The sequence below is a fragment of the Cydia amplana genome, chromosome 5, assembly GCF_948474715.1.
Source record: "Cydia amplana chromosome 5, ilCydAmpl1.1, whole genome shotgun sequence".
NCBI lineage: Eukaryota > Metazoa > Arthropoda > Insecta > Lepidoptera > Tortricidae > Cydia > Cydia amplana.
In genome coordinates, this window is record NC_086073.1 from 3,925,566 (window position 1) to 3,997,654 (window position 72,089).

Here is a 72,089-nt window from a genome sequence, read left to right on the forward strand (position 1 = left end):
ATGATGAAGTATGTGATATAGATATAAAAGTCCCTAATTAATTAGTCTTAAACACTTTGACATTTATCTTAAATTCAGGTCAAACTTGGCCTAATCAGGTAATCTCTGTCAAATTTGCAATGATATTGGAGCAATGTTTTAGCAGTCTTAATTAGTTCAATAAAATGCTAAACAAATAACTAGTTATGCGCAAACGGTCTAATTTTCATGTTAAGCTGACGCTACATCTGTCGTTCCTTATAAGTTTCAAGGCGAACTATATTTTCAATTTCTTTGCCATCGCACTATGTGAATAGTAACTGTGGGTTGCGAATAAAGACCACTATAGTCCGTCAACCAAATCTTGTCAGTAGCAATGTAAAGCAAACTAAAGTAGGGCAACACTCAAAGAGCAGTATTGCGCTAAGAAAAGCAGCAATGTACATCGAACCAAAATATTTTTTTTTTCCGCTGAGCGCGCCCTGCGTACGTCATTCAAATTGTCACTCGCGGTTTATTGAAAAAATTTGAAACATGGACGGACAATTTAAAAGCGATGTTAAAACAATGTTAATCAAAATGATGAACAAATTTGAAGATATCAAAAAACAACTCCCTATCGTAGTGCTTATATTCTCTTTGTTCCCTATCTATGTCTTCTAAAGTTTACTAAAATAAAATCATATCAAAATGCAGATAATTAGATAGTGCATATATTTGTTATTTACAATATAATATGCCACTTGTTAATGAAAATTAGTGTACTCTTCTGGATGAATATGACATACCTGTGTAATTTTTTTGATTGGTATATATTGTACAATAGGATTACATATTAAAAATAAAACAACTGATATTTGGGTGTTTATTTAATTTAAAGGTAAATAAGATAAGGGTCACTTTAGCTTACACTATAATTCAGGTCCTTAATTGAAAAAATATAATGAAGTTACCAATGTTACCGGGTCACTTCAACCAAGCATAATACTCTGTAGTATTCTATTGCATCTTTGTAAATAGTCACAACTGATTGCTGAAAATATTAGACATGTGGGCCTATGGACGGTTTCCAGGACACAATTTATGGTCTTGTTGGATAGATTTAGGCATACGTTTTAATTTTATTTATGCCTTTTAACCCTAAAACAAAAAAACTGAACATAATCTTAAAAGTTCGAAAGAGTTCTTCCAGTATGTTGGCAGATGTCCGAAGCGACGTGAGATCTACGTGCTGGACGCGGGGAACTCGCGCGTGATGGTGCTGGACGAAGAAACTTTCGCCTTCAAGTCGCACATCGTCAATGAAGGTCCGTTTGGATTGCCTTTTAACAAGCTTTTTTATTTGACTAATGTTGTTTTATTTAATTAGCTGTTAGTTAATTAATGTGGGTCAAATCTTGTCATAACCTCAATTTTTAGTAATGTTTACCATCAACGAGCATGATTGTACATTGTAGGCCCCTTAGCTTTGCTTATTCTTATTTAATGTATTGGTATTTAATGGTGACAGCAGAAATATCTCTTGAAACAGAAACGATTCAGAATGAAAACCAAATGAAAACAAATAAGGTGACGGCTGTCATTCACGATCCACATTCCACAGATAAAACACAGATGACACGCATTTTGGAATTATTCGAACACAGTGTTGCTAACCCGCGATTTTTCAAATTTGCCGCCTTTTACTACTGACAAGATTTGGTTGACGGACTTTAGTAACTACTTAGTATCAAGGCAAATATGACAAAGCAAACAATATGTGTCAAATTGTCAAATAGAGGTGGATAAGTTCAAGGAGATGTAACAGAGGAATTTTATAAAATGCAACGTCTTGAGATAAGTTCTTACCCGCTACACTATAATTCTCGCGTAGTTAAATACCAAATTGGTGAGTAGGGGTGGGATTTTATTGTAATACCTACTTTTAATACTTTTATTTTAAAAATTATCGTCAACAATTGATTGTTATAATATAACAATCAATTGTTGACGATCATTTTTATCGATATTATCCTCTAGCCGCCCGGAGGCCTAAGTAATAGGAATACATATACTTACGGCATGATTCGCACTTTAAGATAAGTCAAAATTTTGCTAAAGATACGACATGGATCGGATATTTATGTTAGTGTCGTTTTTGTTTGAAGAAACGTCACTTTTGACACTATTACCTACGGCTATGATCCATATCGTATCTTTAGCAATTATTTGACGTATCTTAAAGTTCGAATCAGGTCGTTAGTTATAAGTTTTGGCCTGTGGGCGGCTAGAGCTTAAAGGTTTTGTGGCAATTATTATTGCTAATGTGGAAAGTACTTATTCAAAACAATGCCGTGATCCTCATAGTAGGTACCTACATTTGATGTTACTATCAAATAAACAAAATAAGTAAACAATTTTATTCCAAGACATACCTACACGAATATTATGTGGACCTATCCAATGTCCATCATATAAGCTTCAAGCATAAACAATTGACATCCAAAACATTACACAAACATGCATAGGCCTCCGAGACAAAATGTCTATTTAAACATTTTAAACCAGAAGGACACCGATTGAATATAAATGAAATTTAAATTACCTATATTATTTGTCGGAGAATGTGGTGTAGGGATTCAAGATAGGTTTGAGATTTTATTCAATCAGAGCCATACCGGTGAGTATAATAGGTAATTGGAATGATATAGAAGGAGCATCCGATCTTTAAAAAAATTATATTGATTTGATATCGACTCGCAGTGTATCTCACGCGCTTATAAATTGGTGCGCATCATGAATGTCGAGATAATCTCGATAAGTTAAAAGTTCTCTACGAAAAAAAAGTGTGATCGAGAGAGAAGTCAAACTACAGAATTGCATCGCGGTACGATTACGAGATCAACGACACTATTTAACAATAATGCTATGACAAAAAGAGATGCCACTATTAAAACTTGTGTAAGTGAATCAGATTATTGGGGTTTGATACTCTATTTTGGACACCCTGAACCGGCGAGCGTGTATGAAGAATGTTATGAAAGTAACGGAAGCGAAAGAGGTAGCTAGGTATGTCAGAGGGGCTACCGCGAAAACCGAAATTCGCAAATTGCAGGGATCTTTCTCTTTTAATCTAATGAAGGCGTAATTGGAGTGACAGAGAAAAATGCGCGCAATTTGCGAACTTCGATTTTCGCGGTTATAGCCCAACTCTATCTGGATCATATACAGTCTTAGTGCGAGCAAGCTGCACTGACAGTACACTGACTTAATATAAAAGAAATAGACACACAAAGCAGAACAAAAACGTCAACAAATGTGGATCCCAATGACGTTTCGCACCATTTGCATTGATGATAAAAACGCTTACGTAAATTTTGAGTCTTGATAAATGTTTCGTACATAAAAGAGCTTAATGTCGTAAGCATTAAGTGTCAAATTTGCAAACAGAGGTACCAACACTGTTAAAAAATTGAGTCCGATGGCACTAAACGTAACGTATTTACGTCAAACAAAGTCTAACAAAACAGTTTTTTGCCACTACCTAATTTAATTAATGTCGTATTTGTATGAAATAAAAACTAGATCTTTATTATTTATTAATAAGTAATCAGTCACTCTTCCGCCCACACTGAATTTTGGAAGGTATGTGAAGACATATATATACAGTCAAGTTTTTTTTATCACAATTTTTGCCAGATAAAATAAGTATAAGATAAATGTCCCAATGCTTGACACTGTCCTAATAGTTCCTTCAATCTACCTATTGGAATTAAGATGTCAAATATGTAGTACATACACGTTTACCTACCATTATCGCGAAGTCTTTTCTCACACCCAATTAAGTAGGTACTAACAATATTGTAAAATTTTTGATTATTGGTTTATGTGGAATTAGAGAAAACCTTTTTTATCCCTAAATTTACCCCTTAAGGGTCCTCCCTTAGTGGGGAATAGTTTAGTGATCTATGCTGGCAAAGTTGCGGTGAGAGGCTAGTTAGGGTTCCGTAGCCAAATGGCAAAAAACGGAACCCTTATAGATTCGTCATGTCTGTCTGTCTGTCCGTCTGTCCGTCTGTCCGTCTGTCCGTCTGTCCGTCTGTCCGTCTGTCCGTCTGTCCGTCCGTATGTCACAGCCACTTTTCTCCGAAACTATAAGAACTATACTGTTGAAACTTGGTAAGTAGATGTATTCTGTGAACCGCATTAAGATTTTCACACAAAAATAGAAAAAAAACAATAAATTTTTGGGGTTCCCCATACTTCGAACTGAAACTCAAAAATTTTTTTTTCATCAAACCCATACGTGTGGGGTATCTATGGATAGGTCTTCAAAAATTATATTGAGGTTTCTAATATCATTTTTTTCTAAACTGAATAGTTTGCGCGAGAGACACTTCCAAAGTGGTAAAATGTGTGTCCCCCCCCTGTAACTTCTAAAATAAGAGAATGATAAAACTAACAAAAATATATGATGTACATTACCATGTAAACTTCCACCGAAAATTGGTTTGAACGAGATCTAGTAAGTAGTTTTTTTTTTATACGTCATAAATCGCCTAAATACGGAACCCTTCATGGGCGAGTCCGACTCGCACTTGGCCGCTTTTTTTATAATACAAATGACAAAGAATCTCGAGTCATACTATTAATACATAAGTACATGTATAGTGTCCGCAAATCCTGTTGAGTTCTATGAATGAATAAATTGCGGCACGTCCAAGGACACCTCTAAGTAGTTTATACTATTTTAAATACCTAAAAGTAATATATCTGCATAATTTTTTGCAATTCGTTAGAACAAGTCCAACAGGAAATCACTTGAAGCAAATCTCCTAATTTTATTTTGGGCGCGCAAATTAATAATTTTAACTTGTTATACTTAGACGATAAGGAAAAGGTTAACCGTGCTTACGATTTTATCTGTTAGATCTATTAAAAAGACAAATGAAAAATAGAGACTCACAATCTGTAACGTTTGGATACAGTCACGAGCACCAGATTGTTATAGACAGACGGCGCTCTCATGCGCCATTTCACTTTTTTAGGCTAGTTTGCCACGCGGTACAATAAAATACGAGTAGACATATTTGGCCACTGCATGCGGTGTCCATTTACATTATTAACTGGTCTCTGGGCTTAACAACGTTAAGTAATTGCTTCATCGAGATATTCATTGGAATCTTATTGGCATTTTACTTGTTGGTTCTGCTTTATATGCCAGTTACAATGTACGAGTAGGCACGTATTTATTGTTGAATTATTGTGTTTGATAATGATAAAGCATTAAGGAAATTCCATTTGTAAGGAGCTCTTTCTTCCGACCCGTTTTTTTTTTTAATATTATAAATGGGCTTGCTCATGGCCACAGACTAGCCGAGGCGAAGACGTGGCCTACGATGGAGCGAGCCTGCCCAGAAGGTGCCTGTTCACCCTTGATTTGAAGGTTGACGGAAGGGTTATATATGAGCTCGGAAATATAGACGCCGGCAAGGAATTCCATTATGAGAAGGGTTATGATCATAGCCTGCCGTGGTCAAATATAATACATCTTCACTTAAATACATTTATCAATTATATTATTAAATCCATTATACCTACTAAGTATACATACATCGAAATTACAATAATATTTAGTAACAAAGCTGGGCAAAATAAATAAAATAAAACCTTAATATTCTAATCACCATAGGGACACATGTTGAATTTTATAAAAAAAATCTAGTAAAATAGATAGCAAACGAGCAATTTATTACAATAATGTGGATATTAAAATAAAATTTTGAAAAATTACAAAAATACAGGACCTGAAAGTTTCAAAATATAAGTTTTTTTTAACTTCCAAAAATGATAAAAATAAGGGTACCATTCGATTCCTTACATTTCATCCAAAAAAATATTGTACAGCAACTATATACATAAACGCAATATTTCACCGACAAAAACGTAATATTCTTGTTTTGTCCATACTACAAGATGGGCTCCCAGAGACCTTGACGTCATTTTGTATAGGGCGTTTCGCGAGTGAAGTGCGACTGTCGGCCTTTGACTACAATTTCTGACTTTTGTGTTACTTTTAATGCAATGGGTCCCATATAGACATTTGATCCTAAAAACCTTGGAGGATACAATTAAACGGAGTAGCCATTAACAGGCTTTCCCCTCTGTCGAAAATAGGCGGCCAACGGTCATACACAATGTATGGACTGACGTTTATCTGACATGGCTATTTTTACGTTACGCATACATTTGACGTTCCCCTCCCCCGCAAAAATCGGCAGACTGTTTTGTACAGAAAATTACAGACATGGCGTCTCCGTTTGATTATATCCTCCAAGCTAAAAACAAACCCGATCGATTGATACCATAAATGAAAATTAGTCATGTAGCCTATTATACAACTTTTTATTAATCCTACATATTTAAATACCTATAATTTGAAGCGAGCAATTCGTCATCGCGATAGTCAATAATTTATAGCAATGTTTTGATTGAAGGTTACTTGTACTCAACACGAATTTGGGGTTTAGTTTTTGATCACCCTTATTTTAATGAACAGCATCATTGATAACGGAATTAATCAAATGGCTGATTTTGGAAATCGGTGACTGTATGTGTGTTTGATACCTAAACGTGTACCTACTTACTAATGAAAGAAAAATAAAACGTCGTTTCACCAATATTTAATATACTTATTGGATTATTTCACATGATATTGATTTAAACTAACACGATTCTCACTCATACTTTTATAACTAATTAATTAACTTTTATAACTGATTAAGTTCCGTGGTAGTTATAAAAGTATTTCACATGAGTTCAGTTTATAAATAGGTATAATAATTATTTACAGCATCACAGAATCCGTTTTAACAAGGGCGGTGGGTTTTTAAACGTTTACCATCCTCCGTAGTGCGCGCCATAGCCGAGTCCTTGGCCCAATCCGAGACCGGCGTATCCCAGGCCGTTACCCAGACCCAAACCATGAGCGCCATAGCCCAGTCCGAGTCCGTGGGCGCCATAAGCGAGGGCGCCATGAGCGATGGGAGCGGCATAGGCAGCGTGAGCTAATGGAGCGGCGTGGGCAATGTGGGAAGAGTAGGATACGGGAGCGGCGTGGCCGGCGTACGCCAAGGGAGCGGCGTGGGCGAGAGGAGCAGCGTATGCGACGGGAGCGGCGTGGGCGAGAGGAGCGGCGTATGCGACGGGAGCGGCGTGAGCGGCGATGGCGACCGGAGCCGGGTGTAGACCAGGATCCTTGCGCACGACAGCGTTAAACCCGGTATGTGCATCAGCGGCGTAGTCGACAGTGCGCTTCGAGCCATCAGACTCCAGCAGCGAGTATTGCCCGCGCACGCTGTCGCCCACGCGAGTCTCGTGCTGGCTCTTCACGTCGCCGGTGTGGGGGTCCGACACGCCGTACGAGTACTCATAGCCTCCGTGAGAGGGGCTGCTTTGGGCTACCGCCACTAATAAAGCGAGGACTGCGATCTGGATGATAAAATAATGATTTATTGTAAACATTGTAAAAAAAAGTTTTGTAAATAAATGAGGACGGTATAACTGTCTATACTGTACACAAGCCAACGTTCCCAAAATACGCCTCTAAGACACTGACAATAAGGTCGTGTAAATATATTTTTGGAAAGTTGACTTGTGAACTTGACCATACCTATATTAATTATTAAGGTACTCGTATAATAAGGAATTTTAATACCTATTCCAAACACCGAATCCTATTAATAAAAAACTACAAATGGGAAATCAATGATCACTAGTAATTTATAAGTTTATTTGCCAGAACGTTATCTTGTATTAATTATTTAGATCATAAATAATCAACTTTTGAAAGCGCCAGATAAAATCGAAACTAACAGCTCAATTTCACGTTCGTTGATTCGAATAAGTTACGCACGAGTATTTTAATTAATTAAACCCAACGCAGCCTTGCCTTGTTTTATCGATATTTACCTTTGAGAACATGTTTGTGTTGTTTGTTATTGGTCTAGACCACGAATGATAACGAAGCGGGGACGCATGTATTTATATGATAGAGTTATTAAAATTAAAATGTACGAATATGTAACGCATTCCGAGCGCCTAAAGGAAGTGTACGAAACTCGGAGTGACCTACGCTCGCGGAAACCCCTTTCGGTTTTGGTTCATAAATTATGCTAATCCGAGCAAATTTAATAAAATATTTTACATTGTTTCTTTTGGTTTAAAAAAGAGATGGCAAGGTTAGCGTATTTATTATTGCCCTGATTGAACAAACTTGAAGAAAATATTGAACATGGAAAAATGGAAACAGGGGACAAATAATTAATAGACAGAAAGTGACACTTTACATACTTAGTTACGACACGCATTTGTTGTTTTATTTTGAATTTATGTAGGAACATCAACGGAGTAATCTCGTAAAATTTACCAATTTATATTTATTGCAAATATATGATCTTGTTTTCACAAGATTTTATAATTTTCAATGTCCATATGTGCCTAACTGGTCGATTTCAATATTGGTAAGCACCTTTACTGGCATTCAATTGAGGTGAGCATATGTATTTAGGTATTTTAGTGGGTATTGTGAATTGTGTCATTTTATGGTAACATTGAGTTCATTTGATGATGAATACAGAAGATTGTTAAAAATACCTGCAACTGATTACGTAACAGGTATCTACGAAGTTTTACCGATATAACGTCAAACTATCATCTCGACGGGTGTTGTTGACAGTACATATTTATGGGTCATACAATTACAGATAGTTTACATCTCATCAAAAACATTACATGTAAATAGGTGCAAGTCTCGCAACGCTTCTACTACAAAAAAGTTTTGAGATATAATGTGAAACCAAGTCGGTTATTTTAATCAGTGCCAGGGGGTGTTAAAACCGTATCAATAAGATATCTTTAATTTGTAATACGTATAATGACTTGGCCATCGCACGGCTGCATAATGACATAAGGATCATCGTCGCCTATTAAAAATAATTCTAATTGAACATAACGCTAGCGCTAATTGCAGTTTGAGCATTACACATATATACGAGTAGGTATGGTACGAGTAAAGCATTATGTGCGATTGCCAAGTCATTATATGTATTACAAATTAAAGATATCTTATTGATACGGTTTTAACACCCCCTGGCACTGATTGAAATAACCGACTTGGTTTCACATTACATCTCAAAACTTTTTTGTAGTTGAAGCGTTGCGAGACTTGCACCTTTTTACATGTATTGTTTTTGATGGGATCTCATCTCTTTTTGTAGGCAGTCCTTCTTTTCGGGTACTCGTACCCATACTATGTAGGTATACACATATCATAACCATAACTAAACACATCTTCATTCATACTCACATCGTGCATCGTAGTGTATCTTTACCTACTATTTGCAGGAACTGCAACAGTAACTTTGTAATAGCATATATTTATATGGAATTACAAACTTACTTATGCAGTTCTTAGATCTTTAAAACGTGACTGATATTGCAATATTTCTAGGTTTTCTATGGCTTGATAAGCTAAAAACTACTTATGTTTAAAATTTGAAGCTTGTGGGTATGCTAGAAGTACCTTAGAATTATGATGATCGTGAGTGTGTCAGTGTCGAAAATAAGGAACTTTGACGTACAATAATTCTTAAACTACAAGTTCAAATTGAATGTTTTTGAGAATATATCTTAAGCATGTTAAGCCCTATATATTACTGAAAATTCAGGGTTCTAGCTTCAGTCAGCACAAAATTAGAGGACGTCGAAAATGGCCTGAACCGCTTCGAGAAAAGGATGGTACGGCCGTGCCTCTTTGTTTTACTCGACTTGGCGGGGGCACTGCCGTGCCCCCAGATTAAACCTTGTCCTTATAGAAATTTGAACTTTTGACAGTGTATGAAAAAAGGGACTACACTTATTCCAGATAACAACACAATTTTATATATTTAATCGTAGAGCCCAGGCTTTATCACTAATTTGCAAATATTGTAGGTATGCAATATCTAACGAGTAAAAGTTACGTTACTTCTCATAACTCATAAGATTACAAAATATTTTTAGCTGTATGATGTATCCGTCATGCTTCAGCTCTGACCTCCAGCCGGCCAATATGGAGCCGCTGCGCGAATATAAATAGTCATAAACTTCAGCAGTCAGCAGTTGCAAGTAGAAGTCGACCAAATAAACATACCAAAATGGCAGCGAAGGTAATTTTAAATAAAATGCATAATATATTTCATCTTGAATCTATCTTGATGGTTTATTTGTCAAGTTAAAATCAAGCTCATTTTATTTCAACAACTGCATTGGTTTACTTACCTAAACTGGTGTTAAAAATACTTTTCTTTTGCAGTTTGTCGTTGTAGCCCTTCTGGTGGCAGCTGCGCAAGGCAGCGCAGTGCACGGTGGAAATTACAACAGCTTCTCCTACGGAGTATCAGACCCTCACACTGGTGATGTGAAGAACCAGCATGAGACCCGCGTGGGAGACAGTGTGCGCGGGCAGTACTCCCTCCTGGAATCTGACGGCACGAAGCGCACTGTTGACTACGCTGCTGACCCACATACAGGATTCAACGCCGTCGTGCGCAAGGATCCTCTTATTGGACATGGTTACGGTGCCGGTTATGGCGCTCACGCCGCTCCTCTAGCGTACGCCGCGCACGCCGCTCCTCTCGCCTACGCCGCTCCTGTCGCCCACGCCGCTCCCTTGGCGTACGCTGCCCACGCCGCTCCCTTGGCTTACGCTGGCCACGCCGCTCCCGTATCCTACTCTTCCCACATCGCTCACGGCGCTCCTCTGGCTCACGGTCTCTACGGTGGTCATGGACTCGGCCTGGGCTATGGTGCCCAAGGTCATGGACTCGGATACGGCGCTCAAGGCCTCGGTCTTGGCTACGGGAATGGTCTCGGTTACGCAGCTGGTCTCGGCTACGCTGGTGGTCTTGGATACGGCCGTGGTCTCGGCTATGGCGCCAACTACGGAGGATGGTAGGTAATTTAATAAAGCCTTCCCTTTATAATACCAAACAAAAAGTGATACTCAAATGAAAAGCTGTGATTTATACTACTGAAAATAAATATTGTATTAAATGAAATTAATAAATGACATGAAACGTACTAGAGTGTTTATTTTGACCTTTTGAAAATGTTTATAAGGGCGAGATAGATCGACCATGCAGGTGTCCATTTTAGCGATACTGGCTGAATTTGTTGTACTTCTAAGAACTAAATAACCAGTATAAGTAGGTCATACCTACTAAACAACATCCATAGAAAACATCGACATAATTACTATGATTTGACATCTCAGACTCTCAGAGTCTCGACGCAATTTAAATAATTTAAGATCACAGACAAAACACCTCTACCTACTACAATTATTTAATTTATTTATAGTTCATTGTTGCAGAATGACAAGTAGATAAGCGATAAGTAGACTCACGTTAGACCGGGCCGGGTCCGGGCCGGAGCTTTCGGCGCTTCGTTTTGTATGGAAAGCATCACGTGATCGCCGGTCATCTGTCATAGAAAAGTAAGCGCCGGAAGCTCCGGTCCGGACCCGGCCCGATTTAACGTGAGTCATCCTTTAAGGACATATTTAATGTATTTTTGTATAATAAAGAGTTTATTAATACTACTACTACTTTGTACGCGAACTGTAGAGATATATCACTATATTTGGAAAAGTATTCGAGGGTAGGAGATTCTTTTGGAGTTTTGTTTTAAATCCGCTACTTTTGAAAGGGACTGTAGGTACAATCCAGAGCGATAATTAAACGTGGCCCACAGATGAGTACTAGGTATTTGGACTAACTACTAGTTGGAGCATATAAGTAAAGGAAACTCGAAAACGGATAAATACCAATAGTATAAAATTATTGTTTTTTTTTTTTTTTTTTTTTTTTTTTAATGACCCACATGCTAGCCCTTTCAGCCAACTCCATAGAACAAAACTAGAAACCTGGGAAAACTATCATGCATGGCGCCATTTATAAAAACCTTTGACAGTTGCCAACCCTATAAAATCATACAAATGTGAAAATAAGGGTTCGTCGAATTGGTGTTGCAAATAATAACGTACCTAACCTAATCAAAGTTGTTTAAGAAAGGTGTTTTGCGACGGGGACATTTTGCCAGCTAGACATAAATGTTTTGTAAACAAAATATTTTGTAGATGTGGCGTTTCCGAATTAAGGGACATTTTTGGAGGAGGCATTAAAGGTAAACGTCCCAGTGCTCGACATTCTAATAGGTAGCGTAATTTTGAATATGATATGTTCTGGGATACCGCTTGGACGTCTACCTTACACGCATTGACCCTATTATCGCGTTTTTTATGATTTATAACGTAAACAGTTACATAATACAAATGGATTTATAGTACAATGTAGTGTACTTAATATTCTTGAGAAACAGACCTGGAGGTTCATTATTGAGTACATCATGTTAACATACATCTTAACCGCAGAAAGAAAAAGAAATCATGAGCCATACGTGAGCCATACCTCCTTAAATTCTATTTACCAGTCTTCAAAACAAAATCAGTATTGTGTGAAATTACATGGAGGGTCGGTTAGGGTAGGGTAGGTTATTTTAAATGCTTTATTTAAAAAAGAACTAAGAAGTACGAGTAAATACAAGAAATGTACCGCCCTACTGAATAATTATACCAAGGACCTAATTACACGAAACAAGCCGTAACAAAAACGATTATGTAGGTGTGCATTTTTATTACTAGCTTTTAGTTTTTTGCACCTGAGAGTCAAGATAATATCTAGCAATAAAAATTTAATGGGTGTGTTTACTTGTGACAAGGCGGGTTCTAGCTGAGTCATGTTCTGTTTGGTATTAATTGGAGCATAAGTTGGTATCAATTGTTAATTGGCTAGCCGGATTTACTTTTGCTACTACCATTGACGTATAATATCTAAGGACGGGCTAATGGGGCACTAAACATCGTACTAGTTCAGCGGTGCTACCCACGAATTCCAGCCAATCGTGCAGTCTAACGAGACTGACGAGTTGCGACTAATAGCGCGCGTAATGCGAACTCGTCAACCAATCGCGCGCGTGATGCGAACTCATCAACCAATCGCGTTGTAGCGATTTCACACCACTGTACTGGCCCCTGTCATGCCTCATTATTATTGCCCGTAAAGCAGTCCCTAGATATCTATGTCAATGGAAACTACCCATAGCTCTAAGTAAAATAGGTAGTCATAATTTTGTACAATATGTAATGTGCCCAGCCGGGCTAGCACATGACTGATGCGACACTATTTCGCGGCGAGATAGACTACCCGTCCCTCGTTTATTGACATAGTAAGTAAGACAATTTCTGGTACCTACTAGATATATTTTTGTTGCCGAGGACACAAACTCTCCATAGTCCATTGACTTCCAAAACCGGTCAAAATTAACTTTTTTTCTTTTCTCTACTTATTTGGGTCTGTGCAATTGTTTCCCATCAAATTGTTCAAATTCCTTTAGGTTTTGTTTAATAAAGTGGTTACTTCTTCCGAAAGTCATAAACTATCCAAATATCTCGAATTTCCCAATGTCCTGCTGCCCTTGATTGGGCGCGCGCAATCAATCCGCATAACACAAAACACAATAAGGTAACCTTTACTATACCTTATTTTCTTATTAATAAGGTACACGAATGGTCATTAAAATGATGGTGTCGTTTGTATGACGCATGCACGCGGACGCGGTACTGACCTCCGAAACATAAATGCACCGCTATGGGTGTATATAAATTGTTGTAGGAACCCTAAGTGTATCAGTTGCAAGTCGAAGTCGAGCAATTACACTTACAATAATGGCTGCGAAGGTAAATAAAATAATATAGAAATTGAAAGGGAATTAGTTACCTTATTTTAAAAGAAATATTTATTGACATTTAGAGTCAGATAATGTACAATGTAACACCATCGATTGAGCTGGGAATTTATTACGGTTAGAGTTTCAGGCCTTGTTATACAGTGTGTGGCCTATAACGCGGGAGAATAATTAAAACGTAGATTCTACTACTCAAACAATAAAACTTTTGTTCGACAACTTTTTGAAATTATGTAGTCTTAAAATTGTCCCTTTTTCAAACAAACTAAATAATATTTTCAATGTACTTTAAATTCCGTCTAATTGACATCGCCCGTCAGTCTTGTCACCGTACAGGCATAATCAATTTCGTGATACATTGCGTGTTCGATTAAATTTTAAAGTGTTTTAAAATACAAACCACAAGTTATTTTTAAAAGTTGCTGAACAAACATTGTCTAGTTTGAGGAGTAGAATCTACGTTTTAATTATTCTCCCGCGTTATAGGCCACACACTGTATATTTATTAAGATGTTAAAAGTAATATAATCTTTAACATACCCCAAAAAGCCTTGCTTCCTTACTTACGTAGCATAAAATATTACCCGTCTAATAATAATGTTTTCATTTACAGTTCGTCGTTGTAGCTCTCTTGGTGGCGGCCGCCCAGGGCAGCGCGATCCATGGCGGTAACTACAACAGCTTCTCCTATGGAGTGTCGGACCCCCACACCGGCGACGTGAAGAGCCAGCACGAGACCCGCGTGGGCGACAGCGTGGTCGGCCAGTACTCGCTGCTGGACTCCGACGGCACAAAGCGCACCGTCGACTACGCCGCTGATGCCCACTCCGGATTCAATGCTGTCGTGCGCAAGGATCCTCTGCTGCACGCCGCTCCCGTTGCCATCGCGCACGCCGCTCCTCTGGCGTACGCCGCCCAGGCCGCTCCTCTGGCGTATGCCGCCCCCGCCGCTCCTCTGGCTCACTCCGCCTACTCTACCCAAATCGCCCATGCCGCTCCCCTGGCCCACATCGCCCATGCTGCCCCCATTGCCCACTCCGCCTACGCTGCTCCCATCGCCCATGGCGCCATCGGCTACGGTGCTCATGGCGCCATCGGCTACGGTGCCCATGGTCTCGGTCTTGGTTACGCCGGTCATGGACTCGGTCTCGGCCTAGGTCTTGGATACGGTCATGGACTCGCCTGGTGAATGTAGTATATGTGGTTAGTTAATGAAGAACGGCTGTGTTGACAAATAAAATGAAATATTTAATTTAAATGACGCTTTATTTTCCTTAATTTTAATGTATTCATCGTAAACGGATTGTCTATAAAATGAATTATTTCACCGACGAAAGAAACCTTTGAAAAATACACAGTAAAAACTTTTATACATTTTTGTTTTTTCGGTGCTATTTAAGTACATTAATAATGTAAAGAAATTGAATAATGAAATAGAGGATGCACTTTTTATTTCATAATTATTGAGGCACTATTTAGGTATGACTGATATATAATTATGATACTCGTACGTAGGGTATGCAAGTGAAGTATAAAATTTATAAACTTCATTCAGACGGATTAATTACCTAATTTGCCTTTTTAGTTCTGTCTCCTATTAAAAAAAAAAGAGTGATTTTCTGCATGTGACTATGATGATATGGCTGCATTGTCAAAACTTAATGAAGTACTTATTGTATAACTATCTCGGAAAACAAGAATTGCTGCTACGGAAAATACCTAAGATAAAAAAAATGTTAACGACACTAATTCTCCTTAAAGATGCGATATGAGGTAATACCTATTAATGATAAGTGCAGCGTGATTAATGTTTAAGTACTGCAAGTGCATAACGTTTCATTTCTTCTCTTCTCTCTTCTTCTTATTAGCCCTTTTTAATCCTTGATTCACTTCTATTTTGTGCTCTTTGTACCCATTTTGATCCATTTTTATTTCTTATCTTGTCTTAAATACATCCATAAATATGTAGGTACGGGAAGAATCCTTTTAGAGGAGTAGGAGGAGGAGGTCACTTTCTGAGAACGGCACTTTTTGAGTTCGTCACTTTTTTAGCACAGTAAGATTTAACCGTATACCCCACATGAGCCATGGATACTAGCAACCAGATTAGATGTACTAAATACGGTCGCTTTTATGTCCGATATACAGGGTGTAAGGGGTTTATAAGAGGACATTGAAGGGAAATTCGTATCTACAGACGATAGAGGACTATTTAAGAAACCGTAATATTTACGGATCCGAGAAACCCCTTATAAAACCTACTTGGGATGTAATATTTTCCTGAACTGTAGTGAGACTATAGTCATCGTCATCTTCCTCGCGTTGTCCCGGCATTTAGCCACGGCTCGTGGGAGCCTGGCTTGGCAACTAATACCAAGAATTGGTGTAGCACTAGTTTTTACGAAAGCGACTGCCATCTGACCTTCCAACCCAGAGGATAAACTTTGTTTCTTCACGATGTTTTCCGTCACCGAAATAAAATAAATAAAATAAAAAATAAAAAAGCCTTTATTATTCCAAAGTCTTACATAACATGCATTACTACTATTTTTACTTTCATTACATTATAATTATTTCTTGCTAACTAGCATGCATTTAAAAATAGTTTTAAATTGATAGTGTTCTAGAATATTATTATTATATTTTTTTAATAACTTATTATTTTTATTTATGTTCGCGTAGTTATATTATTATTCCATTGTTTAGAAATTGTCCATTTAATTAAGAAAATATTAATTTTACAGTAAGAATAGAATGTCATTAAATTTGAACACATTGTTTAGGTGTGGACCCCTCGGCGGGTAAAGGCCTCCTCCAGGCATTTCCAACTGTCTCTATCGCATGCTATTTCTGTCCAATCTTCCCCGGCAATCTCTACGATCTCGTCTTTCCATCTCCCTTTTGGTCTTCCAGGTCTGCGGTCTCCGTCTGGCCCTTTCCATGTGGTCGCTTTCTTAGTCCACCTGCCATCTTGGTACCTAGCCACGTGACCTGCCCACTTCCATTTAAGGCCTTGGGCGTAGGATAGAGCGTCGAGTACTTTTGTTTGCTGTCTAATTTTACTGTGTCTGATCTTATCTTTTAATTTTATTTTTAACATGCTTCTTTCTAGTGCTCTCTGAGTAGTTATTATTTTATTTCTGGCTTTTGCATCAAATACCCATGTTTGGCAGCTGTACGTAAGGCATGGTAGTAGGCACGTATCCATGATTTTTTTCTTTACCGATGGGTGTATATTGGACTTCATTACCTCTTTAAAGCTCCAGTATTTCTTCCATGTCAGAGCGATTCGTCTATCAACTTCTAGTTCGTTCCTGTCCTTGTGGAATGACGCTTGCTTGCCGAGGTATATGTAGTCGTCGACGTAGTTGATTGAGGATCCAGCTACGTGGATCGAGTCTTGGGTGTGATTTGTCATAGCTTTCGTTTTGTTTACGTTAAGCTCCAATCCGATGTTACTACTGACAGCTTGAAGTTCTACCATCATACTTTCTAGCTGTATGGCGCTTTCCGCGAACAAGACGATATCGTCCGCGAAACGAAGGTGGCTGAGATATTTGCCGTCTATGTAGACGCCTTCCTTTGACCATGGCAGCTCTTTCATTATGTTTTGGAGGACTGATATAAATAATTTTGGGGAGAGTGGGTCGCCTTGTCTTACTCCTCTAAGTATATTGATTTTGCTGCCAGTCCGGTCGAGCTTGACTATGCTTGTACTATTTGAGTATATGTTTTTTATTATTCGTATGTACTTGCTGGTGACATTTTGATTTTCCAGTGCTTCCCATATGCTTTGGTGCGATATACAGTCAAACGCTTTTTTATAATCTATAAATGCGATGTATAATGGTTTTCTAAACTCTACATATTTTTCTATGATCTGGTCTAAAACCTGGATATGGTCGTTTGTACTGTAGCCTTTCCTGAAGCCGGCCTGTTCGACAGGTTGGTGTAATTCTATGTCACCGGATATTCTTTCTAATAAGCACGCTGCAAATAGTTTATACAGGCAGGGCATCGAGCTTATGGGGCGGTAATTTTCTACGTCGTTGGGGTTTCCTTTTTTGTATATGAGAATTATTTCTGATTCAGTCCATGATTTTGGTATTTTTTCCTCGACTATTATTTTATTGAAAAGGTGTGCGAGAGGTGTTAAAAGAATGTCTTTCGCAATTTTGATGGCTTCGTTGGAGATTCCGTCGGGTCCCGAGCTCTTGCCCATTTTTAGTTTTAATATTTGTTTGAGTATTTCTATTTCATCCATCTGTTTGATATTTTCGCATATAGCAATGTCTGTCCGTCACCGAAAAGTGACTGATAATTATATGAAATGATATTTCGTACACATGTTCCGAAAAACTCATTGTCGCGAGCCGGGGCTTGAACCCACGACCTCCTGATTGCAAGTCGCACGCTCTTACCGCTAGGCTACCAGCGCTTCAAACTCAACTGTAGTAAAATTAGTAAGATATCTTATTAAGTATTTTTTTAATAGATTCTTTTAGTTTTTCGGTAGGTACATCAGTCTTTGTACATAAACTTAATTTATGTTTTTACTTTGTCTCTTTCTATCTTAGTATCATCATTCTGTTTGATGAGCTTAGCATCTAGTGTTAGTAAGTTAATAATTGTATTTAGTACCTTAAGAGTAGTTAAGTGTAGTATAATTTTTGTTATAGGTACATATCTAGTGAGAGCTGTAAAGGAAATAAGTGAATGTCCTTAGTGTGTCCTTGTAAACTGATCTCCTGCTCACTTATTTCTGTTTGCTTTCCAAATAAATAAAATAAAATAAATATTATGGTACTATCGAGCTGATCTGGAGACAGAGGCCATGGGAACTCTGTGATAAAACAACACAACCGAATTGTGTTTGGGTTTATATAATTGTCTCGATGAGTATTAGTTGCCTGTGGAAAGAAAATTACAGTCAGCGATAAAAAGTGTGTATACCAATAATGAAAATTTTGCTAAAATCTTATTATTAAGTATATAAAAACATAATGTTATTTGAAATCGGTACTTCCAGCCCCGCTCTCTCTAATATCGGCACACAATTACACGTACATCCTTATTCCTATGGTAACAAAGGTGTGTTAGGATATAATTTGGCCCTCACTATCTATTTGACGCTCACTGTGCAGCTAAATGTCAGTTTTATAAAAATACATAGTTTGTATACGAATACATCAGTCTGCAGTATAGCCCTTTATGGAAGAGAGACGTGGATAATGATCCTAAGAGACAGGAAGAGAATGGACGCATTTGAAATATTGTGTTGGAGACGAATGGAAGGCATCAGTTTGAGAGACAAGATAAGGAATGAGGAGGTGTTACGAAGAGCGAGTGAAAGAAGAGCTATTCTGAACACTATTGAAAATAGATGCCGAAAAATAAATGGACATCTCATGCGGATTTAAAATAGTCCCTTCGGTAGAGTTTTAATTTGTGGCGTTACATTCGTTGTGAATTTCCTATTTTTCGCACTTGTATCTTAATGTACTATTATCAATATGAAAAAGAAACATGACATACAAATTAAGCAACTGGGTCATTCTCTCATTTCGTGCAAATCGGTGAGATTCTCTCGATTTGTAATTTTTCTTTTAAATAGTAAACTTTTGAGTTTCGTCAATTTGTGGATTCATTTATTAACATTTTTCTGCTAAAGGCACCTTTGTAACGTTATTACTTTTCATTTAATAAGGCTACTGGTAATGAACTACGCGCTGGTAATGAATTCGGCCGAGATGGTAATTTTATCAGTGGACGGTAATGAAACAAACTTATGAAATCGAACATAAAAAAACTGTATTTCAAGAAAATTAACACCAATTAAAATCAACAATATTAAAAACATGTGTCTTAAGCACTGCGGAGATGATCAAACCGACTTGACATACACTTGGAGTTGACAATCTCAACTTATAATGTTCAAGCTAGATGGTACATTTACCATTTACTTATCATCATTATAAGTCGAGATTGTTAACCCCAAGTGTTTGTTAAGTCGGTTTGATCATCTGCGCACCATATCACATAAAATATAGTTTTCAAATTTTCAAAAATTAGCATAGAGAAAATATATTTAAATCATTCGCGTTTTGTACCTATGTAATTTTTTTTTATCGTTTTAACCCTATAGTGTGGGATGTCGTTGGATAGGTCTTTAAAAATAAATAGTTTTTGTTTGCAAGTTTGCAAGAGTTTGCAAACAATGTAATGTGGTAAATGTCCACTTTTAGTGTTTAGCAGTAACGCTTTGGTTTACTGCGACATAAACGCATATTGCTTGTGTCAGCGCAACCTAACGTGTATAAAACAATAGGCATTTAGAGAATAAAGGTTCAGAATGTTCTTATACTATCACACATAAGGTGTTTAACTTCCACTAACTCCTCACCCGACTCTGCTCGTCAATATACTTGCCATAGAAGAAACTTATAATATCTGATGGCGATCCAGACCAGTGAACCAACAAGGAACTAACACTCAAGAAAGAAGGAAAAATCAAGCAAGAAAGGAAAAAAAAGAAGAACCACTTTTTCAACACCAATCCACGCAGTCAGAACCAACCAGCTTATCAAGAATCAAGAAACAACCTGAGAAGAACCAACCAACATCAAAAAGCGGAAACCGCGTTAAGAAAATAAATTAAGAAGAACGAAGAGCGCTGTCCAGGGTATCCCGGCTCGCAAATCAAGAGGTGTCCAGGGTTATCCCGGCCCATTTCAAGAGGAGTCCAGGGTTATCCCGGCCCACTAACATCGTCGTAAGCAGAGCCAGCCATACGAAGCGTCAAGCGAGCGCCACATGCAGGTGCCAGCTCGCCAGGCCACGCCAGCAGCAGCAAGGATGCCGGTCGCGAACTCGCACCGGACCGGACGAAGACGAAGCCGAGGACGGCCAGCCACGCAGCAATAGGATGTAAATCCTACATGTAATTTATGATTTTAATTAATTTTCTCTAAAAGCCAGCATTTTTTTCCAATTCAGTAGCAGTCATATTTAAATCGTTCATAATTATTAAAGGTTGTCGCTAAACTCAATTTCGTTTCGAGCATACAAATTTTTCATAAGAAGTCATAATATAATATTAAATATAAAAGTGTCGAATAGTGTCCTCAATCATGTATGTTGCAATTTGCAGCGCGTGCCACGCGTTGTGCGCACGTCGACAGAAAATTTAACTAGGCCGCGAGACTTTGCCGCGAGTTAGAATATTTTAATAAGCGATGAATGAAATTTGATACATCGCATAACGATTAAATAATTAACAACTCAATTCAATAAAATTATTTTATTGTTTCTTAGTAACGATTGATACTTTAGCTACGTGTCGGACTGATCACCTGATATACAGCGAAAGTTTGATTTATTACATCATTTTTTTTAATTTTGGAAGTTAAATAATAATGTTTATTTTATAGAAAGCTTACAGTACGGTACAAGTTTGAAAGTTTTAAGGAGTTTAGGCACATTTATTTATAAAATGTGACCTTATAGCTAGAGCACTAGTCCTTCGTACTTGATCATAGTGTGATATACAGTATCCTCCGTGAAAGTTGTAGGAGACTTATTGTCTTAATGTATTTGTGTCTCTAGGTACAGGCAGAGCCGTACAGCCTGGCCTGATATGCCATTTTATAGAGTTGATAAAGGGTGACCATGCCCTAGGTGTTTATTGAAGAATTGCTATGGATAGCATTGATAGGTGAAGGGTGCGCACAGAGGCGCAACCCAGTTATGTCCTTGATCATAGTCGACCTTATAGGTGTCCGTGAAAGGCTTAACATTTAATACGGCATTAGTTTATTTTATTGTCAGAATTATGGGAGATACCGTAACTATAAACAGCGAGAGTGAATATTTTAAAGTTGAATACCAAATGTTTTTAAATGTTTTAAAGTTGAATAGTAAATGTTTTAAAGATGAAGAGTAGGTAAATGTTTTTAAAGGAGATTTATATTTTATGAGAAAAGGAAGTAAATTAATATTTTAACGTTTGAGAGATAATAACATTTTAAGTGAAGATAATATTTTCTTATTAACGATATTTTTTTACAAGGACTACGACATTAATACGACACATAAAATCAAGTTAAGTAAAGATTGTTTCCATTATACCTATACAATTTATTAACTTTTTTTTTTATTGATTTCAGAAAAAATTGTAAACAAGTAACATGCGTTTAAATTTTTTCTTCTGCCACCCCGGCGGTGAGAGGATCTTTCGGGGGAGGTGTAATGTGGTAAATGTCCACTTTTAGTGTTTAGCAGTAACGCTTTGGTTTACTGCGACATAAACGCATATTGCTTGTGTCAGCGCAACCTAACGTGTATAAAACAATAGGCATTTAGAGAATAAAGGTTCAGAATGTTCTTATACTATCACACATAAGGTGTTTAACTTCCACTAACTCCTCACCCGACTCTGCTCGTCAATATACTTGCCATAGAAGAAACTTATGTTATTTGAACAACATTTTTTGATAAAGTGAATCATTTCGGAAATAATAATTTAGAAAGAATAAAAAACGGTTATTCCTTTTAACTTTTGAAAAATCGATCCAAAAAATATGAAAAAAATCATAAAAATAGTGCTTAATAAACTCATTCAAACAAAATTAAAGCAAACTTGATAAGTTAAGCCGTTTATGAGTTATCGCTAAAAGTCTTCCCTTCTTATTTTATTTAAAAGCCTGGCGACCCTTATTTGTGACCGGATTTTCGCAAGCAACCCTATTACCACATAATAGTGACCGAAAAAAGATAGGCAACCTAGTTGATTTATATTGTACAAGTTGTATACTTTCCATTGGAACTTATTTCGTTTGTCAGACAGATCGGTGAAATTTGAAGAAAAAAATTTTTTTTTTCAAAAAATAATTAAAAATAGTCTTGACCATATTTCTTTAAGCAACCCTATTTATTTATGTTCAGGAACATATTTTCTTTCATAATATGTAAATTTCATCCGTCAGACATATCGGTGAAGGTCGACCATCTTAGACTACAAAGGCTCCCCGGTTGGGCTCCCCTATTATCATATACAGTTTTAAATGTTTATAACAACGTAATATTTATAATAACTAAGCCTCTTTCCATTAAATGCACTGCCTCGAATATATTATCATTACCTTCTTAAGTCATTCATTACCTTCCCTAGTAAAATTGGAAGGAAAAGAAGTGAATGAAACCGATATGAATGAAGTTTTGGAAGTTTTTGTCGCCTACATCAGTTGGCATCAGACCTTAATTTTGCAGAATAAACCATCTGAAAGGCGACACTAAAACACTTCATTACGTATAATTATAATAATGTACACTTGCTACTTACTGTATAAATCACGCGATGGCGATGAAGACTAACGAGAACCACACTCCTTCCCGACCCGAGAGATCGTATATATTTTCGTTAACAGCGGCACACGGGCGTCCGCTACTAGATCACGCGGCCAACTGACTGACGAACAATGTGTTGCATCGGCGGTAGGCGCTATATACCCTCGCTATATAGCAAAATATAGCTAATCTATTTCTCGCGTCGGTAATGAAGAAATTACTTGAACCATACACTTATAAGGCTGTATAGTTTTTATTATTTATTTCTAGCTTCTAATATTATACAATTTAAAACATAACTAAATAAGTCATTTATTGAACAAACAACGAATTTTCTATTTGTAGTATCTTAAGGTTAAAATGTAGGTCAAAGTTATATCTTCACGCGTTACATGTAGAGATGAATGAAAAAATTGGGTGTTAATTGTACATATAAAGAAAATACATACCTTTTTAGAATTGTTCATTGGAGAGACATATACTTTAGGCCCTATGTTACAACCTTGCATTAACAGATATTTGACAACGCCACCACATTTTTGGTAAATTTCCGAAAACACCGATTTGCACGAAATGCGAGAACGACCCAACTAAACTATAGTAGACGCTAAAGAGCGATCTTTTCCAGACAACCTTAGTTAGTAGTGGAAATAAGGCAAATAATGCGAATAATCAGTTGGGTAAATCCACGGTGACTCACGTTACTTTGTAGTCACTATTCCTAACAATCTTGTCGTATATTTGAGATCAAGAGCTTTCTACGTCGAAAACTTGATAATAATATCACAGAGTACATTACTGCGAATCATTTATCGAAGTACTTTTTCTCCATCAAATTATAAAAATTGGAGAAAAGTGGAAAATAACTCCATGACTCACGTTACAAGAAATGGACACGGAGTTTTACGCCTTTTGTGTTTATTGATTTCCCTTTGATTATTGAATGAATTAGTTTTAACAAAATAACAAAACAATGACATAAATATGCAAGCTTCTTTAATAGTTAACCAAATGAAATCAAAGATACACCCTTATTTAAATAAAATATAAAACCTTACGAACTCACGTTACAGCGATTTCGTGAATCACGTTACTTGCGACTACCTAGAATATTTTGATATTTTTTATCATTTCTAGCAAACAAATAGCATATTTTTTACTTATTATTATTAGAATTAGAACTTTTCTGATACGTTATTTAGCTCTACCCAAAGCTTGGCGATTAATTAACATCGAAGATGAGGATGCAATTGAACTATCTAAGGCTCTTGCTTATTCAGCTTTTTTCTTTGATCTATATGTTTTTCAACTCTTTTTCTGTTTTTTTCTCTTTCATCCTTTATAAATTGGTTTTTCTTTTTTTGAGTCATGTTATCTAGCAACTTCTTCTTTTGCCTGATTTTTTTGGCGGCAAGCCTATGTTTTTTCTTATACTCTTCGTACTTTCCGTCGTCTTTCAGCTTCTGTCTTCTTCTTTTTGCCCTTTCTGCCGCTGATAGAGGCATTGTAGCTACAATATACATTCAAATATTTAGTTACTCGCTTTACAGTTGCAACAACGCGATTCACTGTGACTCACGTTACAAGTATCTCAAGTCATGTATTTCTATAAAATAACACTTATGCGGAGAAATAAACCGCGAGAATGACACCATCTAAGCCCAATCATACACATAGTTCAATATAAGTTCGTTTGTCCAAAGTTTCAGTACAGTAAATGAAAAATATTGTTTTTTACGTTACTCACGTTACTCAACGACATACAATTTTCATTCACCTCTTACATATTTTTCTTTCGACTTATGATAATTGTAATCAAAGTAACGCGTGAATAATTTAATAGACAACAGATAAATAAAAGTTACTTACCTCTTCTTTGCGTAAAAATCAATTAAAGTCGTAATATTTATAATCACTTATTTTACGTTCGTAGTTGATTCCGCAAGCAGCACTTACAATGTCGGAAATTATGACAACCGTTGACTTATTATTGACTTAAGGTTATAAAATTTGTTCTGCTACCCTCATTTGATTATTCTACATTCAAACACATTCTAAATTCAATAGTTTATTTTTTCGTTGTCATGTCCGAGTTACGCGGAAAGACCCAGTTTCGATTTCCGAGTTTAGCTGTAATGTATATAATTACTCTTATGATGTCAACGACCAACCAGATTCCTGGTTATAATAATACGTAAGTTCTACACGGATAACTGAGAATTTGACCTCCGAAATATAATCGCAGTGCAGACAGCAATATAAATAGTTGTTACAAACCGCAGTTAATTAGTTGCAACCCGAAGTCGAGCAATACACACCTATCACAATGGCTGCGAAGGTAATTTTACTGTCTTGATTTCTTTACAGCTTTTTTATTACCTACATAGTAAATTTACGAAGAAAAAGTGTGGAGTGTAATTTAATTGCAATAACACAGAAATCTTTTCATGACATTGTTAAGTAATTAAACAAATTTAAAAATATAACTCAGGTATTTGCATAATTATGTAACAATTTGCTGCCTTATACATAAGGGTAACGTGGTCAACGCCCAGCATTGTAAATCACGTCATCATGTTTGTAACCGTGTGAATGTTTTATTTTCCAGTTCGTCGTTGTAGCTCTCTTGGTGGCGGCCACCCAGGGCAGCGCGATCCATGGCGGTAACTACAACAGCTTCTCCTATGGAGTGTCGGACCCCCACACCGGCGACGTGAAGAGTCAGCATGAGACTCGCGTGGGCGACAGCGTGGTCGGCCAGTACTCGCTGCTGGAATCCGACGGCACAAAGCGCACTGTCGACTACGCCGCTGATGCCCACTCCGGATTCAATGCTGTCGTGCGCAAGGATCCTCTGCTGCACGCCGCTCCCGTTGCCATCGCGCACGCCGCTCCTCTGGCGTACGCCGCCCAGGCCGCTCCTCTGGCGTATGCCGCCCCCGCCGCTCCTCTGGCTCACTCCGCCTACTCTACCCAAATCGCCCATGCCGCTCCCCTGGCCCACATCGCCCATGCTGCCCCCATTGCCCACTCCGCCTACGCTGCTCCCATCGCCCATGGCGCCATCGGCTACGGTGCTCATGGCGCCATCGGCTACGGTGCCCATGGTCTCGGTCTTGGTTACGCCGGTCATGGACTCGGTCTCGGCCTAGGTCTTGGATACGGTCATGGACTCGCCTGGTGAATGTAGTATATGTGGTTAGTTAATGAAGAACGGCTGTGTTGACAAATAAAAGAAAACATTAATTACAACATAATTTACAAAAAAGTGTATTTTAATGCCTTATCAACAATTTTACCTACCTAGTAACAATCTTAATGATTAAAGCTTAAGCCAGTAACATTTTAATGATGCTCTAAAATATGATGTTAATGATGAAATAAGAAATATGGTTTTTAGGGTTCCATACTCAAAAAGTGACAAACCTTTGTCACTTTTGGGTACGGAACATACAGGAAACAAATTAAGGAAATATACGCAGATCTAACATTTTTCTACACAAGTGCAAACGTTTCTCATATTACAGTCTACATTAAACTTAATGTTACTAGTACTTAGTCACACTTTGTAGTATTTGTAGTGTAGTAAATAAGTAAATAAATATGTACAATGGACAATATGTCTAATTTCTTAAACGCGAAGTCACGTGATGGAATACTTCAGTAAGTATTTATAGGTTCTTATTATTCATGTCAAGTTCGTTAAAGTTATTTTAGTAAGGATTCTTAAATAATTTGTTGCATTCATACAACTCGAACGTGAACTTGAATAATTTGACTCCAGATGTTGTGTTCAATATTATTTCAATGAGTTTGCTTATTCAAACAAGATGTAGAATAAATACCGATGACCCATTTAAAAGCGTAATGTCCTATATATTATACAACTCTTTGGCGTAATTGGTAGCTATCCCTATTATGTTTAGGAAAAGTGGTACCTAGGTAGTGTAAATTAACCTGATGCAAAATAAATGCATCTACCTACGTATATGTAGGTATATATGTCCGGTTGTTGTATTTCTTCGCGTTAAAAAATATCATTTTTTTTAGATCATAAAAAGATTTCAAGTGTGCCCTTTAATGGATCGTCAATATTTTTATCACAGCTTCAACATCTTGTTGTGTGTTGTGTCATCATGTTGTCAACAACTCGTAGGTTTGTCACCTACCCTTTTTATGGTTTAGCACATATATTTTGCACACCGGAATTACTCGGCTACGGCCGCTTAATGCACTAATGCGCATTTAATTACTTGCAAGAATAAAAACCAACATAAAATAAAAAATTAAGGACAACTATACCTATAAAACTTTGAGTTGAGTTTCCTTCTGAAATTACGGTCATCTATGAGCAGTGGTTCTGTGACCTGTAGACCTCGGGATAAGTTTCATAAGCTTAAAAAATGTAATACTAAAAGCTTGTACTTCTACTTCGTTGAGTCATTATCACAGCGAACTCACAATGGCCTTTGTGAGTTCGCCGTGATAATGACTCGACACAACGACATGACATAGACTATTATCTGCAAAATAATTGATCAAAAAACATGTACCTTATCAGATGTTAAATCTAAACCCAAAAAATGATTTGTGACCCTATCCTACAATGATACGGAAGATAATAATATAATACGTTCTTTTTAGGTCTGTCGTCATCTAGTCCTGACTCACTCGCTCTCCTACACCTTTCACACACACACACACACACACACACACACACACACACACACACACACACACATACACACCCTACAAACATAACTCTTACACCTTGTCACCCACTCGCACACATAATTTTAATTAGGTTTAGTTTATCCAATCTGTTACTTACTCTTTTTTGTAAGCCCCAAGATACAGGCTCAGCCTAGGACACCTTTTGTGCATGCTATCTTAGTTAATTTATATAAAACTTATTCTTATTCTTATTCCAGACCCTAGTGGCACTTAGGTCCTTTATGCCTATTTTCCAAAATGTCGGATACATTTTGGAAATTATCAATAAAACGAAACGACCATGGACCTAGAATATTACGGACGGACTGTCACCTAAGACAAACTGTGACACTGCAATGGCGGACGGTTTGAATGTGTGCGTGTAGACGAGTGTTACCATGTAACACAAATTCTCCCCTAATGGTGAAACAATTATTTTTAATATCGTCCTTGTTTTCAAATAAAAAAATTGGGACAGTTTTACCTTAGACAATAAAAAAGGTGTGTACGTATCTGATTTTATAGGTCTTGAAATTTGCAATATTGCACAATTACTTTGTGCAAACATTATTTTCAATACCTAATGATACTTAGCATCGTAATGAAATCAGTTCGTCATGTTTTTTTAATTTATACATTTAACTTGAAACATATCTGGTTTTCAACAAAAAAATTATAATACATAACAAACAAACGTTAACTATCAAACATGCATGTAAGCGTCTAATCTCCTTAGTATCGGGAAATTACCATACCGACCTAGTTTGAAATGCACAATCAATAATTTAACCATTTACCTAAATGATCTCTTAATACATAATGATTTAATAAGAAGGGTATCAATTACCTACCCTACTTTCGGGAAATTACCCTATTCATGTTACTGGTCACACTCCTGTTTTGCAGTTTGATAATTTATAAACAACAAATTATCGTGATTTTACGTACTAATTGATAAACTTAAGTATGAAAAGTTATTCCGTGACTTTTTTTCTTTCGATCGGTACAATTCTAGCAGGATTTAACTACGCATGCCGGCATATTTTATATTTTTCTTCGACATGTTTACTTCAATGACGTTTCGATTCGTCTGATGGCAAACTGGTGGATGTGGGCTGTCAATGTGTGTGTGTCACGAGTAAATACTATGAAACTGGTGGATGTTGGAATCACAGTTGTGTTGTAAGCGAAATTCTGTCCGTAATATTATAGGTCCATGGAAACGACAGAAAAAAATCTATCTAACAATAGCTATATCACAAATCGTCGGGTGACAAGCAAAAGTCACTAAGTACTATCAAAAAATTAAAGTAACAATGCACTTTATTACACTTGTAACACGGTTTATTGTCCAATAATTTCAATGGTGTTAGTTAGTGACTTTTAATTGTCACCCGACGAAATATCACGAGAATCTGTTGAAAAATGCGACCTGCAGTGGAGAACATCCGGATACATACGAAAGCATTTTTGCTTCGCTCGCTCGCTCAATAATTACTCTTATTTATTTGATTTTATTTTATTAAGTATGTAAGTTTTAAGCACTCAATTCGTATACATTTGAGACAGAATAACAAAAATATAGACATGGAATCGGAACCTTTTCAATAGGCTGTACTTAAATGTCAATGTAGTATGCACTGTTGTTTATTTATTTATATAAATATGACAGTGATTGATTTGCGATTGAATTTGAATTTGTCGACAAAACAAAAGTGCAAAGCGACTCACATATGAAAGTTCCGTATTGTGTTAATGAATGTATCACCGTGGATACCTACGCAAAATTGTGACAAATAAAAATCTGAATAAATCCATTTTCGCGACTAAGTAAAAATATTTGCAATATAAATATAAAATAGGCTCTTAAAGACTGTGCCAGACCATTTAGTTACTATGATTTTATAACTAAACCTACTACATACTTAAATATTTACCTACAAAAAAAAACAAACTTACAGTGAAGAGATAATTTCACACTCACCCATATTTATGAAATGTGTAACATAAGTGAAGTGGTGAAAAAATACACCACTTTAGACTTATACGTCTCTAACCTCTCTAATAGTCTCTAAATGAAAGTAACTTTGGCTGAACTTACTTTTTTCTCATTAATTTTAGTAAAACTGATCATACAAGTGCAGCTATGCAAAACATGCAAATAATGAGACCGATCTGTTTCGATATCCGAGTTCGGTTTAATCATAATTCGAATGCAATTATGATGTCAACGACCGACCAAACTCCTGGTCACTTTTAATTCATACAACGCCGTGTAATTATCATTGGGTACATGAGTTTCGAACAAACCAGTGTAAACGTGACCCCAAGATCCAAAACAATGCATACTTACTTGAAGAACGTGCTTACACTGGCTCTCGTGAGCCGTCAACTTGTCCTTAATTATCAAGTGTTTGGAATGTTACACCCGCTTTACTATCACTTGGCAAGGTCTTTGATCCACCTGACAAACAATATCGACGTAACTATACGGACAACGACAGATCTTGACCTCCGAAATAATATGGTGCAGACAACGATATAAATAGTTGTTACAGACCGAAGTTAATCAGTTGCAAGTCGAAGTCGAGCAATACACACCTATCACAATGGCTGCGAAGGTAAATTGCTATGCTATTTGGACGCAGTTTGACAGCATTTTAGCAGAAAAGAATCTACAAAAGACAATCAAATATTTTCTGTTATTTAGCAAGATACCTAGTTGCAAGATATGTCTTTAAATATGCCAATATATACATATCTTTAAATAAATAAATTGCCTTAGTTACTAGGGCAGGGTTTATAAAAGCTAAGCTAATAGATGTGTTTAATAATGAATGTTTCTTTTTGTTTCAGTTCGTCGTTGTAGCTCTCTTGGTGGCGGCTGCTCAGGGCAGCGCTATCCACGGTGGAAATTACAACAGCTTCTCCTATGGAGTGTCGGACCCCCACACCGGCGACGTGAAGAGCCAGCACGAGACCCGCGTGGGCGACAGCGTGGTCGGCCAGTACTCGCTGCTGGACTCCGACGGCACAAAGCGCACCGTCGATTACGCTGCTGATGCCCACTCCGGATTCAACGCTGTCGTGCGTAAGGATCCTCTGCTGCACGCCGCTCCCATCGCCATCGCCGCGCACGCTGCTCCCCTCGCGTACGCTGCTCCGATCGCCCACGCTGCTCCCGTAGCGTACGCCTCCCACGTCGCTCACGCCGCTCCCTTGGCCCATGCTGCGATCGCCGCACCTCTGGCCCACACCGCGTACGCCGCTCCCCTGGCCCACACCGCCTACGCCGCTCCCATCGCCCATGGCGCCATCGGCTACGGTGCCCACGGCGCCATCGCTTACGGCGCTCATGGAGTCGGTCTCGGTTACGGCCATGGGCTCGGTTACGGACATGGTCTCGGCTACAGTGCGCATTACGGCTATTAAACAATAACACAACTCCAAACTGAAAATAGACTGTGATGATTATAGAATAAATATAAAACATTTTAAAACTATTTGTTATTTTCTTTTGTTGTTAAATATAATATCTTCCAATAAGTACTCATCATATAACTACTAATAAACTAAGTTATACATAAAATTTCAATCGTTTATAGCAATGACAATCGAAAACGCCAATCGAAAAGAATAATGTACCTACATAGACTGATTATATGACTTTTCGTTCACATCTGTCGTCCTCATCCCGGTACCTATAATTTCACTTTTTGATTGGTGTCTGTCGATAAACGGCTGTCATCTTGGCTAAGGCTCCTGACAATTGTCTTTTTAACAAGACCGACGCAAGAAGAGGGGTGTCATACCACTCATAGAGTCCGTGCGGAAAGAGAAGAGTCGTGGAATGTATGGGGCCCAATACAATCCACAACTTTTTTCTTTCCGCACAGACTCTAACTTTATGTATATCTTTGCCTGGCATCAAAATCTTGCAAATATTGATTCTCAGTCGTCAGGAGTACTTTGCACCGACTTGCACGGAACGAAGTGATAGTGATATATTATATATGATACTAAATAACAGGATTTAAATATCATTCTGATATCAATGTAGGTACTTTCGAAATGGTCTATATATCTACTCGTATGTCTTTCTCTAACTGCAAAGCTGCAAATTACATCTTGATTTTGTCTTGTCTTATAAACGTACCCTTGACTTGTTTTGTTCATTAATATTTATTTATAAACATTTTTTTTACTCTCCATGTGTGACTTTGGGTCTGTAAAATGTGAACAATAATTAATCATGGACTAAGGGCCAATTGCCTCAGCCATAATTAGCGGACTAATATTCATCACTCAGCAGTTAACTATGAAACTTGCCGAATATTAAAATTTACCCAACGTTTTGACGGTTTGGTGCAATTGCTCTAATTCAGTTTAAATCCAAAAGAGTAAATTGCCGCTGTACATGTGGAACACCTATTACTGTCCCCAAATGTCAAATAGTGTGGACATGAAAAAGAAACCTTTAATTAACATACATACCAAATTTCAGGACTCTTCTAGAGATTTCGTGGTTAGTCCTAATCAGTTTGTGCGAAGTGTTTGTTTGGAATAGTTACGGAGTTTTTTTTTATTATTATTTATAAGTATTCTCTCATACAAAAAAGTACTTATTATGTTTACTTACCTATTCAGTAAAAAACTTAAGCACTTATAAATTTAACCAGTTGTTAATGTCAAGCTAATTCGTAATTTAACACATTGTAATATTCATTTGTAGTAAAAATAGTCCTGCAAAACGATTTTTAACATATTATACTTCTGATAATAATGTCGGTTTTTTGTTTTTCTAACTGTTAAAAAAGTATTTCTGATTAATTGCAAACTGTAAAATTGAGATAAGACTTATCCAATAACAAGACTTAAACTATTATTACCTACTTTAACTAAAGATGTTATCTTTGTAGTTGTTTTTTGTTTAGATTTTTTTTTAACCCGCATAAATGTCAATGTAGTTCAGTGAAGGGGACGGACTGAAAATCAGCGCTGCGCAGGCAATTGGTAATGAAATGACTGACGCAGCGTATGCTGAGCCCGTTCCTTTTGCCGCACAATTATTCTTATTTTTTCAATCCTTATGTTTTGTAACCTGTATGCTTAAATGGTTTCTTATTATTATTCTTATTCTTCACCATGTGCAAAAATTAGCTCAAACGCATCAATTAATTTTGGTTCGTGCGTGTCGAAACGGAACCTTCGGTCTATTTGTCATTCGCCAATTGAAGGTCATGAGTAAGACGTAAAAATGAATCAATTGATTATGGTGCTAATGCGTTTTGGTTTAATAATACACACGGATACTGTTGGGTAGCTAGCACTCGTCTAGCTAGTTCATGATTTATACTAAATGGTGTGTTTTTTTTTCATATAGATAATCGGCCTCTAAAAAAAAGACCAGAGTAATCGATGCTCTCATACAAGCTTTATGCCTAAAATGGCGCTGGGCTGGCCACATATATTATATATCACGCTATACTGACAAAAGGTGGCCCATAGAAACAACAAAATGGAGAGGGCCACCAGGGGGGAGGCGGTCTGACCCGCCGCAGCAACGTTGGGCTGACGACCGATCCCAGGCTGTAGGAAATAAATGGATGGAAATAGCTTTAAACAGAAGCAAATGGATTAAGTTGGAGGGGTTCACCACTAAGCACAGGAAAATAAATTGAAACCTACAAATGTAAACCAAACTTGGTGTGAATAAATGGCTTTTTTATTCTTAGTATTTTATTTTAATAGGCCTCTATTAAGTGTTGTCGATATGTCATGATCATGACCCGCCATTTATTCATTGTGCTGGAGCACCCACAAAAATCAAGTTTTGAGGCTCATTACCTACATGGGTAAACCTTCGTACGTAATGTGGTCATTATATATATTTATGTCATCTCGGGCAGCCATTTAAATAAGTACCTGAAATACCACTTAACAGCTACCTATATAAATTTGGAAGCTGCACTTTACATTAAAAATGTGGATTTTATGGCTGTTTATTAACATTTATTTTACAGAAGCGCTGGTGGCCTAGCGGTAAGAGCGTGCGACTTGCAATCCGCAGGTCGCGGGTTCGAACCCTGGCTCGTACCAATGAGTTTTTCGGAACTTATGTACGAAATGTCATTTGATATTTAACAGTCGCTTTTCGGTGAAGGAAAACATCGTGAGGAAACCGGACTAATCCCAATACGGGCCTAGTTTACCCTCTGGGGTCAGGTCAGATGGCAGTCGCTTTCGTGAAAACCAGTGCCCACGCCAATTACTGGGATTAGTTGCCAAGCGGACCCCAGGCTCCCATGAGCCGTGGCAAAATGCCGGGACAACGCGAGGAAGATGATGATTAACATTTATTTTACATATTGCGTTGCTTATCGATATCAGTGGAATGGTCTTTGCGAATATCACGCACCACTGTTATTAAGTCATTGAGTACCTGGTTTAGATCCGTGACGGGAGCTATGGTAAAACTAGCTACCGATTACTGCAATTTACTCAAATGTTACGTTAATTATTTTCATTGGTTACTTGTGCCTAGCCACTGCTTTGTTTCAGAGGTCAGCTTTATTGTCTTATTTAATGGTAGGTTATATTTATATAGTTGCTACACATGCACCTAATCCCATCCAAGCCCCACAAATGGGAAAACACCCATTTTTTCATTGTTGGTCATTAACATTTTTTAATATCGATACAATAATTAGTTGATCGCATTACAATTAATTTATTAAACATTTTACGTGTTTTAAATTCGAAAATCTGTCATTACTTTTAAAAAGTATAGTATATTAGTATATTACTCGTTTCTTGTACGGTCTTCTCTCTGTCGTCGATCTGACATAAGTAATTTGTTAATACAGAAAAAAAAACAAAAGAATTTATATTAATGTCATTTATTTGACGTAATCACAGTAGTTTCGTGACCATGGTAAAAACCCATAGCTCATTTGAGTATTGTATATTGTCTAGGATAATTTAGTTTCTAATAATGGGAGTATCCCAAATGGCCAGCATATCCGAGTCCATGAGCGCCATGGGCGACATGCGCGAGGGGAGCGGCGATGGCACCGTGAGCGTAGGCAGAGTGCGCCAAGGGAGCGGCGTACGCCGCGTGGGCAAGAGGAGCACCGTGGGCGACGCTGGTAGCGTACGCGAGAGGAGCGGCGTGGGCGACGTGAGCGAGAGGAGCGGCGTGAGCGGCGTACGCCAGAGGACCGGCGTGGGCGGCGTACGCCAGAGGAGCTGCGTGGGCGGCGTACGCCAGAGGAGCGGAGTGCGCGATGGCGACGGGAGCGGCGTGCAGCAGAGGGTCCTTGTGCACGACAGCGTTGAATCCGGAGTGGGCATCAGCGGCGTAGTCGACGGTGCGCTTTGTGCCGTCGGATTCCAGCAGCGAGTACTGGCCGACCACGCTGTCGCCCACGCGGGTCTCGTGCTGGCTCTTCACGTCGCCGGTGTGGGGGTCCGACACTCCATAGGAGAAGCTGTTGTAGTTACCGCCATGGATCGCGCTGCCCTGGGCGGCCGCCACCAAGAGAGCTACAACGACGAACTGCAAAAGAAAGTAGTTTTGTTAATTAATTATTAACTGGTGAAGTTTAAACATTTGAAGAGTTGAATTCCACTGCTATCCTTGTGACAAGAATTTATTACACTTTTGACTTTTTATTTACGTCATGCGCATTTTGATTATTACGATAATCTATTAAATTATATTCAATAATATAGGTAAATATCACTATTATTTAAAATTAACTAAATGAAAGGATTAGATTTTCGCTGGTAGGATAAGTAACTAAATTAAAATAATGTACCTAATTTTAGTTAAATTATGCAAATTTAATCTTATAGGTAACGCTTGATGAATTACCTTAGCTGCCATTTCGATAAGTTTATTTGTTGCACAGTGAACTGCGAATGATTAATCCTGGTTTTGCTCCGCCTTTTTATACGACTCCTGTACAATCGCTGACAGTTAATAATAGGAAGTAAAAGACACGTATAAGCTCTAGGCCGAAGTAGGGTTTTTTAAGCGTCACTTTTCGTCTACGGTATGCGGAACTCGGCTCGGACCACGCGACCAAACATTTGGTTATACTCAGTCCGCTTGGACGCAAAGGAAACAATTATATTTATTATGCATCGAAATTAGGCGGTGACCTTCAGATGCTACATAATGTTTAGTTTTGTATCAAGACGTTGCGTACTCCAATAACTGTGTTAATTAGCCCATTTTCATTGAAGCTAATCGTGTCGAGTTTACCACGTTTGCAACATTATAAGTGATTACATCAGGTCAAAGAAACAAAGAAAATTGAGATATAATCTGTTTATTTACAAAACAGGTGCCAATTAGAGATGCCTGGTACAGTTTAGTAGAATCGTCCATAGGGGTATCCGAACCTGGCGTAAGGGGCGCCATAGGCGTAAGGGGTGGCGTAAGAGATGGGGGCGGCGTAGGGGATGGGGGCAGCGTAAGAGATGGGGGCAGCGTAGGAGATGGGGGCAGCGTAGGAGATGGGAGCGGCAGCGATCAGAGCAGGGTCCTTCCTGACAACGGCGTTGAAGCCGCCAGCGCCGGCAGCGTAGTCGACAGTCCTGCGGGTGCCATCGGACTCGAGGAGGGAGTACTGTCCCTGAACGTTGTCCCCGGCGCGGGTCTCGACCTGGTTCTTGTAGTCGCCGGTGTTGGGGTCGGCCACGCCGTACGAGAAGCTGGAGAGGGAGCTGGCGGAGGCCACTGCCACGAAGGCGAGGACGACGACGAACTGGAACGAAGGGTTTCGTAATTAGACAAGGTGAAGGTGGATAAGGCTAATATTTTATCGAGGGCGGAGTTTTATGAGTTAATTAAAAGGCATATTTTACTGCTCTTTAATATTTCAAGCATATAATGAATATTACTAAGATATGAGCATGTTGATAACTAAAGCTACATTTTAAGATTTCTAAAATTAGGTTTTAGATGCAAATTGATACTTGTTTTTATAAAATTTATTACTCAATGTTGTCAGTTTGCTTACATCAGTAAAAATATATTATTTAGTAGTTAGAATGCTTCAAATATTTATTGTTAATTTAAGCTAAGGTAACAAATTAAAAAAAAGGTAATATATTTTTAATATTTACCTTCGCAACCATGTTGAATGAGGATAGGTAGTGACTACGTCGGTAAGTCCAGAAGATCTGATGATTCTGTCGAAGATTTACCTGCTTTTTATATCATCCAACACAAATCCCACTTGCTACAGATCTTGTTTTGGTGTTGAACAATCAGGAAACGCCTAAAAGTCAAGAGCGGCGGGGCGACGTTCGGGAAAGGTCTCGGACAGGTTTAATGAAATATTTCGATCTTAATTTCCCTTTGTACATAAATCATGGGTTGTTTTCTTCACCATAGTCACCCATAGTTGTCCTTTTAAGACCGGTTCATGGTGGCGAAATGTCAAAGGAACTGTCACGGATCCAAATATTTTGCCCTCAACTTTTTTTTTGACCATTTCGTTCTTTTTTAAAACCGAACATGCATTATGAACTCGGTAATTAGAGTTACTCTGGATGTACTCGTAATAAGGCATAAGTATTTTACGAACAATATTAAAATTACTTTATATGTAGGTATTATATTCAAATCTAGTAAGTATGTTATTTATAACTGGCTTGTCACTATTGTATTTAATCTATCTATCTATCTAATACCTTTAAACGAGCAATTCTTATTTATATATATATATATATATATATATTTCGGGGATCTCGGAAACGGCTCTAACGATTTCGATGAAATTTGCTATATGGGGGTTTTTGGGGGCGAAAAATCGATCTAGCTAGGTCTTATCTCTGGGAAAACGCGCATTTTCGAGTTTTTTTATGTTTTCCGAGCGAAGCTCGGTCACCCAGATATTATTATACTTAAGTAGATTCAAGCATTACATGTAACATGTAATAGAGATAAGTAGGTAGATACTATAACAATTATTAGTCCGATATTAATATATTATATATCTACGTACAGATATAAACATTTAAACGAGTTGTCTAAATTAATCAAGTTTATTACAGATAGGTACCTAAATTTATACTAAGCTCCTAATAAACAAAATAGGTACTTATATAAAGTCCGGAGCTCAATAGGTATATTACCTATTTACGTGATCCGTACGTTAATTATATCCGGATCCTGTTGTACTTACCTATAAATCCTGATCTCAAGACAAATAAACGTATAGTCACATTGTCGTTAGGGTTTTATTATGTGTTACATAAATCGATACCCTAATAGTTCACACTCTACTACGGGGTAGTAATTACGGGGGTACTAATTACGGGGTCAATTTTGTTGTTATAGGGCACAAACAAAAAGTTTTAGTTACAACCAAATTTTTTGCATAATTAGTAGGTACCAGTGTCAACTAGGGTATCGATATATGGGTTATATCATGTGTTTATTATATACAGAGTAAAGACGTGAGAAATAAAATCAGCAATAAAAATAACAGGACAGAAAAACGCAGGAATAATTGCAATAGTTTACTTAACACATTGATTACTGATTACAGGATAAATAAAACCTTTGTTATGTCATGATACCGGTACTGCATTTCTTAGGCATTACTCAGGCAATTTCCCTCGTACTATTCGTACCTAGATACCAAGGTTAGCTGGACCGGTCACCAATTATCTCTAGTTATTCTATCTACATGCTAAATACAAGTCTGTATTCAAGGCAGTATTAAGTTAAATGCAAATATAAATAGTCTAGATTCCTTCAAAAATATACAGCGACCTGCGTTCGTGTTGAGTTGATTTACGTGTTATTATAAAATTCAAACTAACAATTTTCTTAAATTATTTGTAGCTACCAAAAATATGCATGATACCAAAATTGTATATAGATAAAAAACGATAAAAGAATATATGTGTGACATATCTTAGATTTCAGAGACCTATTATTTTCTTAACCATGAGTGATGTTGCTATAGAGCATTCATTCAGATCATTGCATCATTTTATATCCACGAAGAACCGTGATTAGGAACATGAAGTACCAAGGAACTCGTCGAAATCGCTGGTGGCAGCTCTGTAGCTACATTTCCAATATGGCCGACATCAGTCCTAACATCAGCGTTAAACCCGGTATGATCATCAGCTCTATAGTCAACCGTCCTTCTTAGCCCATCAGGTTGGATAAGGGAGTACTGTCCGACAACTGTGTCGGCTCTCCTGCTTTCATGTTGACTTTTTACATCGCCCGTGTGTTTGTCGTTGATGGCGTAAGAAAAGTCGTAAGATGGATGGTCGTAGGATGGGTATGGGTGGACACCGATAGTAAGAGGTAAGGGAGACTGGTGGATGTACATGCAGCTTGCTGATATGATCAAAGCTGAAAGTACTGCGATCTGTAACAAGAAAGAATCATTTTTAAATAATTTAGTACCGTAAAATGAGGTGAGTAGGGTCAAAACTGAAATTAAAACCTCGATAACATTTTATTTTTACATATGAAAACTGAATGGTGTATATAATAAGTGTTCCGGACGTTTGTATTTTAGTTAGAAAACCCACCTCACCCCGTAGTGCCTCGTATTTGGGGTGAGAGGGGTTTTCATACAAAGGTGATTTTGAAAGATTGTTGGATCGTTTTTTTTTATTATGCGTATTACTATAGCTTTATTTTAAATTGGAATACATTATTTTTGTAGCAGTAGCCTTAAAATCCCTTCTCACCCCCCTCTCAAACCTTCTCTCCCCATTCATAACTCACCTCTCCCCGCGAAACCTACTCACCCCGTTTTACGGTACTGAAAATAAGTAAATAAAACAACTAAATAAAAGTAACTTTAACTCATAATAGTCGGTTGAAAATATGAAATGAATACGATACCGAGGTAATATCTTGAAATAAAATTTCATAAGTCCATAACTGTCGATTTAGTAGGACGAGTGTGTGAGAGTACTATCGTAAATTAAGTTAAATTTTAATAAAGAAAGTCAAAATCTAATCGTAATTTTAGAGGCCTAGAAACTTCTTAAAAAAAGAGTGTAATAATTCTTCTAATTATTTATGTGCTATTCGCATATTAAGTAAGAATCGTGGGTACAGATTTATTACAAATAATTACTCTGTCTTCGACAAGTTTGGTTTGGCAAGGAAATAGAAAACGCTATTTATAGCTGACACCAGTAAATGTGATAATTTATTGGGCTTAATTGCTGTCCTCTTAAGTGGCAGCAAAATTGTCGTGCATAAATTTATAGTTTAGCGCCTAATCTTACTTTTAATGACAATCTGTAGTGAAGGTTAACAATTTTTGTAGTTTTTTGATACCTAGTTTATGGTTGAAAATGTTCGGGAAAATTAGTGTCTTGTCTATGTTCATTACAAAAGGTTGGACATAATATTTTTCTAAGAGTTTTATCATCAATATATATTATAAAAGAAAGTGTACAATGTGCGTGCCGCTAAAACTCAGAAATGAGCCCCGATACGATCGATGAAGTTATATGGTGTGGTAGCCGTCTATCTCCCGTCCATGAAGAAGTTTCCCATTTTTACCTGAAGCCTGTGCTTCTGAAGATATAAGGGCTGAAAGTTTCGCCCAGACCCAGACTTAGAAGCAGTCATATTGTTATTCAATATTGAACCTTAACTTAATAGACGAAAGTTCAGAATCGATCGTGAAACATATACCTTCAAAAATTTGTACCCGGGGTGGTGTCTCGGGTCTCGGAGGCTAGACATATTTCAAGAATAGTCCAGAAAATTCGGGGAAATTCGAGAGCATTCCACAGCATTTCAGAATATTCTGGAATGTTTTCAAATGTTTAAGAACAGCCTAGATCATTGTGGAACATTCCAGAACACTTTCGAATGTTCTGGACCATTCGAAGGCTTTTTTATAGAGTCCGAGCGGACCTACCTATTGGTAGGGGTATATAAAGCAAGATCCGTGGTGAGGTTCGAATGTTCGAGAACATCCCAGAATATTCTGGAATATATTTCCATGAAGAAGGTTCCTGTTTTTACCTGAAGGGTGGTGCTTTTGAAGATATAAGGGTAGATAATTTCGCCCTCTAGACATTTCTAGAACACTCCAGAGCGTTCGAGATTATTCGAGAGCATTCCACAACATTTAAGAACATTCTGGAGTGTTGTCGAATGTTCCAGAACACTCTCGAATGTTGTGAACTCTGGAATATTGGGCACCATTTGATTTTTGCAACTACCACACAGTCACATGTCTAATACTCTCTGAGCGAAGCCGGGTACCTCAGCTAGTATAACTTATAAGTAAAATAGAAGGTTTTGACATGCATATAAGGATAAAATTAAGACTAGTTTTATTTAAAATACTTTTACTTTATGATGTATACGGGGAAAACGCGTAACTTTGACTCAAACTAAATAGGATTTTGATCCATATAGCATCTTAGAGAAGATTTAGTCAATACATAATATATATGTTACTGTCCATATAACAACTTTACTGTAGCTAGTTAAAAAAACATACTTATTATGTTTTCACAAAAAGTCTTAATGAGATGTAAAACGGGGCAATTGGTAAAATAATAATTATTATTTCTGTTTAAGCAAATATTATTAAGATTGAAATTATTTCAGTCAGGCTCTACTGCACTTAATGAAGTACCTATAATCTACTCTACTTAATAATAAGGTACTTTAATAGGTACCTTCTGAATCATGGCGCTGGTTGACGACTGTCCTGTGAACTATGATTAGGGCTCATTATTATGCCTCGATTTATACCGAAGGATGTGAAAAACAATCCTGCTTGCGCAAGAGTCTCGGGTGGCGGAGATTTGAGCCCTGTGGTTGCAGGTGTTCCGTTTCCGTTCGTATTTAAATTAGGTTATATTATTATTATTAAAGCCCTTTTTCTCTTTCCTATCTCGGAACTCTGGCAACCTTATTTACTATTATTTATTACCTACAGAGTAAATAACAGTAATATTGTGACGATAGATGAAGTCTGTGCAGTGATTTTGGTCGATAAGAAGGCTAAGTACTTTCCCAGTTAGACTGCTAGAGTCTGTGCGGAAAGAGAAAAGTCGTGGAATGTATAGGGCCCAATTACATTCCACGACTCTTCTCTTTCCGAACAGACTCTACAGATTTGAGAGAGAAGATAGTATATTACTGTAGGTAGTATCTCTCGTCGAAAATTGTTCAGTTCTTGATAATCAGTGATAATTATTTAATTTATGTGTATTTTTTGTCACTCAAATAAAATCAGTGTAGACAAAGTTTAGGCCACATTGATAATGCAATTAAAAAAGTACGATTTATACGTAGTTTTCTTATTAAGTTAGCCAACTTAAACTTTGAACCTCCACAATCCATCTCCAACACTCCGTCAGTCAGAATCAGGAAGATCATAAACTTTTAATTACATCGTAGCCATTATACAATTATTTGTTGCACAATGCAAATGGTCAAGTTCAGAGGAAATTATGGTACCTACTGTAATGTAATGCACTCAGCACAGCACAAAACAGTCGGTCCACTATAGTACGTTTTTTTTAGCATTAGAAAGAACTTGAAAGAAGATAAGCGATTTTGACATGTCTTTTAATTGAAAAACACTTTTTAAAAATCAATAACTATTACTTATGAAAGCAGAAGACTATAAAAGATCGTATCAGATTCATAATTGTTACATATTTACCGTAACTTATTTTTAAAATGTGTTTTTCAATTAAAAGACACATCAAGATTGTTTACCAAATTTCTAATGCTAAAAAAACGAAGTATAACGCTTCAGGTGGGTTGGCAACTATTTCTTGTACTGTTATTCTTTTTTGCTAACCATGAAATAACAGGATACGCTTGACTTATATCGACCGGGATATGAACCGTGATTACCTTTTGTATTGTTATAGAGCTCCCGATATTTCGACGCAGTTAAATGTAAAACAAAATAACAATAAAAGGTAAACATGGTTCATATCCCGGTCGATATAAGCCTAGTGAAACTAACCGTGAGTCATTCAAAACTGTTATAGCAGTATACAATTTGTTAGAAAGACATGGATCACACTCTACCATGTTTTTTTATGCCCTTACTAGAATAGTAAACTATTCTATCTACTATTATTATATATTAATACAAAAAACATTAAAACAATCTATAAACTAAACAAATTAAAACTAAAACTACTTAAAATTAAACGAAACGTTGTTTGCAGGCGGTAACCGTTCTAACGTGATTTCTCTAGAATGATTGGACCGATCGAGGGTGAGTAGTGCCGACTATATGTACTGTACTGTTCTTATTAAGCTGTAGCCAGAATACGCATTAAGGCAGTTGCACAAGCGGCCGTGGCATTGAACCGACCCGAATTCTGACAATGACCCCGACGCATCGATCACCGTCATTGCGTAACCGCCTTTATGACGATCAAGCGGGTTTTGCGATGAGCGTATGACATTGAAAGAAATATACAAAAAAACTTTAATTGCTCACATTAAGCAAACATCTCATTTTACTTTGTGTAGGTATTTAAAATGAGATGATTAGCTGATGTGTATTTATCTTAAGAGGCAACAGGAGTGGTCCATTTCTCCATACAAACGTACTCGACTGTTTCCTCCGTGGGTTTTGAAGCTAGAGCAATGATTTTTTCAACACAAATTAATATTGTCAATATCTGAGTCGGACCGTTTTTCTTTTTTTGATATTTTTGTTTTTTAAGGCGCTAGAGCCCTTCAAAAATGCCCAAAATGGCCTAATTGACTATGCCGCAATGAGAGGCGTGGTATTCAAAACTTATATCACTTAGCCAAAAAAGCAAAACGGTCTGACACAGATAATTTCATAATCATTTAGACTTCCAAACTTGGTTACGATTGGTTAAGTTTTGGAGGAGGAAACGGTCGAGTACAAAACCTCGATTTTTGAGATTTTTACGCAGGATTTTTCGCCTTGTCCTTATCGCACTAGTTTTAGGAGCCGCTTCCGTTAGCGAGACGGGTATATTTACCTAAAATATTTAAGTGTCAGCTCCTGTTTCGTCTTAAAAGTAACAAACCTTTTTTTGCATTTCGTGCCTATTCCCTGATGTAGTTTTTTGTTACTAACTCGGACATTTTGAATAGTCTCCCGCAGAGCGCTTAAATTAGCAAAAATTTGCCCGCATCAAATCAGATATGTTCTGGCAATTCGTTAATTCTGAAGCCAGTCGGACAAAGAATAGAATGACGTACCCATTATGCCCATAGCTTGTTTTTGTCGAGGCCGATATTTGGAATAACAGACTTTTAAAATCAAAATCGCCAATTCATTCAATTCAGGACTAAACAATTGACCATGACCTGGCTCCTGTCAGACATTATATATAGCGCTGGCGACATAATACTTGACAATGTTAAGACTCCAAAGTTGACAGTCAACTCTTAAACACTTCAGTCACATTTCCAAAAACCACTTAAGAAAAACAATTCAATTGACTGCACAAGTTAAACGCATGCGGTATCACAACATTACATAACACCATTTATTTATCGTAATGTAATCTCACACGTGACTTACAATTACTTCCACAATTAAGTTGTCCATCATGCTAATGCAATCATCAGCACGTATCATCTGCCGGTCATTGACTCGGCGGAGATGAATGAAGTGACGTCACGACGTAGTAAAGATGCGCAGTGACACGGCGCGATCGTGACTTGTTTATTGTTTACGTTCGACTTAGAACTTTTCAAAGTCAATGTTAGAGGAGTGTGGTGTGGGAAACTTAGGTTGTCATTTTTTTTGCTTGTATTAGGTTTTGTATTAACCTTTTCGATGCCGTGTCAAACACAAAAGCTGTCTCTCAGACGGCACGTCACCGAAGTATCAAAACTGAAATTGAACTTTATGCATATGCACCTAGGTCTATGTTGCTCTGTGGTCTATGACCGATTAATACGTCTTTGGCGTTGGACCTGCGGTGCGTATATATCGGTCATTGGCGTCCAAAAGGTTAAGTACACGAAACTACCGGTTGATAATAAAACATATTATTATGATGGCTATTATCGTAATCAGCGTAAGATTATTCGTTTAATTTGTACGTCTAATTTTATTCATCTTGTTCTTATTTTACGTACTTAGCAAAGCTTAAATGAGTCATATTATTATTTAAGCTTTTCTTTAAGTACACCATATAAAACAAGTGAATTATTTGGGACAAGTGACATTTAAGCAATAGTTAAATTAAGGAGTGGCATGAATATGGCAGTAAACCATTTGTCATGCTCATGACTTACGATTTACGTAGATCATTTGATCACGGCGGACAGACAAAAAAGTCAATACATAAAATAAGCCCATTTACTTTATTTAATGCGTTCGTATTTACACACAATACCTACCATACCACTAGGTGCTAAACAAAGTTCTTTTACACATATCGATAAAACGTTTATATAGGTATCTAAATAATACTTATATATGTGACCATAAAGGTCACTATCAACATATAAATGTATGATAAGTATTAATGTTTATTGTTCCATACCATACACATACAACTACTATGAGTAGTGTGACTAGTGAAATTATTCTTTAGCCTACAGGTAATACGTATTTATCACGCCATCGCCATTCAATGCCTTGCAATTATTTATGAATCATTGCTATATAATTACGTACCTACAGTCGCCATCAGATATATCGGAGCAGCTAAGGCGCTCACAAATATCTGAACACGCCTCTATTGTCAAGGCGTTAGAGTGCGTGTTCAGATATTGTGAACGCCTTGGCCGCTCCGATATATCTGATGACGACTGTACCTATAGCTAGTGCTAAGCGGATTTGGTGTTTTGTTCATCGAAAATAACTCTTTATAATCTTTAAGTCGGTCGTTTAATACTGCAAACCATTATTCGAATAAATACTTGAAAAGTATTCCATTGAAAAAAGCAGGTGTAGCCACTGCCCCGCTGGATACTGGGCAGAAAGTTTTATTAAAATACTAGCGATCCACCCCGGCATCGCACGGGTTAACAAATTATACATAATCCTTCCTCTTAAATCACAGTATCTATTAAAAAAACTGCATAAAAATCCGTTGCGTAGTTTTAAAAATCTAAACATACATAGGGACAGACAGACAGCTGGAAGCGACTTTGTTTGTGTTTGTTTATACTACCTATGTAGTGATTACACAAAGAGGAGGGTGTAAAATAACGGAAATATGTAAAATAACATGTAATAAGCGATACATTACATTGAAGAGGGATATACTACACATAAGATAAAATATGTATGAATATTAAATGACGAATCTACATCGAATTGACAGTTGAATTTAAGAATACATTAAGAACAAATTTTATTGAATTACCTACCGGTTTCATTGCTACCTACGTAATTTATCCGCTAATGTGGTGCTGTGCGGTGCAAGAATAGTAGAATACACCAGCACAGAATAAGTAATAGTATTATCATACAGAACGGACACGTACCGCCCCGCCCCGATTCGGATTACCTCGCCGGCGGCGACAGGCCACGACATGAATGTGTGCGCAAGTCGCTCTACTGAGAGCATGTCAGGATTCCGTCAGAAACTCAATGACGCGTGTACAGACGTGCCGCGCACACATATAAACGCAAATCATTTTTGATGTATGGCGTGTCCGCCCTGTGACACCAGGTTGTACAATAATAAAGCAATATTATGTACAATTACAATTTGAATTATTTTCGAGTAATAAAAAATACATAATTATTGTGACAAAGCATGATCATAATTATATTATTTTAATGAGGTTGAGCTTAGGTAGTTAAGAAGGCACGTCTGACTGACTGACTTAGGCCAATAAGAAATATGTTAAGACACACAAGGAAATGAAATATTTTCATCGTTTTTTAGTAGCTGAGTGCATGAGGGTGTGCATCGTACCATCGATCGTACCTATGCATTGATAAGGATAATTAATTACAGTTTTTAGGAAAATATTAGTAAAAAATGCATTTTTTTTCATTGTTCAGTCTTCCAATACTTAATAAATCTCAAAGCAATTTCGAAAACAGTTAGAATGCATAAAATTTATGCATTCTAACTGTTTTCGAAATCACTATAAGCTTTATACTTGCGTAGCACTTGGCTTGACTCTAGACTTCTGTTTGTGAGCTACCTATTTAATTTGGCTGTTTAAAAATTTAATAAAAAAAGCAAAACTGTTAGATATCGTCAAAAAACATCATCGGTCTAGCACGATTGCAAAATTGTTTATTATCGGTAATTTTACTACCATGCAAATTTTTCAATACCATTTAAGGATTGGAATAATCACTAAGAAGTCAGATGTTATTAAATTTAAGAGCGCAATTCAACGCGGTAACGCAGCGAGTGTGATGGGCACCTTTGCGCCAGGGGTAGCGCGGGGAGGCCTCTTTCAGTAGTTTTTATATTCCTTGTTTTATTTTAGATATATTTAGGGTTGTTAGTTGTTAGTTAGAACTATACTGTTGAAACTTGGTAAGTAGATGTATTCTGTGAACCGCATTAAGATTTTCACACAAAAATAGAAAAAAAACAATAAATTTTTGGGGTTCCCCATACTTCGAACTGAAACTCAAAATTTTTTTTTTCATCAAACCCATACGTGTGGGGTATCTATGGATAGGTCTTCAAAAATGATATTGAGGTTTCTAATATCATTTTTTTCTAAACTGAATAGTTTGCGCGAGAGACACTTCCAAAGTGGTAAAATGTGTGTCCCCCCCCCTGTAACTTCTAAAATAAGAGAATGATAAAACTAAAAAAAATATATGATGTACATTACCATGTAAACTTCCACCGAAAATTGGTTTGAACGAGATCTAGTAAGTAGTTTTTTTTTATACGTCATAAATCGCCTAAATACGGAACCCTTCATGGGCGAGTCCGACTCGCACTTAGCCGCTTTTTTATTTAAAAAAAGGAGTAAAAAAGAAGTAAGAAGTAAAAAAAAAAATTATGTTAAAGATAAAAAGCTCTAATTCTTGTACCGGGTAATACGTTCGTAAATACACGCAGCAGGTGTAACGCTCCGCGACTCGACCTTGCCAGCTTCCGCGAGAGAAAGGGCATTTCGTCGCGTACGTTACTATGTATAATAAATACGTGCTCTCGTTGTCTGTCATCCACGTACAGTCGCCACCAGATATATCGGAGCGGCTAAGGCGCTCACAAATACCTGAACACGTCCCTATTGTCAGGGCGTTAGAGTGCGTGTTTAGCTACTGTGAACACCTTGGCCGCTCCGATATATCTGATCCGATCCGATATATCCGATAATCAACAGACTACAATGTACAGTCAACATGGTAACGTTAAACCACCCAAGTATAGTCTAAGAGCAAATTGTGGTCCAAAATTAACTCAAATATCTGACTATTATTTGAACGTCGTATTTCTATGGCAAGATTTATAATAAAAAATGGAAGCTATTTCGGAATCTTTCCAACGTACTTACATATATATAACTTGCGATTACTTACATAGGGTCATTTCGCTAGATTCCGTCCATGCTCTACTTTTCGTCCACTTGACAGATTCGCAAATAATATATATGATTTTTTTTTTCTATATTGTTTTGACATTAAGGATTGCAATACGTAAGTACAAATTTGTGCAGCAATGTAGATTTATATTAAAATTTCTTCAAATGAACGAAAACTAGAGCTGGACGGAAACTAACGCACCCTACCCTATAACTAACTAAATTATGTAATATGAAATAACAATAACTGGCGGCTAACTACTTTGGCAGGCCATAATAAAATTGTTTTCTATCTAATTCGAAAAAAGGCGCTTGTTTTATAATACCTAGCTATTCTAGGCTCAATGATTTTTATAGACCGACCTTGTAGAGTTCAGTTTTTCCGGTTCACCGTATAAATAGTTTTTCATCTGGCGAAAATAGAAACTAATCTGTCTGTACAATAAGCTTAAAAGTATCGCAAAAAATTGAGTGAATGAATATTTTAAGTGAGAAATGAATTCACAAATTTACCTGGAAAGCTAGATAGTTTAACATTAGATATAAAAAAAAACCCAGCACACAAATGGATGGAAAAACTTGCCCTTTTTCCGTTGGGGGTTAAAAATAGTGTATCTACTGGTTTAGAAAAGGAGTAATTTCAATTACAATGTATCTTTTAGGCAGTGTGGGCCAATATTATTTAATAGATAATTAGTGCAATTATTTTTAACATAAATCGTAAAATCAGTCACACATCAATCGCAAAACAATAGGCGCCGAGCGGGCATGGTCGCGGTCGTGGGTACGATAATCTTCTGTTACCCAGTACCTAGTCAGCAATTTTAAATTTACAAACAAGAACCTACAAATTAATCTAGAGTGCCATCTTTCTCAGATTTAAAAATTAAAGTTACAATCTTTTACATTATTTTATTGACTTATTATTTCTTTTGGAAATACATAGGGGACAAAATCCGATTTCAAAAAAAGACGCGGTCCGGAGTTATCAGATAAAAGATAAGATAAGATAAGATAAAGATAAAAGATAGTTTATACAAGTAGGCATAATTACAATGCGCTTATGAACGTCAAATAAAGCTAGGTAGACCGGCTCCAACCCTACACCTCTGCCCCGAGAAGATTTAAATCCCCCCTCAATTGGAGGAGGGTATCCCAATATGGGACCGGCAACAAACTCGGCGGGACACATCTTTTCAAAAATAATTACATCTTATAATTATATAAATTATATAAATTGTATAAGAAAATAATTGAAATGAAATCTAACCTACCTATCGTAAATGTCTCCATCTATGATATCCTAACATACATTAATCTTACCTAACCTAACCAATTGCACGCTTATAAAACGCGATTACAAGAAAAGCTCTTTCCCCCATAGTTCGCCCTCGCCGACACAGATGGCGCTGAAATCAAATCGTACTCCGCACATGCGCCGGGCGTCCCGGCGCTATTCTCGTACATCACGGGAACATTCTATTTTCGCACCTGACTTTCTACGCGAGAACTCCTGGTTGGTTCTGTCGCCCTGGTGTTTCGGGGGCGGGAAGTGACTGCCGTGACGTGGACGGGTGCCCGTCAATGTTGCGTGACGTTGACGTGTCAGTCTGACGTGCCTGCTTGAAGATAGCTTGAAGGAATTACATTTTTTTTTAATTTTTACATGATTTTATTGATGTTGCAAATTAAAATTAAGTCCTACGACCTACGACTAATTTAATTAATTAAATAAATGATTTATTATAATTACAGGATAGTTTCATATTCTGAAATTAATACCTATATACTTTTTTGTTTCATTCAAACATTTATAATAAAATATTCATGAACAAGTACCTAAATGAAATTGAATTCAGCTTCGTGCAAATTCCATTAGCAATGTCATTAATGGCAATAATAATCAATGACACATGGTTCCATTCATTACTGAAACGATTAATCATGAAAAAAAATTCATGCTTTATTTTAATTTTAATTTAAAACCTTAAAACATTAAAAAGTAAATTAAAGCACGGGCTAATTTAGCACAAATTAATAAAGAACAATCTAGTGTCCGTAACCTGACAACGAATCGTCAAGTTTCCTTGAAATTCAGTAATAAGGTTAGGAGTACCAGGGGAGTAGAAATCGGTGGTGCAAGTGCGTGGTTGCCATGGAAACCGTCGAAATTCGGCAGTGTGCGTGTACCCACCTGTTATTTTATTATCTATCACACTCCGGTGGTTTGAGGCGTAATAGATAAAGTTTCAGGTAATTCTTTTATAGTACTTACATGATGTCGAGTTTGTTGAGGCTTTATAGTTTTTAGGGTTCCGTAGTCAACTAGGAACCCTTACAGTTTCGCCATGCCCGTCTGTCTGTCCGTCCGAGGCTTTACTCCGTAATCGTTAACTAGTGCTAGAAAGCTGCAATTTGGCATGGATACATAAATCATGGCTCATGGATGCATGGCGACAGAACGGTACAAATAAAACGGCAAAAATGTTTTTGTACAGCATAAAGGAGACAGCTCCAAGGAATTGTTCGGATTAATTCCTGCAGCATCTTTACGCCATCACTCTACGCGAGAACATTTCCATCTTCACCGCTCAGATGTGCAATCCTCAACAGTGCGTTTCCCCAGAAACTTCCTTACTCACACAAATAAACTATGGAACGATCTGTAGCCCGAGGTATTTCCGGACCATCGGGAAAAAAGGAAAACTCACATTGTTAGAGATGTCCATTAGCGACGGTAATTGCTTACCATCAGACGATCCGTCTGTTCGTTTTCCTACTATAATATTGTAAAAAACAGTGGATATCTTTCGTTCGAGATGATGATAATTATGAAAACCGGTTAACCTGTTTCACGAAAATAGGCTAAATTGTCGTTGTTGCCACCCTTTGTTAAATGGTCCCCTTGCAAGGATAATATACTTATAACTAAATAATAGAAAAAGTTTTTGTACAATATTACTCCGTACTCTGCCCCACCAGTCCCACCACGCATAGCAGGCGTAATTTATTATTGCTAGAAATTACGGTAAACGCTTTAATAAGTTTTCTAAATATACTGTTACGGCTTTTATGCGTGCTGAAGTAGAAATGTTGTTAAATGTCACTTTATTAGCAAATCTTTTATATACCTTTAGAGAAAAAATATAAGTTAAAGAAATAAGTAACTAGTAATTTTACAGAATTTAACCCTATTTTTTCTTTCTTTCTTTTTTAGGGTTCCGTATCTCAAAAGGAAAAAACAGACGTCATTCTGCCTGTCTGACAAGACCCTTAATCTCGGGAACGCATAGAGATATCGAGTTGAAATTAAAACTTTTCAGTACAGCTGTGAAAAAAATCAAAATTCTAAGTTAACTTAAAAAAGCGATACGGTTGTTTAAGCCGCATAAAACAATAAATTATTAAATCTATTAGTAATTTTATTTTATTATATAAATTAGTAAATTTATTGTTTAAATAAGAAAAATAATACCTAAGTTATATTTATACGGACCATTGGTGGGTGAGTCCGACTCGCACTTGTACGGTTTTTTTAAACTACTAAATGGCATCATCTACATAATACAATGCATTTGCCGCAGTGGTTAAATCTTCAGTCGGTCATATTTGTGTAATAAATAACTTTATTAGCCAAATGTATCAGCGGCTATTTAAAAAAATGATTTTTGCAAAAAAATGACCATCATAAACATTTTCAAATGATTACTTTAATTCTAATTTAGATCCTCGCTCCTAGCGAAAGTGATTATCCCGGGACGAGGCTAAATTGAATCCATGAAGGAAGTAAACTCTATGAATAATAAAAACCGGCCAAGTGCGAGTCGGACTCGCGTACGGAGGGTTCCGCACCATCAACAAAAATAGAGCAAAATAAGCAAAAAAACGGTCACCCATCCAAGTACTGACCCCGCCCGACGTTGCTTAACTTCGGTCAAAAATCACGTTTGTTGTATGGGAGCCCCACTTAAATCTTTATTTTATTCTGTTTTTAGTATTTGTTGTTATAGCGGCAACAGAAACACATCATCTGTGAAAATTTCAACTGTCTAGCTATCACGGTTCGTGAGATACAGCCTGGTGACAAACGGACGGACGGACGGACAGCGGAGTCTTCGTAATAGGGTCCCGTTTTTACCCTTTGGGTACGGAACCCTAAAAAGCAACATTTCTTCGGCATCAGAATAAATTGCATCGAATTTTGGGCTTATACGCAGAAAAAATTTAAATAAATATATACTTAAATGGGTCAAAAACGACCCGGAAAACGTGCGTCTTTCCCGTGGGCAATGTAGCAGGTAACGATTTCAGTAGACTTTCCGCTTTAACCGGTTAACCCCGGGTTAGTGGGATGGTGCAAGAAGTGCACGTTACAGGTTGAGCCTAGTGGGGATCACTGTACTGCTTCTCTTGGAATGCTAATTTCTTGAAACAAATATAGATGGCGATACGAACTTTGTACATAATCTTGTTAAGAAACGGCTACATATAGATATGATCTGTCAGCTGTCAACACTGACATTTCTTCAATAATAACTAGAAATAACTATCTGAATAGGCCTGCTGGTTTGCATATGCCTAGAAAGGTCCGCTTTTTAGGGTTCCGTAGTCAACTAAGAACTCTTATAGTTTCGATATGTCTGCTTGTCTGTCTGTCTTTCTGCGGCTTTGCTCCGAGATAGGCAGTGCTAAAAAGCTAAAATTTTGCAAGGATAGGTATATAAATAAACATGCCGACAAAGTGATAAAATAAAAACTCGAATAACAAATGTAAATGTGAAAATTATGTACCGCCATGGTATTCAATCGCCTGAATACTTTATGTTGATTAGATATTTTTGAGCACCTTGGAAAGGACACTCCCATATATACGAAGGCGACTGTACGAATTCTACATTTACACGTTAATTAAAATTTTTACTTTACAGCCGGCGTTTCTCTTTGAAACCATATTAATGTTAATTACGAGTGTGTATCTACTTAAGGTGAAATAGAAACATCGTCAAAGTGCCCTCGGCGTAACAGGCCGAATGAAGATCATACGTTACCGCCGAAGTTGGACAAATTAACAAACTAACTACATTATTCTGGTCGCTAACGAAATAAGCTGGAAATCAAAATCCTTAATTGCCAAAGCGTAAGCGAGCAATCACCTAAACCCAACCAATATAAGCGTGATATACCCCATACAGATTAAAACAGATGATACTAAGTTTGGTTTTGTCTGAGATGAGTGTTTTATAGGCAACAAGAATAACAGCCCTGAACCCCGCCAACTTTTCAGACTGCTTGACGCTCCCGATATAGCTCGCTCCGTTGCACTCGCACCCCTATTTTTAACCCGTGCTCGCTCCCGCTCGCACCTGTGGGTTTTCTTGGGATTTTCTCGGGCATGCGCAGAGCGTCGCGACGCACGTGTCGGCGTAGCTCCTGGCGAGGTATGTGGTCCTGGTATCGGGCGCGCCTAGGGCGGCCGCTTCGCGCCGCCGCCCAGCGCCGCAGCCGCCCTAACCTCCGCCCGCCCAGAAGCAAGTAAGGCCGCTAGCGATACGGTCCGCTCAACTTCAGATTCGCGACCGTGAACGTGCAAAGTTACGCACGGCTTTCAAAACCGACGTATAAAAAAAGTGTTATAAGTTTAATATTTTTAAATATTGCTCTTTAAATCTACCCACACTTTGTCTGTTTTAAATTTTAACAAAGTTTGTTTTTGCAGGTTTTAATATTTGTTTGGTGTAAGTTTTAGTGAGTTAAGTGTGTGCCTCAGGTCCCGGTGGTTTGCTGATGATCTTCAGATCCTGAGTCTTCTGCAGCCGACCCTCAAAATGAGACGTCAAGTAACAGTTCCAGGTAAGTGATTTAAGAAAACCTGCAGCGGTATCACGGTCGCATTTTTGTCACCTGTCATGCCATGCGTCACTTTCACACTTATTTATTTGTTAGAACGTGACAGGCATGGTGACAAATGATAAAGAGCCGACCATCTTAGCCTTAGGGTATTTTGTTTTTTTAGAACATACAAACCAATTATAAGAAATAATGAGGAAAAAAAAGGTTTTGTGTATAAATAAGAAAGTTTTCCTTCTGTGAGGGAGCCTTGTTCAAAGAACTCATTAGGAGACGGCTCCTGCAAAAAGTGTTAAAAATGTTTTTGGAGCCATTAACTTTTAGCTGTCTTGTACACTCAGCGCGGCAAATACATCTTCGTTTGCTACATCACTCTTATATTATATATTGAAAATTATGTTTCAAATTCGCTGTACATACTATTAGACATTATATTTGAAGGTGTTAAAAGTTTCAAAGAAAAAGTTGTATTATTAAGAACCATAAAGTTTAATTATAATATTTCTCAAACTGAAATGGTACGATGATGGATGTCATCTTCATACAATTTATAACCTAAAAATGCCAAATGTTGCAAAATTTCATTTAATTGACACCTATCATCGTACCCTTCCAGCTTGAAAAATATTATACACACATATTATTGTTTGACACGAACTGGGGCCTATTTTTCAAACGATAGTAGACTAAGGTTATTAAAATAGTCTATTTGTTGCCAAAAATATTATTGACTCAAAACTTAAAATTGATCACAGTTTTTATTGAGTTACCGATATCATTCACTCATACAGGTATAAGAGGGATGTAATACGACACATTTATACCAGCTTAGCATTGACTTCAAAATTGGCTTAGAATATACAAGTGATTCTTTAGCTTAACGGGCCAATTCGAGTTTTAGTCATTCGATCTGTTTCCAATACGATACTGATCTGTCAGTGTCAAAATTGACGTTTTTGGTTGAAGAAATGTCACTTTTGTCACTAAGAAATAGTATCATATTGGAAACAGATCGAATAACTAAAACTCGAATTGTCCTGTAAAATTGAAATAGCTGATAGACCGACGAATGCCAGTAAAATCGAAATTGCTTTTAGAACACCACAGGCGTTTGGGATGTTCCAGTGTGATAGGTACCTAAATAAATAAATAGGTTCCTATTAAGTATATTAGGACAATCTTACACACACTGATTTAGTTCCACTAGACGACGATATATTAGATATATAGAGGTATAATACACACTTAGGAAACATCCATAACATAATTCAGGAAAAAATAAATATTCGTGATAAACACAAAATAGGAGGGATTCAAGTGTTAACGCCCAAGACGAAATAATTTTGATACAGTGTGACACATACTGCTTTTCACATCAACTATGAGGAAAATAAAAAAAAATCTTAGTGTTGACACAATCTGATGCTTAACAGATTATTTAAGCTAAAAAAATAATGTGCAAAAAAATGTAAAAATAGTGTGCTTGAACAGAAAAGTGCCACTTTGATACCTCCTAGTAGGGAAGATAAAGCTCTTTTCTGAATAGGAGGTGTGATAATAAATGCACTAACCAGGATTTGAACCCGGGAACTCCTGCTAATACATGGTCACTACCGACTAAGCTAGGAGGCCGTTTAGTTAATAAGTCAATAATAACTTAGAAAATCAAATTTTCCCGAGAATAATACCTATTTAAACCAAAGTCTTGGGTCTAATACTAAAAATTTCATTGATTTTTAGTAAGTATATGTGTTTTGGAGGATAATTAAGTCATGTACTTAATCATACGAGTACCAAGTATACATTATGTATAAAATTACCAATATTTGTAGGAATAATAAACAATACTTATAGTACCGTATAATTGAGTTCTCCAAATCGATACTATCTGTTAAAAAACAACGCTCGAGCTACATTCGATTCTTGGAAAAATTCGTTTTCCTTGTATATTCACAAAAACAGGGAAAAAACGTATATTCTGTTTTTCGTACGTATATAGAGCGGATACGTGTAAAACCACACTTACGAAGCTTACGTGCCTTTTTATGATTGACCTTATATGTAAAATGTAATTTATTTGGTTTTAAATGAAATTTATTTCTCTCTCTCTGTCTCTAACACATACCGAGTGGTGCTTGTAACAGGAGCAATAAATTAAACTGTAGGTAGTCTGTACTCATCAACTGACCAACATTTTTGTTCAGCGACTTTTAAAATAACTTGTGTTGTGATTTTTATTACACTTTAAAGTTTATAGGACGCAATGTATTGCGAATTTTGTTATGTTTAAAGCGTGACAAGCAACGTCAAACACACTGATGACAGCGTAAATATATTGAAAAAAATATATATTTTTGTTAATAATATTTGATTACTAATTATGCCAAATTGTGATTAATATGAAAAAGAGAAAATCTAAAGACTTTATATTTTTTAAAAGTTATTAATCATAAGTTATATTGTTTGAGGAATACAATATACGTTTGAATTATTTGCTCGTGTTACAGGTATAAGTACAGTGCAAATCTTATTCGATCGACCAAATATTCAAATATACAACTAAAAACTATCATTTCAAAACCTGAAACTGAGTAATGTTTATTCGCCTCTTAAAAAACAAAAGACATTCTTGCCTCGCGTCTGCTGCTGACACATTTGTGAAGTCAACCATCTTTCACAGATCACCTACTCATTAGACGAAGCAAATAAGACAAGGCGAGGTATTTCCGGACCGATAAACCACCTTTAAGAAAAGAGAGAACTCCCATCTTAAAGGCCGGCAACGCTCTTGCAACCTCTCTGGTGTTGCAGGTGTGTGACGGTCCGGAGGGCGCCGTGGTGGAATGTCATCGATCCCAGTACGCCCTCACGAACGGCAAAGAGGATGAAACGCCGGAGTGGGTTTAGTGGTTAGGGCCGGATTCTCCCCCTCTCTCGCCAGGAGAGGGAAATGGGGCGACGAGTCCCACACACCGTGCATAAACGCATTCCCAATTCGTCAAAAAAAAGGTGTGTGACGTATTGCTTACCATCAGGCAATTCGTCTGCTCGTTTGCCTCCTCTATCATTAAAAAAAAGTTCCAGGTAAGGGATGATGATGTCCGGTTTTTTGACATTTGCGGCAGCAATGCAGTCGGCAGCAACGTCATGACAGCAGCAGTAATGCTGGTGCAGCCCGAATCCGAATGGTACTTTCTAGGGTTCTGTACCTCAAAAGGAAAAATCGGACCCTTTATAGGATCACTCGTGCGTCTGTGTCTGTCTGTCCGACCATTCCCCCCTTTATCTCCGAAACTCCCAGTAGTTTCAGCGATAATATTTTGAAAAAAAAAATACACAAAATAGTTCTTTACCTATAGATGACAGGAAAACCTATAGAATGTGCAGTCAAGCGTGAGTCGGACTTAATGTGCGGAACCCTTGGAACGCGAGTCCGACTCGCACTTGATCGGTTTTTATAGCGGAGTCTGTTGTCCGTAGTCTAGATCATTCTGGCTTGCTTAGGAAAATCTTGACGCTCCTCCACTCTTATTCCAAAACCAAAAGGTCACATCTAGCACAAGTTAACGTGCGACTTTAGACTTTTAGCTACAGTAGTGTGTCGTGAAGAAATGATAAGTTTTCGTTGGCGTTTCGAGAAAGCTATAAATAAAACAACGGATATTTCTCGATTTCCGTTTAATCACTTCGAGCCCGAGATTGTCTCATATTATTGAGTACACTGTCTGCTGGTAAGTGATGGATGCATTTTGCGCTTCTTTGGATATTAAATTACACTGCGATTTTTCAAGCTTGCGAGTAATCATAGTCTATTTCAGGGGATACCAATTAGTTTCTTCAGGGGCCCGGTTTTTAAAATAATATGACCATCGTCGGTCGGCGGTCCGGATCCGGCCCGCGGTCCGCCATTTGGTGACCCCGGTCTATTTCATTAGCACATTAAAATAATGTACCTAAACAAACTGAACCACGTGACATGCAAGCCAATTCGAACGTACACTGACATCAGAATGATATTCGAATCATGTTATTTTAGTTATAGTGTATTTTGCTCGTACTTGTCCGTACATGTATAGTAGTCAGTGTACGCTCAACTTCAACTTCAACATTTATTCAGCAAATAGGCCACAAAGGGCACTTTTACACGTCAACATTGAATTTACATACAAGCAAAAAAATCGGCCAAGTACGAGTCGGACTCGCGCACGGAGGGTTCCGCACCATCAACAAAAAATAGAGCAAAACAAGCAAAAACACGGTCACCCATCCAAGTACCCCGACGTTGCTTAACTTCGGTCAAAAATCACGTTTGTTGTATGGGAGCCCCACTTAATTCTTTATTTTATTCTGTTTTTAGTATTTGTTGTTATAGCGGCAACAGAAATACATCATCTGTGAAAATTTCAACTGTCTAGCTACCACGGTTCGTGAGATACAGCCTGGTGACAGACGGACGGACGGACGGACAGCGGAGTCTTAGTAATAGGGTCCCGTTTTTACCCTTTGGGTACGGAACCCTAAAAAATACATCAACAATTTTATTATAAATACAGCTAACTGCAAGTACCAAATAAAACTAACCATTTACAATTACTTAGAAATGTATAAGGTATCTTAATGTCGAATTAAGGACATAAAAAAACTATAATAATAATATTAAAAAAAAAAACAGATATGGAAAAAATTAAAATGTAAACTTATTTCTAGAGGTATAAATGTCTCTAATTGGTCTGTCAGTCATTTTGCCAACGTGGTACCTACAACTTTTTGTAAGTATCTGTAGAATTATATCATTGGCTCAGCTATCATTCGACATTGTATTGTGTGTTTACATTATATTAAGGTCTTAATACCTGAGCTAATAAGCTAATAGTGCCTTCGCCAATGGGATTAGTTACCTTCCATGAGCCGTGGAATAATGCCGGGATAACGCGAGGAAGATGATGATTTTAAGGTCTTAATGGAATAAAGTATTGTAATAAAATATACGACATCAATTTCAAACTCTGAATAAGAACGTTATGATCTTTCCTTTATTTTTTTGTTCCACAACTTAGCAATGAGCCCCATTTCCATTAAAACTTATTATATCCGTCATTACTTGTTATAAAGCCGGCTTAAGTATGCCAGTCGTGTTGTCCAGCCATTTGCCCGTTATGCCAATTATATGAAAATGAAATGGTGCAGTGGTAACGTTCCGCAGCCTCTGACGTCATACGGCATTCATGAATTCAATAAAGCTAAGTTATGAGCGATTGTGGCATAGCATTATTGGAGATCGTTGCTTCAAATCCTGGCTCATTAAAAGTTCCTTACTATTTATAACACAGACTTACAGACGAGTTACAGACTTTTTTTAATTGGAGAAAGGTAAGCATCTCACCTGGTGGCGAATGACGAACTTTCATAAAATTGTAAAGTTTGAATAAATCGACCATGAAATGTAACGAAATCAGGAAATGTAACAGCTATCTTACATAATATTTTAATGATTCTTCTGATTTTGAAGCCATGGTGGCCGAGTGGATCTGACGTCTGACTTTCAATCAGGAGATCGCAGGTTCAAATTCTGATCCGCGCAAATAAGTTTTTCCTTTTAATTATTCTTCTGGTATACCGAAAGGTGAATAATATTTGACTGGAGCTACATATATTTACCTGGTTTAACTTTTCTCAGCTGTCAGCCAGACTCTTTCAAACTATGTACCTATCATTTATCAATCAGCCTTCCGCCAGACGCGATTCAATTTATCAATCAATTTAGCATATAACAATGTTATAATCATTTTTTTTATGACACCACTAAGTCAATTAGTGGCACATATAAGCGCCGACTTAACTCGTTTAAGCGTCATTGAACTATGCCAATCATATTGTGCCACTATTTATGCCAACTAAATGAAAATGGGCATTCCATTTCCATTCATGTAATTGGCATTAATAGCGGTGCAGTGATAAAACGCTCCCCAACCCCTGACGTAACATGAATGCAATAAAACACGATGGTATTAAATATTTTTATTCTTGCTAAATATATCTATATATATAAATGCAAGTGTCCTGACTGACTGACTGACTGACTGACTGACTGACTGATTCATCAACGCAGAGCCGAAACTACAAAAGCTAGAAAGTTGAAATTTGCACACTAGGTTGAATTTATAAAGTGTACAAGAGATAAGAAGCGATTTTGAAAAATTCAACCCCTAAGGGGGTTAAAAAGGGGATGAAAGGTTGTATGGGGTGCAAGTTTTATTTTAAGCTAGGAATTTGAAACTTTGTAAAAATGTATTATATTAAAAAACAAGAAAACTAATTTCTGCGTTTTCGAAAATTCATCCCCCAAGGTGGTGAAAAAGGGGTTGAAAGTTTGTATGGAGATCAAATATTTTTGTGAGTGTTGGACTTGAAACTTTGTACATGGGGATATTATTACAAGATGGGAAAAGTAATTTCAGCGTTTTTGAAAATTCATCCCCTAACAGGGTTAAAAAGGGGTTGAAAGTTTGAATCCATTACAAATGCTTTGAAACTTCTTAGAAAGGCATAATAGCCGATGACAAAAAAAAGTAATTGCGACGTTTTAGGTAATTCAACCCCTAAGGGGGTAAAAAAGGGGATGAAACTTTGTCCTGGGGTGCAAATTTTATTTAAAGCTAGGACCTTGATACTTCGTAAAAAGGTATTAAATTAAAAAACAAGAAAACTAATTTCAGCGTTTTTAAAAATTCATCCCCCAAGGTGGTAAAAAAGGGGTTGAAAATTTGTACGGAGATCAAATATTTTTGAGAGTGCGGGACTTGAATCTTTGTATTTGGGGATATTATTAAAATACAGGAAAAGTAATTTCAGCGTTTTGTAAAATTCATCCCCTAACAGGGTTAAAAAGGGGTTGAAAGTTTGAATCCATTACAAATGCTTTGAAACTTCTTAGAAAGGCATAATAGCCGATGACAAAAAAAAGTAATTGCGACGTTTTAGGTAATTCAACCCCTAAGGGGGTAAAAAAGGGGATGAAACTTTGTCCTGGGGTGCAAATTTTATTTAAAGCTAGGACCTTGATACTTCGTAAAAAGGTATTAAATTAAAAAACAAGAAAACTAATTTCAGCGTTTTTAAAAATTCATCCCCCAAGGTGGTAAAAAAGGGGTTGAAAATTTGTACTCAGATCAAATATTTTTGGGAGTGCGGGACTTGAATCTTTGTATTTGGGGATATTATTAAAATACAGGAAAAGTAATTTCAGCGTTTTGTAAAATTCATCCCCTAACAGGGTTAAACAGGGGTTGAAAGTTTGAATCCATTACAAATCCTTTGAAACTTCTTAGAAAGGCATAATAGCCGATTACAAAAAAAAGTAATTGCAACGTTTTTGGAAATTCAACCCCTAAGGGGGTTAAAAAGGGGATGAAAGTTCGTCTTAGGGTGCAAATTTTATTTTAAGCTAGGAACTTGAAACTTTGCAAAAAGGTATTAAATTAAGATACAAGAAAACTAATTCCAGCGTTTTTAAAAATTCATCCCCCAAGGTGGTAAAACATGGGATTGAAAATTTGTACGGATATCAAATATTTTTGAGAGTGCGGGACTTGAATCTTTGTATTTGGGGATATTATTAGAAGACAGGAAAAGTTATTTCAGCGTTTTGTAAAATTCATCCCCTAACAGGGTTAAAAAGGGGTTGAAAATTTGTATGGAGCTCAAATTTTATTTTAAGCGAGGAACTTGAAACTTCGTAAAAATATATGTTATGAAAATACAAGAAAACTAATTTCAGCGTTTTTGAATATTCATCCCCTAAAGTGGTCAAAAAAGGGTTGAAAGTTTGTATGGATATCAAACATTTTTTCGAACGCGGGACTTGAATCTTTGTATTTCGGGATATTATTAAAATACAGGAAAAGTAATTTCAGCGTTTTGTAAAATTCATCCCCTAACAGGGTTAAACAGGGGTTGAAAGTTTGAATCCATTACAAATGCTTTGAAACTTTTTAGAAAGGCATAATAGCCGATTACAAAAAAAGTAATTGCAACGTTTTTGGAAATTCAACCCCTAAGGGGGTTAAAAAGGGGATGAAAGTTCGTCTTAGGGTGCAAATTTTATTTAAAGCTAGGAACTTGAAAGTTCGTAAATAGGTAGTTAGGTAGTAGGTTTTATTAAAAAGAGGACATGAAAATCTTCTAAGGGGGTTTAGAGGGATTACATCAAGGACAATTTTATTCAGTTAGGGGCTTGAAACTTCGTAGGTTGTGAAAGAAAAGTCTCATGCGTTGTATAATATTAATAATTAAGAAATGATTAACCGTCCTATCGCAATCTCTTGCTGCATAATGTTCTAAGCTAATGTAGAATATATAACCATCAATATACAAATCCACGCGTACGAAGTCGCGGGCAACAGCTAGTGCAATATAAATATAACGACCGGGATATGAACCGTTATTACCGTTGTATTGTTTTCGAGCTCCCGATATTTCGACGCAGTTACATGCATCTTGTTCGGTTAGTGAAACTAACCGTCAATCATTCAAAACTGTTATATGCAATAATGCCTTAGACTTTTTGTTGATTTATAGGTATAAAATAGTAGAAAGACAGGAGTAGAAAATCCCAACTCACCATGAGTTTTACGCGGCTTTAAACGGTAGCCACTGCGTCAACTCAAACGCGTTGCATCTCGTTTGCACCAATTTCAGTATGGTGGAGGTGCCTTGTGAGTTACTTTTACGCATTTGCTATTATGTCAGTTTCAAACTCTCGGTAAGGATACTGTTCCTAGCAAAAACGTGTGATTTAAAATGAAAATATCGACATTTCTGTTAACGATGTTACAAGTACCTTGACGTTAAGTAGGTATAGATAATTTTTAACTACCACGATATACAGTGCGCGCCCGTAATTTTTTTGGTTAATGGTAGTTTTTTTATGATTTTGGCACTTTGTTCTATATTATGTGATAAGGAGAATATATTACGTATGTATCGATTTGTTTTTGTTTATTATTCTTGAAAGTTCATGGAACTTGAAAGTTAGCACATTATACGCTCTTCTATTTATTAGGTAATCTGTAACTGTAAATACTAGCAGTAGTTTTTGCCACGAAAAGTTTTATAACCAGACGGTCATCGTGTAGGTATACGTTCCAAGTAACTAATTCATTGGCAATAACTACTCGAATTCACGGCTCGACACTTAACGGTTCGGCTGCCGGTCGCGACCCTTCAGGTGACACATGATTAAGAGAGGCACGCATGATTGACACATAATTTATCGACGATGTGAGAAAAGCAGCGCAGGGAGAGATAGGAAGTGACAGGAAGTGACTTGACACATAGGTTATAGAGATACTGTGAATATGTACCTGGTAAGGGTGAATTTTCTTCATCTTGCACTAAAATAAAGTAGTTTAATAATATTCATTAAAAATAATTACTGACGTTTTCACAATAAGATGATTATTTATAAAAATAGGGGAAAATATTACACAATTAAAGGTTCGTAAGAGTGCGTGACGGCTGCCACAGCTAGGTACAAATAAATGTTGTTAACGTTATACAAACCTAAGTATCTGATAATAAGTAGGTATACCATAATTTGTCTTTAACATTCTTTCACTTACCGGAAAATCTTACAGGCTAACCGGTATCCAATGCTCGAGCAATGTAAATTTTTTTATTTTATTTTATTTTATTTCTATTATAATGTCACTTACAGTATACACCAAACATGACACATAAGAACATAAGCATTAAACTGCATGCAAGCATGTTAAGCATGTTATACATAACTATAATAAATTATTAACATAAAAAACAGTAAGTCAAAAACTTAAATAATATTATTATCTAATCAGTACTAATGGTGCTCGGGGCGACTATAGCCTCGAGGTAGCGCCCGGCTGTGGCTAAGAATCTCGGTTCAGGAGTCGAGAATAAGTCCAATGTATCGTCTTGGGTCAATATGGCGTTAATAAGCTTTAGAGCTCGGTATAGAGAGGTGAGTGCGAGTTCGACTTACTGGTGTTTGGGATGTTGAGTAAGGGTAGTTTACGAGGACGGAGATTGTGCCTTGAAACAGGTGGAACATTGAAAGATACCTGCGCTAAGAGGTAGCTGTTATTTGTCTGGCCTCGTAGTAAACGAAGCAAGAACCGTACCAAGGCTACATTTCTTCGAGCTTCGAGTGTCTGGTATCCCACCATACCCAATTAAAAATATATTCCTGGGAAGATACGGCGCCAGATTAGGGGATTAAATCGCTGGACGAGTCCCGCTTCCGTGGCTATTAATTTTTCTTTACTAATTGTTTTGTAATTACAATTATATTTTTGCAAATATTTTCTTTCCCTTATACAGTGTATAATTAGGAAGAATTTATTGGTCCCTTCCGTAACTTAAATCTTAGAAGGTAATAGCTCAAATTGCTAAAGGAAACATTCTTTTACTTTTCAAAATAATTTTCTAAGAGTTATTTCAAATTTTTGAGGTATGTCCGCTGGAAGGCCAATAAATTTTTGTATCCGGTGTATACCTAATCATAATTTAGTTTTTATATTAAAAACTGAGACAGTGGACCGATGCGATACATAACACTGGCATTTATTTTCCTGGAATTTTCTTACTATGATGGGTTGCCATTCAAAGAAATATATCCGAGACTGAATAGTACTTACACTTAGGTACGTAAAAGTTTACAAACCTCAATTAGTTAATTTATGTATAATCCCTTTCTTACACATTCATTATATCAAAATCACTGCACCTTATAAAACAAAGCCCCCCGGTCGCGTTTGTCTGTTTGTGTGTATGTATGTTCGCGATAAACTCTACGGATTATCACTCGGTTTTCACCTATCAATAGAGTGATTCTTGAAGAGTTTAAGTGTATATTTTGTTAAGGTTTTGTATAACCCGTGCGTAGCTGGGGCGAGTCGCTAGTGAAAGATAAACTGGCTAAATGAATCGCTTTTATGACTAACTAACCTCAATTCTATTAAATAATATTTAATTGCAAGATTGATTTGTTATTTTTATTACATTGAATCGGAATAAAATATTTACTGAATTTAGCAAAGTCAACCCAAGTTCAATATCAACATAATTATATTAAATAAAATGTCTTTCTTACGATCTTGAAACGTCTTGCGTGTATTTACATGGTTAAATATTTATATTAAATGAATAAATAAAAATTATAGAACAATTTTCAGATTCATCTAGTCCCAGAATAAGCTTAGTAAGGCGTGTGTTGTAGGTACTAGACGACGATACAAATAATATAAAGTAATACATAGAAAACAGTCATAACACAGGAACAAATATTTGTGATAAACACACAAATAAATGCCCTTACGAGGATTCGAACCCGTGACCTTCGGGTCACTACCTGACTAGGCTATGAGGCCGTATATGCGAAGTCCACTCGATACATGTCTGTGACGCTGTTCCACTTAATATTCCGTGCAAGCATCGTTATAATATCTCGTTTACTACCTCACGGTAACTTACCCTTTTCGACTCCACCTTTTTGCGGCCACTAAAATGCACCTGAAAGAGCTCCGTAAATACGAATAAGACAAAATAGTAAGTAGTAACGAGCCGGCTCGTGTTCAGCGCGGGCTAAGAAAACAAGTACACAGTATACGAAATGTTGTGTCAATAAGGCCTAGATAAAACGGTGTTTACGGAGAGGAAATGGGGAAGTTATTTTTTCAATTGCAAGGAGAGTAAAAAATTTAGCAAAGGTAAATGTGGCTAATTCCGTCATAGGGGCTATTACCTCCGTTATCATCACTGGCCTTTGCGCATTGACATAAATATCTAGGGACTGGCTTTACGGGCAATAATAATGAGGCATGACAGGGGCCAGTACAGCGGTGTGAAATCGCTACAACGCGATTGGTTGATGAGTTCGCATCACGCGCGCGATTGGTTGACGAGTTCGCATTACGCACGCTATTGGTCGCAACTAGTCGCGTTAGACTGCACGATTGGCTGGAATTCGTGGGTAGCACCGCTGAACTAGTACGATGTTTAGTGCCCCATTAGCCCGTCCTTAGATATTAACGTCAATGCCTTTGCGTCTATTGCAGACGATTTCTGCATTGCTGTTTAGACAACGGGTTTTGTGACTGGAGGCCGATGCGTGTGAGCGGCACGACCTCGCACATTTTTGGCAGAGAAAGCTCATGCCAACTAAGGTATAAAACTAACGAATAAAACCAGGCTTGGTCGTATAGTCTTCTCCCCTCCACAACACGCTTGCGCCATCCATCACGGTCTTCAGCTAAGGTTTCCCAGGCATGGTGGTCAATTTCAAATGCTATTAACATGTCTCGCTTAATACAGTCTTTTAAGCGCAGCATCGGTCTTCCAACGTTCCTTTTAGCATACGCTATAATCCATTATAATCAGTGAATTATTATTATTAAACATCAATTTGAAAATATACTTTTCTCAAAAATGGACGGCAAAGTCGACGTTGCCAGTTAAAAAATAGGTCGCGAAGTGCGTAGTTTATGGTCATTCAAAAAATTAAAAAGTTAAAAACATTGCAGTCTTGATTTCGGGACTGCAATGTCGCATACAAATTCCATTATTTAACGAGTTCCAAACTTTTTAAAACTTTAAATGGCCATATCCAATGAAGGCATAGGTCCCTTAAACAGCCAAACAGATGATCAGCACTTATTATTATAAACCCTATAACAAACAGACTATCGCACCGCACCGCGACCTTGGAGCGTCGCACCCATAAGTGAGAGCGAGAAACAGATATCTCTTTCCCGCTCTCACTTATGGGTGCGACGCTCCAAGGTCGCGGTGCGGTGCGATAGTCTGTTACAGGCTTAATGTTGGTACCGCGACTATTTAGGTGTCTCAAATAGGTTGGCGTATTTTCAGCAGAAAAATACATTTCTTTTTTTTTTAAAGGCGGCAAGCAAATTTTTTTAATGGTTGTATTGTTTTCTGTGAAAATTAGAACGTTGCTTCTGTAAGTTCTGTAAAATATTTCTATTTCTTGCACCATTTTTGAGAAAAGCACTATATATGACTCGGCTGGAAGGCTACTTGCTGGCTTCGGATTCAATTAAACGGACTCCCAAGGTCGTCCGTTTAAAACGAATCCTCAGCCTGCAAGTAGCTACTTCCGAACCTCGACAATAATGTACTATAGTCGAATTAGGGCCAATGTAATTTTGCAATTACAGCTCAAATCTCGGCAGTATGATGGATGAACAAACAATTACGAACAGTAATGATCTCGGGCCCAGTAACTACAATAGGAGAGACAATATTGTTCTGGGACAAAGATGGAGCCTGGCTGTTTGTTTGAAACTAGTTATTAATTTAAGAGGTTATTTGCTAAGTGCTCGAATTTCATTGAAACGCTTAAATTAAAAGTAGGTTATTTTGCTGCGATGAAACACCGAATTTAATTTTGATTTTTGCTATACATAATTATTAATATCTATTACACCAATTAAACATTTGACCCCTTTAAATAGGTGATCTCTAACCTCTAATTTTCCTCGTTAAATTATTTATTTATATAAAGGATATTTTCACTATTCTTCTTTAGTTATTCACATTTAGTCAATGGTACTTACGATCCGTTCTTCCAATTTTATCAGGTTTTTTATCAGCCTCATTAAGAAATTGCATAATTATAATGATTAAAGTTTGTGAGCTAATCACAGAGAGGATTATTCCTAGGATATCCTCCTGAGACCCAGAAGCATTTGTTTTGTTTTTGTATTGGGAACCCTTAGTTACTCAATTAAAACTCAAAATATTTTTTGGTATATGTACAAAAATTTGTACGCAGGGTCTTAGGAGGATTTATTTACCTGGGTTATCCAAGACGGTAACAAGGACTAGCGCTGTGTCTCGCTATTGAGACTTCTTCGACGTTCTGCACTGCATTGTTACTGTAGTAAGCGGCAATATTTTCTTATTTAACTTTATTTTCTCACTGAAGTAGACTACCAAGTATATTTTCAGTCTACCAGACATTAAAATAAGAACTAATTTGTGTGAAATTCTACAAATCAACGGTTTAAGTACCAAAAACACCGAGTTGTCGGCAAAATAAATAAAAGTTAGACATACAACCGAAATTTGTCTTGATAAGTTCGCGCGTGACTCGAAAGTCGAAACCTGAGCGCCTACCGCGAACCACGTTCGACGTGTTACCTCTCTGTCGCACTTGTAAATTCGTACGTAAGTGTGACAGGGAGGTAACACGTCGAACGTGGTTCGCGGTAGGCCCTCAGAGCGGTTTGTACGTCAATATTATGAAGTGATTTTCACCATTATATTATTTCACAGTTACAGAATGAAGTAAGTATAGTTAATAAGTATAAGAATAAGTTGTGATATCATCCCTTTGAAAATCTACGCCTTAACTATAAAAATGAAAGACGAAATAATACTAAATTCGTATATACCTAGAATTAGAGATAGTAAACTGGCAGTTTATGAGATTACTAAAAAAATGTGTTTAATAATAATAATAATGTGAACGGATTCCAGCAGGCGTTCTACATGACATAAAAGCTCTCCAAGGGGACTCTACGTGTTGGATCTGTGTCCCCACGCAAGCCTATCAAAAAACCGGGATTATAGGCCCGTGATATCCAAGGAGATACAAATAATAATGTGTATAATATTTTTATATTATTTTTGCAAGTGTTTTTATATTTTAATTTTATATCCATATTGTAATAAAACCTAACTTAAGACGAAAAATGAATAAAGATATTAATAATAATATATTCTTTATTGTGCACCACATAATGAAAAAGAATATAGAAAAAGAACAGACATTACATTAGGTAGGTGTTTATTGTTTTTACTGATATAATTAATTGTAATTAATTGGATGGTGACGTAAATTGTATTCTGAGATCTCGCATATTGAATTCTATTTAGGTCAGTAATAAATATTTTTCAACTCCTGATCACCGATTAAATTTCATCGTGTAGATATAAATAATATCATTGTTTGTAACTTATCAGTTAAGTACTGCTCAGTTGTAAGATAAGTAAGCCGTTTGGAATGACTTGAGTTGAGTCAAAGTAAAGTTACAGAGTACAAGAATATTAATTGTAATTAATTAACTGTAAATAGCTAAGCGTAAATAATTAACTGCAGCTAATCGATTGAAACTCCTCCCTAGGGGCGATAAGAAACTCGATCGTCTCCGAGACTCGAAGACAGGGAGTAGATTTATTACCTGTTAACTACTGTCTGTAATAAATTATTAACCTTAGAATGCCCTTTGAACTAGCTTTGAGTAATTTGAGTTGCAGTTTTATGTTAAGAATAGATGCAGATATTACATTGCATTAACAATAGATGCAATTACTTTTGTAACTGTAATAATACCGAAACAAGTACTTTGTATATTTTTCTTGACAATTAATTGTTTACCATATATGAATTGCTTAATACGCTTCAACATATTTGATGGCAACCTGATGGATACTTATTTCTATCTGTGACACACACACCCTTGCCGAATTAAAAGGCTGCTCACAGTACAAAATGGTGGCTCTTTTTGTACTTAGTAAATGAATAAGTACTGCGCTGAAATAAGATCACGTAAATTAATGCTTTCGTATGTCCCGGTGCTACATTAAGTAATTCTCAACAGATTCTTGTGAAATGTTGTGAGCAGGTTCGATAATTTATAATTAAAGTATTTATTTATCGATTTGTTTTCTGTTTTATTTTTTTTATGGCAAATTTATGGGGTCTGGGGGTGGGGGGGGGGGGGAAATCTGCAACTCACAGAGCCACACAGTTGCTAATTGGATCGTATTTAGTGTCTTTACCGTTTACATTTTTCCTCGTACTACCTAGCCCCAAGCCGGCATGCACAAGTGTTTATGGCAACCCAATGTCTCAAGAATAAATTGAATGTCACCTTGTCACGCATAATACCACCTCACGACATCGAGAAACTCGATATTTTCCTTTTTTGACATCTTCCTGAACCGGTAAACCGATACCGGTCTTAGGTAGGTACCCTTAAAGCCTGTCAACGTCTTGCTGTCTTATAATTTTTTGTGAAAAATTATATTATACGTTGTTCTTGCGGAAAAATATCTGCAAGAGAAATATCAATGAAAATAAGTGGAATGGAAAGAGGACGTTAATATTATAACAACTGGGTATCCAAAAACATCATTTAAGTACATTAAATAACTGAGTGTATTCTAAAGGAAACTTGACGATGTTAATAAATGAAGCGATCTTATCGTTAGTCAGATAAGCTTCATAATTTATTATGATGTTTTAAAAATAAAGAGTCTCGGGCGAGACTCGAACTCGCGACACTTGATCACTAGCCCATGCGCTGCCAACTGAGCTACAAAGACTACACCCGAGGACAGCGAATATTGAATGAACGTTTATTCACAAGAACATATGGTACAGTACAGTGGATGTTATAAATTTACAATGTTGGCCCTTAATATGTTCTGCCATAAGGCATGTGAAAATTGTTTTTCCGTATTTCCACCATGTGTATTATTCCACTTTTGATTTATATCTATAACGATAACAATTTATTAAATTAGAATCAACCTCCGACCCGCATGTGACCGGTTATTTCAGTTCAATTGCAATGCCCTAATCTGTCAGTCTCAAGCAACTGCAAGATGCAGCAGATTTTAACAAGATTTACCGCTTCGGCGGTTTGATGCGAACTCCTCTCGAAGTTTGTGTCGGCCCGGATCGACCTATAATCGGATTGCTAGATTGCAAAGTAGGTAAATATCCATCTCTAGCTTTTACGACGGGAACGTAAATAGTAAAGTATAATGCAGTTATGTAGGTACTTATATGTATACTAGTGACCCGCCCCGGCTTCGCACGGGTTACACAAAACCTTAATAAATTTTAATACCAGTTAGAGCGAAACTCACTAGATGGCATTTAAATCAATAAAGAAAAACTCAATGACATTACAATGTAACAGTTTTTCGATCAGGTCACGTGTCCGTCTTACGGTCACGTGATCGTCTTACGCTGTCTCGAGTTTAACATATTTTCCCCACCTCAAAAAGTGCACAGCGCCGCCAAAGAAGTTTTCACTTCAAAAACACTGATTTTATTGATGTATTTATAAAAATGCCTTACATTAGGTACTGACTAATGTCAGAACCCAAATCATACATGAACATTCTCTACATTTAGTTTAAGCCGCCTAAAGGTCGACCTGTTATTAGGGATGAGCAAAACAATTTCCGAAAAATGTTTCAAATCGGAAAAGGGTGCGGAACTGTATAATTGTATATAATTGTATTTCCCCCAAATATTGAATGGTAAAAACGACCATGGCCCGTTGGTGCTGAGTTCATTCTTCGATGCAATATCAAATTATATACGATGCTTGTAAAGTTACCGATCAGTATCTTCTTATGTCGGTTGTAATGGTGTGTGGAGTTAATTCTCGCATGAAACTCTAATGTTTAATTTAGTATTAGAATGTAGTCGTATCTTAGCTTCGTGAGTATCTGATTGTTGAAGTCAAAACTTCTTTAGCGGCGCTGTGCATCTTTGAGGTGGGGAAAAAATGTTAAACTTGCGACAGATTACGTGACCGTAAGACGGTCACGTGACCGTAAGACGGACACGTGACCTGATCGAAATGTCATTGAGTTTTTCTTTATTGATTTAAATGCCATCTAGTGAGTAAACTGGTATGAATATAACTCGAGTACTAACAGTGATGTGCTTAGGGGTTTCAAGTAATGCGACAAGATAGCGCTAGATGGCGTTAACCTCAATTATACATAGTGCTGCAGACATTTTGCAGTAGCAATAGAGTTTTCACTTCTGCCGGCACTCCCGGAGTGCAACCCGTGTTTT

At 37.1% G+C, this 72,089-nt stretch overlaps 7 protein-coding genes across 7 annotated transcripts; 4 read left to right on the top strand and 3 right to left on the bottom strand.

The window, feature by feature from the left end:
- Positions 1–6,771: 6,771 nt before the first annotated feature.
- Positions 6,772–7,952, bottom strand: LOC134647807 (larval/pupal rigid cuticle protein 66-like). The gene is made up of 2 exons (XM_063502133.1): positions 7,930–7,952; positions 6,772–7,449 (listed from the first exon to the last, which is right to left on the bottom strand). Exons 1-2 carry the CDS (start codon positions 7,939–7,941, stop codon positions 6,856–6,858), a joined length of 606 nt encoding a protein of 201 aa, XP_063358203.1. The 5' UTR covers positions 7,942–7,952; the 3' UTR covers positions 6,772–6,855.
- Positions 7,953–10,068: 2,116 nt separating this feature from the next.
- LOC134647804 (cuticle protein 63-like) lies at positions 10,069–11,018 on the top strand. The gene is made up of 2 exons (XM_063502131.1): positions 10,069–10,166; positions 10,313–11,018. The coding sequence occupies exons 1-2, from the start codon at positions 10,155–10,157 to the stop codon at positions 10,952–10,954; spliced, it is 654 nt and encodes a 217-aa protein (XP_063358201.1). The 5' UTR covers positions 10,069–10,154; the 3' UTR covers positions 10,955–11,018.
- A 2,667-nt stretch (positions 11,019–13,685) lies between these two features.
- On the top strand, positions 13,686–15,061 carry LOC134647810 (larval/pupal rigid cuticle protein 66-like). The gene is made up of 2 exons (XM_063502137.1): positions 13,686–13,795; positions 14,417–15,061. Exons 1-2 carry the CDS (start codon positions 13,784–13,786, stop codon positions 14,990–14,992), a joined length of 588 nt encoding a protein of 195 aa, XP_063358207.1. The 5' UTR covers positions 13,686–13,783; the 3' UTR covers positions 14,993–15,061.
- A 10,296-nt stretch (positions 15,062–25,357) lies between these two features.
- Positions 25,358–26,388, top strand: LOC134647811 (larval/pupal rigid cuticle protein 66-like). Its single transcript, XM_063502138.1, has 2 exons — positions 25,358–25,486; positions 25,757–26,388. The coding sequence occupies exons 1-2, from the start codon at positions 25,475–25,477 to the stop codon at positions 26,330–26,332; spliced, it is 588 nt and encodes a 195-aa protein (XP_063358208.1). The 5' UTR covers positions 25,358–25,474; the 3' UTR covers positions 26,333–26,388.
- Positions 26,389–30,323: 3,935 nt separating this feature from the next.
- Positions 30,324–31,361, top strand: LOC134647809 (cuticle protein 8-like). The gene is made up of 2 exons (XM_063502136.1): positions 30,324–30,482; positions 30,718–31,361. Exons 1-2 carry the CDS (start codon positions 30,471–30,473, stop codon positions 31,291–31,293), a joined length of 588 nt encoding a protein of 195 aa, XP_063358206.1. The 5' UTR covers positions 30,324–30,470; the 3' UTR covers positions 31,294–31,361.
- Positions 31,362–34,744: 3,383 nt separating this feature from the next.
- Positions 34,745–37,131, bottom strand: LOC134648223 (cuticle protein 18.6-like). The gene is made up of 4 exons (XM_063502707.1): positions 36,997–37,131; positions 36,242–36,635; positions 35,738–35,778; positions 34,745–35,419 (listed from the first exon to the last, which is right to left on the bottom strand). The coding sequence occupies exons 1-4, from the start codon at positions 37,006–37,008 to the stop codon at positions 34,850–34,852; spliced, it is 1,017 nt and encodes a 338-aa protein (XP_063358777.1). The 5' UTR covers positions 37,009–37,131; the 3' UTR covers positions 34,745–34,849.
- A 1,745-nt stretch (positions 37,132–38,876) lies between these two features.
- LOC134648224 (cuticle protein 8-like) lies at positions 38,877–41,730 on the bottom strand. Its single transcript, XM_063502708.1, has 2 exons — positions 41,560–41,730; positions 38,877–39,266 (listed from the first exon to the last, which is right to left on the bottom strand). The coding sequence occupies exons 1-2, from the start codon at positions 41,569–41,571 to the stop codon at positions 38,877–38,879; spliced, it is 402 nt and encodes a 133-aa protein (XP_063358778.1). The 5' UTR covers positions 41,572–41,730.
- Positions 41,731–72,089: the final 30,359 nt, after the last annotated feature.

What these genes read in the sequence shown, in the direction of transcription:
- LOC134648223 (XM_063502707.1), bottom strand. An exon ending in CCCCTATGGACGATTCTACT is followed by an intron (nt 35,779 to 36,241) that starts AAACTGTACCAG and finishes AATCATTCGCAG; the next exon opens with TTCACTGTGCAACAAATAAA. An exon ending in TTATCGAAATGGCAGCTAAG is followed by an intron (nt 35,420 to 35,737) that starts GTAATTCATCAA and finishes TTTCTTTTGCAG; the next exon opens with TTCGTCGTTGTAGCTCTCTT.